General features: G+C 49.8%; 1 protein-coding gene and 1 pseudogene across 1 annotated transcript; both read left to right on the forward strand.

Annotated features, from left to right (window-relative positions):
• The first annotated feature begins 13,724 nt into the window (after positions 1–13,724).
• LOC125355682 lies at positions 13,725–24,786 on the forward strand (annotated as a pseudogene).
• Positions 24,787–31,591: 6,805 nt separating this feature from the next.
• On the forward strand, positions 31,592–47,040 carry LOC125355683 (proprotein convertase subtilisin/kexin type 9-like). The gene is made up of 13 exons (XM_048352122.1): positions 31,592–31,777; positions 32,400–32,417; positions 34,034–34,225; positions 35,382–35,640; positions 37,989–38,131; positions 38,336–38,474; positions 40,754–40,950; positions 41,859–42,042; positions 42,397–42,570; positions 42,846–42,994; positions 43,860–44,028; positions 45,391–45,572; positions 46,846–47,040. Exons 1-13 carry the CDS (start codon positions 31,592–31,594, stop codon positions 47,038–47,040), a joined length of 2,187 nt encoding a protein of 728 aa, XP_048208079.1.
• Positions 47,041–60,276: the final 13,236 nt, after the last annotated feature.

Below are 60,276 nucleotides of genomic sequence, written 5' to 3' on the forward strand. Positions count from 1 at the left end.
TCGCCCAAGCCCTTATGGAAAACCGAACAATGGGAGAATGTGGAATACAGTTTCTCTACTAAACTGCTAACTCTGTTTCTGTAGCTATGTGCTTATTTGGATGAGGAATTGATGTAATGATCATTGTGACTAAAAGGTAAACTGCAACATTTCTGGAGAGAAATTTCCCTACTCCAGGAAGCATGGCAAAAATGCTAAAAGTTGAGGTAACATTTTGTTAGCCGAACCATGAAATTCTGCTTCTGTAAACAACTTGCTTAACTTGTTTTTGACTCGCCTTGACTACCTGTGTGTGGTATGTGTGATTTTTGCTTTTCAAAATGCAGCCCTACCAAAGCTTGGGGCTGTTCTTCACATGCCCAATGGTGGAGAACAGATGCTGCACAGCTGAATACAGACTCCTAGCCTGATTGACTGAGTGCTGGTGACTTTTTGTCCTGGGTTCGAGTCTTACTGAAGTAGCCAAAGTGGCTGGGATATTACAGCAAGATTAGACAGGATATGAGTGTTGAGTGTGCAACCTAGGGCAGTGCCCAGCCAGTCCTAGTGACCTGCAATCAGCATTATCCTCATCATTGCTGAGTAGTGTGGACCAAACCCAGAGCCCAGGAGCCAGCAGGGGCTTGCATGGAGTGGCCAATATTCCCAGAGAGGGTTTGATGGACCCTGCTGAGCAGCTGCCATGAGATTCTCCAGGGAGCTTGAAAATGCCCAGTTCAGATCCAACCCAGGGTGAGGGCCAGTGAGGGCTGAATGGCCTGGAAATGGGAAGCCCCTGGGGTGGGGAACAGGCCCCACACCTGACCCTGAAAGTATTCCCAGTTTTTTTTTTAAATTTTTGTTTTTTTTTTGCCAGTCCTGGGGCTTGAACTCAGAGCCTGAGCTCTGTTCTTGGCTTCTTTTTGCTCAAGGTTACCACTCTACCAATTGAGCCACAGTGCCACTTCTGGCTTTTTCTATATATGTGATGCTGAAGAATCGAACCCAGGGTTTCATGTATGGGAGGCAAGCATTTTACCACGAGACCATATTCCCAGGCCCAAGTGCTCCCAGTTCTAAGCTACCTGAGAATGCTCCAAGTCATCCAGAGCAGCATAGTGTGGGGCGGAGGGCAAATGGGCAGCAAGGAACGGGCCAGCCAGCTGGGCTAGGGAGAGGAAGATTTCATCCACTGTCTGTTCCTTCCTGTATTCTAGCTCCAAAGGATTTCCCAAGGCTTGGCTTGGTCAGTGACCCCCAGTGGCCCATCTATGACAGGAATTCTCCCTCCTCTGGAGGCCCTGGGGTCAGGGCTGAGCCAGAAGCTCTGGAGGATGCCATCGGCCAGAGGAGTAGGCATGAGGAATGGGGAGGGAGAATGGCTGCCCACCTCCGTGAGTGAGGACAGCAGAGAGGGGGTAGAGCATGGGTGGGGAGGGGACTCTGAGTGCTACTCTGGGGCTCAGGGGAGACCCCAGTGGGCTGAGTGGACCAGGGCACAACTGGAGTTTACACAGAAGAAGGAGCCTCTGAATATGTGAGACAGGGGCTACGATGAGAGAGCACCAAGAATCAGACAGGAGGAAGAGGAAATGTAGCTCAAGTGGCAGAGCACTAGCCTTAAGTGCAAAAGCCAGGCCCCAGGACACACACACACACACACACACACACACACACACACAGAGAGACAGAGAGAGGGAGAGAGAGAGAGAGAGAGATGGAGAAATGGAAAGGAAAGGCCTTTTGCAGCAAATAGAAACAGCACCCACTTCAGGAGCAGAGGAATGCAAACATAAACAGCAACCAATTATCCCCATAACAACACAATGAAAAATAGCAGCCAAGGAGGAAGAGAGGCCATGCTGGAGGCAGACAGGGGGAATGAGGAGTGGGGCACTGGTTTCCCTGTTGGAAGGTCTCTTGATGGACACTGGAGCACCCCAGCTCTGTGCCCCCCCCACCTGAATAATGAGCTCCCCTGTCAGCCACAGTTCCACATCTAAGAGTGGCTATGCTACCCTGGAATTTATGCGAAGGAGGTTTGGTTACACATATGCCAAGATGCACTTATAGAGGGCTCTGGCAAGAGACCAGGGTTTAGCTAGACAATTGCACCCCAGCTCTGCAGGGGGATGGCTCACCACCATTCCATTTGTCCTCCTCCTGGTGGATCAAGTCCCCGTCCCCCCTCATTCTATTTAGCATGGAGTAGAATTGTACTTCTACAGTTCTTTCTGTCAGTTTCAGATAGAGTATGCTCCTTAGAGGCAAGGACTTGGTCTCTAGTTAAGCATCCAATGCAGAATGCTCTCAATGAATCCTTGCAAAGTGAATGATGAGTCTGTAATTTCTTGACGTGGAAAATTTGGTAATATATAATATTACCAAATATATATTATATATAATATATAATGAGGGAATGTATAATATTACCAAATATATATATCATATATATAATATATAATTAGGGAAAGATTATAGCTAGTACCCAGATACTGCTAATTCTCCCCTGATTTTGTTTGGGGAATCGTGTGCTTACTGTCAGGTAATAAATTAGGGTGAATCCAAAGCAAATAATGATAATTTTGTTGTTGTTTTTGTCCCTACTGTTGGAGGTAGCTTTAGGATCTAGTTTTGGTAATTGAGCAGTCAAGAGAAATATCTTGGTGTTTATTTTTGAAAAATGTTTTGATGTCCTAATAAAAGCATAGAAGTGATTGACTTTAAGGACCTTGAAAATAGATGTGGAGTCATGAGCTACAGCAGCCATATTGTAACTTGAGGGAAATCTCAACAATGCTAGATCTAATGCTGTTGAACCAGTGATCCAGTCAGAAATTTCAGGTATTCAACCTCTGTGTGAACAGTTCACCTCTATTGGTTGAAGGTACAGCACCTGCAGCTGAACACACTCCAAACAGATATAGAGTAGGATTCCATAAGTATCCACATTACAGAAGGGAATAGGAAAAGAATTAGAGCAATTATGCCTGGGGAGTGGAATTCTCCTTCTTAATATCACATGTAAACTATGCTACATGTAAATCATGATCACAGTAAGTGTGCATCCAGAAAATGGTAGTGATTGTATTGACTAGAAATAAACATAATGTTAGGTGTCTAGGAAGCAGTTGACTCCTGGCTTCTTGGACTCCATGGAGATGAGAGTCAAGCACCCAGTGTGGCACATGACTTGGCAGTAGGGTGCTCCCACAGCACTGTGCCACTGGCCCTTGGGAGGGAAGGCATGGGTCCTAGGTTGAACTTGGGCTCTGGGAGGACTGGAGGTGTCCCTCACTCCCACGAGGACATGTCTGCCCACATTCTCAGCAGGACCAGCCTGCCAAGCAGCTTCTCTGCAAAGCCAGCACCAGCCATTGCGTCTGCACAAGGGGCTGATGGGTGGGCCCTGCCTGTATTGCTGTAAACACAGCTGTACAGGAAGTGGCCTTCAGTCCCTTCCACAACAAACCCATGGTCTCAGCAAACATGACCTTGGGAAAGGAGAAAAAAATGCCAGCGAAGGTAGCAGGGGAAATCCCTGGACAAGGCCTCTGATCTCTCCTCAGCCAGCGCCAGGCTGCTGTGACAGCTCCCACGTCTCCTGTAGCACAAGCAACCATTTACCAGTGGCTACCAGCCCACTGCTTCCCACCCTGGCTGCTGTCCTCAGACAGGAGACAGGAGGCAGAAGTGGGGGCCAGGGGCAAGCACAAATGACCAGAGCCACTTCAGAGCCAGAGTCCAGGGGTGGGATCTGGAGGGCATCATGCTCCCTGCCCTCCTCTCCCAAACCCTGCTTGTCCTTCAGAGTGGGGAAGGCCAGTGTAGATGGCATGGTGCCAGAGAGACACCTCCCCAATCCTCTTCTCTCTTTCCCCTTCCTCTTCCCCCTAGGTCTCCACATTCACACTCAGAACCCAAGTCCTGGCTTTCTTATCTGTACAGTGAAGCACCACCGGAGTCACTCCATGTCTTCAGGGACATCTGTGATGTTGCTGCCCAGTTGGGGTCTCACATCTGGGGTCGGCCTTACATGAGAGGCGGGCTGCTGGCTCATGGGGTGACAACACCTCACAGCTGCTCCCCTCTTTCCCCCACGTGGCCTTCCCTGGGCTGCCATCTCCGTGAAGGGGGACTGGTTGGATGGAAATATCCTAGCCTGGGGCAAGAGCTGGGCCCTGGCGTGGCACATTCCTCCTGCTGCCCCCACCCATCCCAGGCACTAACGCCAATTCAGAAGATGCCCTTGGGGGTTTGGATCCAGATCACCAGTCTGGGTGACACAGTTGGATGTTTGCATGGAGGGGGCTGTGACCATGCTCCATCCCCCTCATTTTTTATGCACCTCCTCCCTAATGCTTTGTGCCATGCATGGGTCAGAAGCTTTGGCAATGCTACCATCTCACTTGGCTATACCCATCTTTAGTGAGATTGGAACTATTGCAGCAATTTCACTAATAAGTAACAGAATGGGGAGGTATGCTAGCCTGGCCACACTGAGTTTAGTTGTAGAGTCAGGATTCATACTCACTTCTGGGTCCCAGCTGTGGTCCTGAACCACTGGTCCCAGATGTGGTCAGCACCACAGGGCCAAGGCCTGTGTGAGCTGCCTCCCTAGCCCTCTTCATAGGTCCCTCCTCATCCAGTCATCATTCTCCCCAGCACAGAGGCCTCTTTAGTGGCCATGGGGATCTGAAACCACCCTATCCACAGCTGCATGGAGGGGGACTGAAGATGGGGGGATGGGAGCACAGCCATGTCTATGTTGAGCACATGTCTAGAGGGGGCTGCCTGAAGGAAGTGAGCTTGCAGTCCCAAAGGAAATGTAAGACTCATTGGAAAGGAAGAATGCTAGGAGGGAACAGCATTGCCTACGCAGTTATCTGCCTGGTGGCTACACAGCAGACCTAGATGGCCTGGGCCATTCTGACAGGGAGGCTCCTGCAGTGCAGAAATATGTGGTGCACTTGTCTTGGGCTGGGTCCATGTTTCCAAGGCAGCTTTTGAAATGCAGGTCCTGAACCTACTTTGGGCACCCAGGTAGTCCAGGAAGGAGTTGCACTTCTCCTGGCTGTGGCTGGTGCTGTGGTCGCTCAGGTGCAGGCTAGCCTTGACCTTGTGACACACACAGCAGGAGGAGGCAGTTCAGCTGGTAGTCCCTGGGCGGCTCCACTCACAATGTGACTGTCTCATTGCCCTCCCTGGGCCATGTGCCCCTGTGGGGTCTGCTCTTTTCAGGAGCTCTGAGAAACCTCCACACTTGCCTCACTTATTTCTTTTCTCTTTCTTATTTTTTCAGGTTATATGTAATTTTGTATTGTTATTTAAAAAATGAAAATGATTAAAACAGAGGGGTTATATAAGCCAGGCAAAAAGTACATTTCTTTTTGGACATTGTCACCCCTTCCCGCCCTCTCTCTCAGTTTTGTCCCTCCCTCATCCCACCCACAAGGTGTACAGTTCATTTCAACATAGCATCTAGTGAGTACCATTGCTACATTTGTTTTTATGCCAGTTCTCTCCTCAGAGTCCGGGCTGCCTGGGGAGGGGACCCTATCTACCTTGCTTGCTGCTGCCACCTAGTGTCTGTGACTCATGCTGGGGTTGTATTCACTTTAATTTTGGACAGGCTCAGAGGTGAGCAGGAAAGAGGAGTGGAGGCTCTGGCTCCAACTTCTCCCCACAAGTGCATGCAAGGAACTTCAGGAAGAGAGGGGAGCAGAGGAACAGGTAGAGGCCCCAAACTGTGTTGGGCTTAGAGAAGTTCATACATGAGTGTGGATGAGTGGGTATGTATAGCAGAAAGCTAGTCAAGACCCTCTTCTGTTCAGAACCTTCCAGAATCCTCAGGAAGTGCTCTGTCTTGTTTAGCCTTCGAACATTAAAATTAGTCCTGCATTCCAAATTCTCTATGTAGATCCTACTGTGTTGTGTGGGTGTGATACCTGTTACAGCTGGACCACAACATGGGAGCTGCCTACTTCAGGAAGGCTGCTGAGACCCACTACCCCTGTGACTGGGTGCCCACCACACCTAACCTGCCCTTCCTGTGTGCTTTGCCTCTCTTACCACTATGCTCTCACCACCTCCCTATGGGCTGTGGAGGGAAGGCTGGAGCAGGCGCTGCCCAGGCTATGGTGGGCCCTGCCCCGACTGGCTGTCAGGCTGCTGGCTGTGGAGCCTCCTTCTGGGCAGTGGGTACCCTCTGCTGCTCCAGCTGCCCACTGCCACTGCTCCCCACAGACTCTCCAGAACTTCTTGGCGAGAAGGAAGCTCTTGGCCTGTCCCTCTGTCCCTCATCCCTTCCTGATAGCTTCCTCTGTGCTCGGGCCCTCCTGGTCCTTGACTGGCAGCCTCCACCCTCAGCACCCTCTCTCTACACGCCCTTCCCCTTGGCTCTATAGATCCCTCTCCTGAGCATCTGCTTTCCCTCCTTCTGCCTGTCTCTGATACCAGAAGCTGTGTAGCGTTCCTCCTGAGGCTGACAGCGCCTCTCCCAGCTCAGTGTCCTCCAAAGTCCTTGACACACATCACGTGATCTCTGGGCCACTCCTAGTCCCTGCCTTGACCACCGTCTCCCATGGGGAGTCCAGCAGGCTGGGGATGGCCCTCAGCACATGCCCTGGGGACTCAGTCCTTGTACCTGAGAGGCCTTGCTCAGATGCACTCTCCTCCCATCTGCCCTGTACCTTTGGTATTGATGTCCTCTCTAGAGCCCTGTTGTCACACACTCCTGCTCCCAAAGAGGGATCAAACCTTGCTAAGTCTGTACCCCCATTACCCTGTACCTCCTGGGTACAACCTCCTCCCAGGGGCCATGCCTCCATGTCCTCATAGCCCATTCTCTCATCTCCCTTCTTCAAAGGAGCTTTACACACTTCCCTGCTTCCAAGCCCAGCTCTTCCTTCCCTGCCCATAATGCACGTCCTCCCCTCAGCACTGGTGTCCAGCTGGCATTGTCTCCACACTCCTCATTTGCCTATTGCCTTCACCACTGTAACCCAGCATGCGGAACAGTGTTTGGCACACAGTGCCCTCATTAACCTAATCAGTCATGAAAGTAAATATTGTAATGGAGTCCTCCCCCCCACCAAGGGAGGGGATTCCTGGTTCCTCCACTGCTCAGTCTCCAGCAAAAAGATGATAAAAGGATGGATTTATTGGGGAAGTAAAAAGCGAACCAACCAGCCAGGGTTGCAGCCCAGGCTCAGGAGCTGAAACTGCAGCCACAAGCAGCCTTCCAGGCCTGGTTATAAAGGCAGACATCACATAGTCAAACCTGCCACATGCAGGTGGTCAATGAGGTTACAACACTTACAGAGCATACTAGGTCAAACGCAGGTGGCCAATGGAGTTATAGTCTGTCTCACAGTATCGTTTGAACCAACCTATCATTCTAGTTAGAATTGGTGCATGGATTTGGTGGGGCTCACATGATGCAGGTGGATACGCCTACTCATGGGAGTGCACAGGTTTAACCTTGAACTTTACTTTACTCCATTACACATATCAGGCTCTGGCTTGGTGCTGGGCACATGAAGGTGACCCAGTCAGGGGTCCTCTTCTATCAAGTCCATACTCTCAGGAGGGAGACACACTCTCTGTGAGTTAGATATGCAGGCAGCTTTTCCTATTTGCCAGCCCTTATTGAACCTGGGCACTCACATACTGAGCAGAAGCCACCCCCCAGCCTCTTCCAAGCTATTAGTCCAAGGAAGAGCATGGGGCATCTGGGGGCAAGATATAACCTTTACCCCCTGCCCCTTGGGGTTCCCAAGAAACTTCTGGAAAAATCAGATCTGCTTTGCCTCTAGCCTTGTGATGTTGATAAGGAAGTTCCCTTTCTGACCCTCAATTTCTCCATCTGTTAAACAGGGAGATGACCCCAGTTCAGTGTGCCCCTCAGGCTGGGCTAGATGCTTCAGAAGATGTCTGACAAAGGTGCTAATCAACACGGAGAGGGAAGGGGCCTGCCTGACCTTTGTTCATTCCCTGTTAGAATTGCAGAACTCAGATATGGAGACTCCCTGCAATTCAGCCTAACTGTTGTGGGGGGCGGGTGGGGCTCCACTAGTATGTAATCAGATGAGAACATCCTGGGTTCCAGGTGTACAGCTCTCTGCACCCTAGGTTTCCCTCGACTTGGAGGTGCTAGGCTGCAGACGGGTGCTACATAGTGAGAGAGACAGCCAGGCTGCCCTGGGTGGCCACGCATTTGGTCCTTGTGGGTTCTGGCTCTGCATGTCAGCACCAGGGCACAAATCTCTCCTCCAGCCCATGGGCACCCATGGCTGTGGGTGGCCACAGTGGCTGTTGCCACCCTTGCTGTTGCTACTGCTGCTTCTGCACCCCGTGAGGGCTGGAGCCCAAGAGGAGCTGGCCGAATTCAGAACCCAAGAGGAGCTGGACACAAACAGAGAGGGGTTGGAGCTTGCACCACCATGAAAGATCCACCGCTGGCCCACAGCTATCATATACCGGGGCTCTGAGGTGCGGGCAGGAGGGGGGGTGAGGAGCTGTTGGATGCATTTCTTCTCCGGCCTCAGTTTCCAAGATGAAAGGGAAGGTCTGAAGTGAAGATCTCCAGATGCCTTTTACTTATTTGGCCACCAGCTTGGTGCAGTCCTGGGACCATGGGCTCCAAAGTGAGGGCGAGGAGGGGGGGGGAAGCTAGGATGGCCAGTGCCATATAGACTCTGGCAGTTCATGCATGAGCCTCAAGGCAGAGGGTCTGGGGAGTGGCTGGGGTGGGGCTAGGGCTTGCTGCATATTCACACCAGTGCTGAGGGTTAACCTCAGTTCCCCCTGGTGATGGACGCCATGTGTGGAAGTGTGTGGATCTGTTTGTGGTTGATGGTGGGGCTGCATATGTGTTGGGGAGGGGTTTAAGCCCCAGTCAGCTCCTATCTGTAGTCTCTCTATGCCCTAGGTCTCTTTGGCTCTAACTTCATCTGTGAACAGGATGGGTCTTTCTTTCGATGCCCTCATCCTCCTTTTCCTCCCCTGTTTCCAGAGCTCCTGGAAGGTGCCCAATACCTACTTGGTGGTATTCATGGAGTCTTAGAGGCAGGAGATGGAGAGTATTGTTCACCACCTGCAGGCTCAGGCTGCCAGTGAAGGCTTCATTTTTGAAGTGCTGCATGTCTTCAAAGACCTCTTTCCGGGTATCCTGATGAAATCAGGCAACTTGGGCCCACTGGACCTGGTGAGCTCCAGCTCAGGCATGCACTACCCTAGGCGGGGAGAGGCCTACTCATGCTCCATGGCGGACACTCAGGGGACAGCAGACACTTACTGAGTACTTGTGGGTCTCTAGCTCAGTGATTCCAGCCTCCTCATTAGTCTGGCCAATTCCCCTATGGCATGTTATCTGTTCACTTTCATTTTAAGCACAAGGGATCCCGGTGCAGAGGGACCACACAGCCTCACAGGGTGCAGCAGAGCTCCTAGCTGCTGGCCACCCTGGCCAGTGACCTTGTCCTGGGGCATTGCAGCCTGTGGCCATAGCTAAGATGAGAGAAAGTTCAGATGGCCCAGGATGATGTGCCAGTGGAGTATGCTCCAGGGCAATGAGGGGGCTGAGCACATATACTCTGCCCCTAAATTCCTCAGCCAGAGGTGATCCTACATTGCTGTCACTTAAGGATGGGGGAAGGGAGTGGACATAGGATGGCCAGTGCTGACATCCTGATTTTGGCATGGAATCCAGGTCACAAGAACTTCCCTCACTGTCCAGCCTGCCTAGAATTGGCACTGCCTGACTCCCAGATGAGATGTGGAAGCCAGAATCCCTCCTGCCACTCAAGTAGGGCTCAGCTACCAGCTGTGGGAGCACTGGTCCCCACTCCAGTCCACTCTTCCAAGCCTAGGATAGGAGTGAGGACCTGGCTTGTCTTCTGGTCTATGGGAGGGGACTGTGGGATACAGTGGGCCAGGCTGGGGACACTGTTGTGATCAGGTGGGGCAACAGCTGGTTGCTGCTGGCTAAGTAACTCATGAAACTGAGATCTTGTGTCCTTGGCATCTGAGGTCCTGAGGCTGAGGCAGGCAAAGTTCATTGAGGAGGATTCCTTGGCCTTTGCGCAGAGTGTCCTGTGGAGCCCGCATCTGATTTCCCCTCAGTTTAATTCGATTCGGAGTGCCCTGTGGAACATGCGTCAGATTTTTCCTGAGTGGAACCAGTTGAATGGCTTCAACCACAATAGTAAGACCACAGCTGCCCTGGCAGACATCTCTTCCCTGTCCTGGCACCTCACTGGTCCATCTTCTCTCTGTCTCCTCCCTCCACTCAGGATAACACCCCCTTCTGGTGCTCTGTGAACAATGCTGGAACATTTGCCTAAGGGCCCCTAGTGGGTCTACCACCTCCTCCTCCTCCTCCTCCTCCTCCTCCTCCTCCTCCTCCTCCTCCTCCTCCCCCTCCCCTCCTCCTCCCCTCCCCCTCCCCCTTCCCCCTCCCCCTCCTCCTCCTCCTCCTCCTCCTCTTCTCCTCCTCCTCCTCCTCCTCCTTCTTCTTCTTCTTCTTCTTCTTCTTCTTCTTCTCCTCCTCCTCCTCCTCTTCCTTTTCCTGTTCTTCTTCCTCCTCCTCTTCTTCATTGGGGCCTTGAATTCAGAACCTGGGTGCTGTCCCTTAGTTTTTTCTGCTCAAAGATATCACTCTACCACTTGAGTCACAGCTCTACTTCCAGTTTTTTGCTGATTAATTAGACATATGAATTTTACAGACTTTCTTTCCCAGGCCAGGTTTTGAAATGTCATCCTCAGATCTTAGCTTCTGAGTGGCTAGGATTACCTGCCTGAATAACCACCTTTGCAATTATTTTCCCATCTTCTCTCCAGGAGGCCATACTTGCCTTAGGAGGAGACTGAACTTGACTGTGACTTACAGTCTCTGGTCTCTATTACTCTCAGACTTCAACACAAGACCAAATATCCAGAGCTTCCCCCATATAGGTTTCTTTTCTCTGCCTGGTCCCCAGGCCTCTCTGCCCACATTTCCCTCTGCCTTTCAGAGGGAGTCAGAGGAGGGCATCAGGAGAATGGCTGTGTTTGGTGGGGCTTCACAGTGCCACTGAGTTGGGAAAGGCAATAAGGGCCCCTGCTTTGGGAGAGGATCCGAGGTTCTGGCTGGACTATGAAGTGTTGGATGAACCTGAGCAGGTCTGAGGACAATGTAGTGCTGAGGCTCAGATTTGGGGGTGAACCCAACCCCTTTTCCTTTTCCATGGGTCTCAGGGTCAGAGGAACCTCCTCCCTTTCTGGGCCTTTCCTTTAGCTGTGATCTGGCCATGTCCAGCCTTGCCCTCCTCACTGAGTGTCTAGAGGCTCCAAGGAGGCAAAGGATAGGCAGGGCCTTCAGAATTGGAAGGTGGGTGGTGTTGATGGGCTGTCATTATGCCTGTGCCCCATCTTCCTATCTTCCTGTGATTTCTTGCTTTCTCCTCTCACTGTTCTTCTTTCCATTTCTCTTTCTCTTCATTTACTTATTTTATTTATTTTATTGGTGGACTCAGGTCTTCTCAGGGCTTCTCATGTGTTCAGCTTCCTTGTTCACCCTGGCACACTGTGGCTTAAGCCACATCTCTAGCCTGGCTAGATGGAAACTAGAGGACTTCTCTGTCCAGGCTGGCTGTGAACTGTTATTTCTCCAGATCTCTCCTTTGTGAATAGCCAGGATTACAGCATGCGCTACTGGTGCCCAACTCCATTCTTTTGTTTCCTCACTTACTGTGGGGCGCACCGACTGGCCCCGTCTGTCCGCACCCCGGAGGTGTGTGGTTGTTGCGCCTCGGGAGTGAGGCCCTGAAGAGCCCCGCCTGCCTCAGTCCCTGGGGGCGTGCTTGCTTGCACTGCCTCCCGGAAGAGGGATCCCGGTTAGTCCCGCCTGCCTTCTGGGTCCAGAACTGGAAAGGCAGCTCTAGCTGGCCACGCCTCCCAGCCTTAAGACCATGTGCAGCAAGATGGCGGCCGGCAGTAACCTGGGGGTGGTCATACTAGTACTTAGGCCACCCCTTAGGGAGGTCCCATGGCTTTCCACCCTTGACTGACAGCTCGGACCGCCAATCATTGCCCCTGGCTCGGTATGTTACACCCTCCTTTTCCTGCTGCCATTGCCCATACTTAAGATCGGGTCCGCCCCACTAAAACTGAGAGCAGTCTTGAACCTCTCCCGAGTCGTCTGATTGTCCAACTGCCGGCAAAAGGTTGGGTTGGGCTGGGTGCGGGCGACTCGCGGCTCATTACCTAATCTGGGTTCACCCTCGGCGGGGTGCGCTTCCTCGCCTCTCCCTCTGTTTGAGAGAGCACCCGGGGTGCAGGGACCCCTGCAACTTACAGTCTTGAACTTTGCACTCAGGGCTTCATGCTTGCTAGGCAGGTCCCCTACCATTTGAACCATTTATGCATTAGTTATTTTTCAGATAAGTTCTCATAGTTATGCCAGAACCAGGACCAAAATCCTCTTTGTTATTCTTACTGAGTACTTTGGATGACAGGCTTGTGCTACTGAGCCTAGGTATCAGTTGAGATGTGGTCTTGTGAACTTTTTGCCTGGGGTGCCCTTGATCCACCCATTCTATGACTCACAAATAGCAGGAATCACAGATGTGAGACACTGTGCCCAGCCTTCCTTTTTGTTGCATTGATTTAGGGCCACTGGTTTGTCTTGGATGATCTCTCACTTGCAAAAACATCTTTTCCAGATAAGGACTGGTGGTGGCACTGGAATTTGAATCCAGGGCCTCATGTTTCTTAGGTTGCCACTTGAGCCACACCTCTAGCCTCCAGATAGGTCTAAAAGGATGTGGAATGTCTTTTTTGTAGACACTGGTGACTAGCTCTCCTGCGAGTATGGAGTAGACACAGTCTGTTTCCTGTCCCCTAGAGATGCCCATGATGGCCTTGTCCCTCCATGGAGGAGTGGGGGCAGGGATGGGGAGCCCCTTCTAGAATCTTCTCAAGGACTTATCTGATGGAGACACTTGAGGAGCTGTAGGACTGGGACAGGCTAGAGCAGGTACCATATGGGCAGGTATAAAGCAGGCTGGGCAAGACTAGCACTGTCCCTTCATTCATAGAGCACAGGTGACAAGCCTTTCTGTTAACCTCAAACACAAACCTTTTAAGAGAATGGTATGGAACTAAGAGGTCATAGGCAGAAATTGGAGTGAGGTGGCTACAAGCCAAGGAATGTCAGCAGACACTAGAAGAAGGAAGTCGAGGCTAGTGAAGCTTCTTTTCCAGAACCTTCATAGAGAATGCAGCTTGGGTGATCTCTTGAGCTTGGCTTTCTGATATCCAGAACTACACTTCTTGCTGGTCACCAGGGCAACTGTAGAGCTTATGTTGCTCTAATTCTGCCTCAAGAGGACCAGTAGGAGGAGCAGGTGACTAAGGCCTTGCCCCCTGGGCTGCTTCCAACCAATGACAGAGCTCAAGGTGGAGCTGGGCCATCTGAGTTGATAACAAGACCCAGTAAGAGGAAGCAAGCTATTGGGGAGTCTCCTGACTCTCTTTCATTGGCCGGCTCCATGGCTTTGGACAGCTCTCTATGTCTGTGTCTCACTGGCAGGGTCAGTAAAATAGCCCCACTTGGAGGTAGTATGGGAAGACTTGGAAGACTTGAGTTCATCTACAGTCCTTGAGACAGTGTCTACAATGGTTCACAGAGCATAACACCATTGATACAAGTGAACAACATATAACATCACTTTCCTGGTTCTCCTTTTTCTCCTCTAACACAAATGTCACCTTGGGAAGACGAGGACGACCCTGTGGAGTTGTATCTCTTGGGCACGAGCATCCAGACTAATCACTTGGAAATCAAGGACAGAATCATCATCTCTAACTTCGAGAGAGTGCCTGAGGAGGAGTGGCTAAACACCAGCACACCAAGGACACAGGTGAGCTGCCCTTCCCCAAGCCTATCCTGGAGGAAGGTGAGGACCACCAGACCTGGAGAACTATGGCCCCTCCCAGACATCACTGTCTATCCTGAGTCCTCATTGTAGGGGAGGAAGGATGACATTGTCAGTCCATCTGGGACCTTTTGGGAAATCATGGGGTGGGTGGTTTTCTCATCTAGTTCTTGTGTTGGTGGAACAGGAGGACAATTGTGAAAGCCACGGCACCCACCTAGCAGCACTGGTTAGTGGGCAGAGTGTTGGCATTGCCAAGAACATCAGCATACACAGCGTGCCTGTGCTCAACTGCCAAGGGAAGGGCACGGTCAGTGGGATCCTCATGGGTGAGTGCAGACCCCAGCAGCCACTTTGGCCAGATGCATTTGACCCACCATTGATTGGCTCATCTGGTTGACAATAGAGAACCATCACTGCTGTTTAGTAGGCAAGGGGCTGGAGGAGGGCAGTGTGTCCACTCCACAAAGTCATCTTGGCTTTGTTCTCTCAGGCTTGGAGTTTCTTTGGAAAAAGCTGGTCTCCAAGCCCTCCAAACGGATGGTAGTGCTGCTGCCCCTGGTGAGTGGCTACAGTCAGAGCATCAACAGTGCCTGCAAGCGCCTGGCAAGGGCTGGGGCAGTGCTGGTGGCCGCGGCAGGCAACTTTTGGAAAAATGCCTGTGCCTATTCCCCAGCATCATCTCCTGAGGTAGGTGTCAGCAGGGCTTCGTGCACATGTCCTCCTTGCAAGTTGTCCGAGGCCCAGAACCCCTACCCCAGTGTGACAGTGGATTCAACTAGCCCTGCCTTGCCTTCAAAGCCCTTCCCACCAACCATGTCCCTTTTGCAAATCTGCCATCTTTGTCACCATCCCGCCTCCTGATTGACATTTACAGAGCCACTGATTTGTGAGAGGCTTCTCTGTCCTGGAATTACCCAGGGGAGGACAGGTGTCCCTCTTCCAGAATTTCTGGGTCCTGGAAGGAGGCAGAGATGCAGAGGCAAATCAGCTGTGCTGTCACCCTCTATCCCTCTCCCTCCTCACCCCCCACAAATGTTCAGACTCTAGCCCAAGGGGGTCTTCCAGAGATACAGAACTTAAAACCACCTGTACCCAGCCTTGCTCATTGTGTGTTGCCCCACCACACTTTGGCATCTTGATAACCACATAGTCTATCTATTGTTTGTCTCCAATTAAGAACAGTCTGCTGGGCATGGGGAGTGCTGTCTGCATCCTGTGGGAGCCCTGGGGCAGGCTAGGATATCAGCTCTGCCCAGGAGCCAGATTTTCCTACTGAGGGGACATTTGCATGGTACTCAAACTGTTAGTATAGAAATTGACCAGTCTGCCCCTGCAGACTTTCCCTCAATTCTTTGTCACATTCCAGGTCATCACTGTTGGCGCTGTAGATTCCCAGGACCAGCCTTTCACCCAGGGACCTCTGGGGACCAACTATGGCTCCTGTGTGGACATCTTTGCTCCTGGGAAACGTGTTGTCAATGCTGCCAAAGACTGTAATGTTTGCTATGTAACACAGAGTGGAACGTCGCAGGCAGCTGCTCACGTGGCTGGTGAGTCACATGCCACTGTGAGGGCCACCAGGATTCCAGCTGACCCTTTTGACAGATCCTCCAAATGCCAGGCTCTCTGCAGGAGGTCCAAATGGGCAGACCTGATGGGGATGGTGCCATTTTGCATTCCTGGAGTCTGAGGGAATAAATAGGGGTTCACCTGGTGCACACAATGGCAAATACCAAGGCCTGGAGGTAGGAGAACAAGATGTCTTCCTTTCTAGCTTTCGTAAGGCAAGAGATTGCAGGTAGCTTCATTTTGGGAAGAGTACATGGTATGTGTCTGTGTGTGCATTGCTGTGATAAAAGGAGTTCCCAGGTAGGATGGAGGGCCAGGCCATCACCTTGTCTGACCTCTCCCTCCCCCATCAGGCATTGCAGCCCTGATGCTCACTGCTCAACCAAATCTCACTGTGGCTGAAATGAGGCAGAGGCTGATCCACTACTCTATCAGCAACGCTATAAATGATACCTGGTTCCCTGAGGAAGAGTGAGACATGATACCCAACCAGGTGGCTGCTCTGCCCAACACCACCCAGGAAACAGGTGAGCAGGGTAGGTGGGTAGGCAGAGGCCAACCCAGGGAGTGAAAGGCTTCTGTGATGGTGGCAATCTGGTTTACAGAAGGACTGTGCACCTCAAATAGGATGTGAGGCTCCCAGGCATTGTTACAAAACTATGGTTCTAAGTAATTATTTCATGGGGAACTGAAGCACCTCTCCCTTATGTCATACTGCAGCTTTCTCTGGAGGCCCTGGGGGTCCTGCCTCCTCCCTCCCAGAGCCTCCTTACTCTTGGCCTTGTTGTAGGTGGACAGTTGTTCTGCAGAACATTTGGAGGTAGAAGTGTTTCTGCTGTGGCCCGATGCTGCCTGCTCCCCAGAGCCAACTGTAGCGTCCACACAGCCCCTCCAGCCTTGGTGGGGATGAAGACCTATAGCCACTGCCCGCATCCTGACCAAGTCCTTACAGGTAAGGACTGGTCCCGCCAGGGTGAGGAAGATGCTCCATCTCCTGCTGCATCAAAGACTTGTCCCACAGGCTTGTTCCCCATGAGTGTGAGCAGCAGATTTGGGAGCCTCGGGATCCATAGCCAAGGGGGATCTGCAAGTTGCATGCAGTTTGGCCAGGGCAGGTGCCTTCACCTCTTTGCCTCCCCTGACTCAGTGGTGGTGATCTGAGGGGGTGGCACATTGGCTTCTGCTTGGGCACCAAATCTTTAACAGCTGTGTGTGTAAGGAGCTGCAGTTCAGGTCTGTCAGAAATGGGGCACAGATTTGGTTAAATCTAATCTGCCACTCAGTAGCTAGCATGATTCTGAACAGCCCTGTGCCTTGGTATCCGTTTTATGAATGCTCAGCCTGGGACAGTATGCATCCTGCCATTGTCATCAACCATCTCTCAGAATTCCTTTCTCTGGTCTAGTGGATACTCAGTCAACAACATGGCCAAGAAAGTGGTGGAAAATCATTGGTGAGGGCCGCATATAGGAGCTAGGGACTGTGGTTCTTGGGCTGGAGCCAGGCTCACATGGACTTTGGTGCCAGAGAGGTTGTGGGTGGTTCTGGGAATTATCTTGAATCACTAGCTCAGGAGCGGATGCTTGGCCAGCTAAGTACTGGGGAGTCTGAAGGTTCTGGAATAGTAAGGATTAGGTAGGGTTAAAACATGGCTGGGCTTTTATAAAAGTATCTGGAAGTTTTAGAATAATAAAAAAAAAACCTGGCTGGGTTGACAGCAGTCAGATGAGCCCAGTTTTTGGAACCTTGTCGATAACAAGAGTTCCATGTGGCTGCTGGCCTGGCAGGAAGCCTGGCCTCTGGCAAATTGAAGAAAGCCAAAGGCACTTACTGGGTAGCCCATGCCCAATTTACGTTTGCAGCTAAATTGTGGTATTCCTTCCCTAAACCCATGCAGATAAGACAAGAGCTCTGGTCCTGGTTACCATAAGCCTCCTGTAGGAGGAGCCCAGGTCCTGCATGGGCAGTACTGGGACTTCCCAGGCATGTTCTTGCTTCAGCTAAGCAGAACCTCTACAAAGAGATGCTGTTGTTCTGGCTGTCTTACAAATAGGGATACTGAAGCTTGATTCAGTCTACCAAAGTGTCCATAATTTTATAGCCAGGTGTACTTGACTCCATAGCCCAGCAATCCAGGCTCAATATGAACTTCTCTTAGTGATGGATGGGGAGGGGACCTGAGGTAAGGGGCTTGGAGTGAGCAGTGATTGTACATCTAAGGCCTGGGAGCCCTGCCCCATGGTTCCCTTCTTTGGTGGGGAGGAGACCATGTGTTCCCAAGAAACTATGGCTCAGAGCGGCCAAGCTGCTTTCCCAAGGTCCTACAAGTCAGGTCAGCTGCAGAGCTAAGCCTGAAGTTCTGCTGCTCAGACCAACATCTCTTCTCAGAGCTGCTCCAGGCTGTCCCTGGCTTTGAACGTTACAGAGAAAGGGGTGTGGTTGAGGGAACAAAGACAGAGGATCCCTCATATTCAATGTCTGAGCTAGCCTCCTTTGCCAAAGGCTGCAGCTCCCATTGGGGAACAGAGAACCTCGGTGTCTACCAGCATACTTCGAGGAAGCGAGGTCCTTATCAGCCCAGACAGTGTGTGGGGCACAAGGAGGCCAGTGTCCATGCTTCCTGCTGCCATGCTCCAGGCCTGCAGTGCAAAATGAAGAAGTACAGGGCATTGAGCTCCATGGAGGAGGTGAAGGGTTGGGGTTGTGGGATGTGGGGTGGAGATGGCTGAGGCCTGCAGACTCTTGGTGTGGTCAGTGCACAGGGAAAGAGGACCTGAGCATCTGTACTGTCGAGTGTAGTGTGTGTGTGTGTGTGTGTGTGTGTGTGTGTGTGTGTGTGTGTGTGTGTGTGTGTGTGGGTGTGTGTTGTGGGGGTGATTTTGATTGTGTCCAGATTGGTAAGCTTTGCTCTCCACATCTCTTGTACCCCTCAGAGCATAGCACACATATGCAATGCTGAGTCTGGACACAGTAATGTAATGCTGTGCTTGTTGCACCTGCACCTTCTCTATCAGTAGATAAAGAAGTAATTGATTCTCAGTTTGAGACCCGTCTGGGCAAAAACCCCCGTGAGATCCTATCTTAAAAAATAACTAACGTGAAAGGGGTCAACATTGTGGCTCAGTGTGGCTTAGCATTCAGGCGTTCAAACCCCAGTATTTCCTTAAAAAAAAAAAGCAAGCTATGAGTCTATGGCCCACATTTACATTCCTAACTATTCAGTAGCTCAGATCTCTGGATTGGGCTTTAAAGTCCTAGCACAAAAAAGTTGGTGAAACTTTCTCTAAAATTAACTGTTCCCCCAAACCAGAATTGGACTTGTGACTCAGGTCTGGGGTTCAAACACCAAGATTAGTGAGCACGTGCATGCATGCATACACACAGACAGAGCAATACCTGTGCACTTAACAAACCTACTGGGAGTTTGCTCAGGGCTGGAACACCAACTAGTCATGGAAGGTTGGAGGAAGAAGGAAGGTCCCTGAAGAGAGGACAGATCGCACCTTTAGTCCTGGAGGCTGAGAACTAGCGTGTAGAGCCCAATGCAGGAGGGGTTTGGAGCCTGAGTGATGTTTCTGAGCTGTTGCAAGGTCTTGTAGAGCCACTGGGAAGATGGAGTTGCCATTTCTGGGTGGGGAAGGCTGGGGGAGGTGTGGTTTCTAGGGAAGTGGAGGTGGGAAGGGCTTTGGTTTGTTTAGATGTCTGTCTGGGTCCCAGTGCCTGGTTAGGCTGGGGCAGAGGCACCATGAGTGAGCTGTGGGCAGTGTTGAACGTCCACACTTTGGTCCTCCCTGAGGGTTGCTGGGAGGAACAGTGTTACAGGTGGCTTAGGGACCTGACCATGAATGGGGACTCGGGCTCACTTGTCCTCCCTGGACTCTGGTAGGTCACCGCGACCTGTGATGTGGGCTGGACCCTGACCAGCTGCAGTGCCCATCCCGAGACCTCGGTCACCCTGGGAGCTTTCCCAAAGGACAACACGTGTGTGGTGAGGAATCAGGGCACTGACAAAACATCAACGACCAGTGAGGAGTTTGTAATAGTCATTGCCATCTGCTGCCAGATCCAGCCCTCAGGCCAGCCATAGAGCTGATGGAAAGACCTCAACCTGCCTGGTTGGGAAAGGGCTATAGGGGGGATGCTTGGCCTGAGAGAACTTGGTCTCATCCTGGGTACCTCCCCCTGGGAAAGGTACAGGAATACCCCCCATTAGGAGCAAGGGTGGGTGATGTTAACATCAAGGGGGGCTCTTCACAGCCCAACTAGTGGGCAAATTCACTTTTCATGAGCATTTGCCTCCAGGAGTTGACACTCTCCTGGGGGAGGCCCTGGGGCTGAAAGGGGCCAGGGTTAGCCAGAACCAAGTGAGGGTGACCAGTGCTGGGGGCCTTCATGGTCTTCTCACTATTTAGAAACTCCTTTGGACTTATTAATTGAGCCCCACCCAAGACAAAAATGTCTCAGGCAACCATAGGGCCATGCCTCAGTTTCTCCCTGCTATCCTAAATGTGTTTCAGGTTCAGCTATGTCCCTGACTAGGATCACCTGCAGTAGAAGGTCACAGATTGCACCCCCATCCCTAATTTTCGTGACCCCCCTTCTGCCCTACACCATGTATACTGGCATCCATATTTTATGGAGGAAGGAATGTGGCCAGTGGAGGGAGGGCCTGCCAGGCACACAGCTGGGAAGTGAGGTGATATAAAGGGAGGTGGCCGGGTGGGCACCTTATTTCTGCAGGGAACAGGATGTGAAGGCAGCCAGAGCTTCTCCTGCTTGCTCTAGGGCTGCTCCCTGGTGGCATGGGCCTCACCTGTGGTGGTTTCCCTCATGGGGGCTGGGTGAACACATGAGGGGAGTAGGTGACATGTTAGCTGACCATACATGAATAACTATCAAAATGAACTAATATTGCTCTATCCTTTCAGTCTCTGTTGTCTTTGTGTGTCCGTTTTAGGGCTTGAACTCAGGATCTGAATGCTGTTCTTTAGCTTTTTTTTTTGGCTCAAGGCTAGCACTCTACCACTTGAGCCACAGCTCTACTTCCAGATTTTTGAGTAGTTTTCTGGTGGTGAGCCAGACTTTCCTGCCTGGGCTGGAACTGAGATTCTCAGATCTCAGCCTCCTGAGTAGCTAGGATTAGAGGCATGAGCCAGTAGCACTCAGTTCTTTGCTGTCCTTTTTGAGAAAGCAGATATTCTGACCTAGTTTTGCTTTTGTGACTTGATATTTATTGCAGATTTTGAAGCCATTGTTATTTTGTAGTTGTATTTGAGTGACAAGGAGAGTACTTGGCTCAGCTGGGACTGAGGGAGACCAGGAACTCTCTCTGGGTGTTCATCTTACAGGAGTGCAGTGAATGTTCACCTGTAGTATCCTCAGGAACCCCCCTCCCCCTCACACACACCTACAGATTGTGCCTTGTTCTAAATTCTGTTCCACCACTGAGCACAAGTTCCCAACCCCTTTCCCATCCCAGACCCCAGTGAAGAGGACAGTGCCTAGCACAGCAAATGTTCATGGAACCCATGTTCATAAACTTGCAAATGCTTCTAAGGAGTCAGGTGCAGCACGATTCTGGTTCTGGACTTGAAAGAAAGCATGGCAAGTGATTAGCTTTAGAACTATCATGTTGGCATTCATTGCTCTGTGACACACTGTAGCACAAGCCCCCCCCCCCCTTTTCCATGGTGGGATAGTGTCTGCCAGGTAAGCAAGACCCCAGAGAAGAACAAAGACTAAGCATAAATAAACCTAACTTTTCCTATATGTCTTCTACTTCAGTCTGTTTCTGCAACAGATCTAGAGCCATATGAATTAGGAGCATTCCAGGTGGGCTAAAGGAAAGTTTCTGGCCCTTGAGAGACTCTACATGACTAGAATATGGGAGGACCTGGGTAAATACTGCTCTGTAAGGGACCCCTGGGGAAACTTATTTTACTCATTTCAGGCTGGATTTGCGTCATTATTTGCGCCATGAATGCCATCCACTTTGGAGGAACACAATTCTGTTAGGCCTCTCTCTAGAATTCACGTAGCACATCATGTCTTTGTCCATTTTACAAAGTATAGTTATCCCATTCTGTGTGGGACCTCCTGTCCCACTAATGTTGCCCAGTGCCACTGTTTTTAGTTAGTGTTTACCTCCACTCAGCCAATGTAAAAATGATGGGATTTCAACAGAGGAAAATCTCCTCCCGACCTGTTTTCTGACAATTCAGTGCCGCATGTGGGGAGCGCTCAGTAGTCAAGGGATGATAATGGTTGCAATATCAGATCTATATCTCCAGTTTCACCATCACCTCTGCTTTACCCCTTACCTGAGGGCCCAGGACCAACCCCACCCCAGCTGGATTGAAGCCTGCACTTAAGTAGCTTCCTACAGACAGTTGGTCACCACAAAGCCAGGAGGAAGCCTGGCCTGCAGGGAAAGAAAGATCTTGATGAACACTAGGGAGAAGACTCATGTGAACAACACAGGACACAAGGAATGGGAAGACATCAGGAAACCTAGCTTTATGGAGGGAGTGGGTGGGGACATGATTTTGTACTGGGGAGTGAACTTCTTGAGAGAGCATTGAGCAAATTGTGCAATTCCTGCTTGATTTGCAGACCTTGTGAAAAACTATAAAACATCATCCAAAAATTTTCAAAGTGACACCTCTTCCGAGGCAACCCTGTCACAATTGTCACTTTGTGGCATGACATTAAAGGCAGTCCTCAGCAGGTTCCAGACTGCCAGAAAAGCTGCTCATTGCAGCACCAACAAACAATGAATCAAAGGGAAGAGTTGACAGAGGGCAGGTGGCGGGGGAAGGGAGGGGTGGAGGGTGTCATCATTTCCATGGGAATTAAGGGACTGGAAGTGACAATTGCACTCCTGAATTCAGGCTTCTGAGTGCAGTTGCTGACCACTATATCCCAACACAAATCATCACCAACATTTCACACAATCTTTCTGCAAAAATGGGTGTGGAGAAAAGTGGAGGGAGGGGTTATAGCAGAGCATGGGTGCTCAGGAATTTAAAATCAACTATGGAACCTTACATTCAAAATCATAAGAATGTTGGAACCATACCAATTCCATCACTCATCTGTGTGTTGGCCTCCATCTCCTCCTCCTGGAGGTGGGGCTGGCTGACAACACTAGGTGCTTACACAATTAAACTGGAGCCCACCTTCCAGAAAGGGACTTTTGCAGGAGACAGTGGAAGAAAGGGCTGTTCAAAGTGCACAGCAGGAAAGTTGTCACCTCTGTCATGTGTCCCCACAGAAGAAAATCAATAAAAAAGGCACTGTGGGGCTGGTTGGGCCTCTTTCACTTGGCAGCTCCTGCTGACAGTGGCAATGTGACACTTCCCAAGGCTCCCAAGCTCTGCACATGGTGAGGGGGAGACATGGTAGAATGTGCATCCAAACCTGAAAGAGGGCTGAAACTGTCAGCAATTCAACATACAAAAGGCAAACAATACAGGAAGGTTGGTTTCCAATCCCTTTCCACTGCCCCAGGCCTCTGAACCTGATGAGCTATGATGCTACACTGAGAAGCAGAACTAATGGATGTGTGTTCAGTCACCCCGAGAGCTTTCTGAGCACTTCACTATAACAGGTTTCCTCCATTTAGTATTAGTCACTGAGGAGAAATAAAATTTCAACATGACTCTTAGCGTTAAACTTACAATGAAGTGAACAAAAGAGTGTCTGTCAACCTAGATCCTTAACTTTGTATACACCAATACTACAGGCCACAGCAGTTATGATTGCAGATCACATGGTTTGAGACTATAGTTTATTCGGTGTGTTTCCAAGCACTAAAAGGATAAATTTCAAGAAGTCAAAATAGATAAAAGTTATGTCTGAAAATGCATTAAGGGCTGGGAATATGGCCTAGTGGCAAGAGTGCGTGCCCTGTATACATAAAGCCCTGGGTTCTATTCCCTAGCACCATATATATAGAAAATGGCCAGAAGTGGTGCTGTGGCTCAAGTGGCAGAGTGCTAGCCTTGAGCATAAAGAAGCCGAGGACAGTGCTCAGGCCCCGAGTCCAAGGCCCAGGACTGGCCAAAAAAAAAAAAAAAAGTGCATTAAATTACACTTTGTATATTCTGACAGCAACCTATTAGAAATCATGAGCTGTATCTAATTCTTGCTTCTAGGAACTAAGTATTACTATTCCCATTGTACAGATGTGATATTGTACAAATATTCCCATTGTAAAGACTCAGAGAAATGAAGTCATCAGCTCCAAATCTCATGGGGAGTCACTGATAGAAATGGGGTCTGAACTCAGGCCTGAGCTGGTTCTGAGGCATAGCCAAGAGCAGCCTGGCTGCACTGACCCTCTGGCAGTGTCCCTGAGGACTGGGCTGCAGGACTCAGGCATGTGGGGCTCAGAGATACTCCACTGTGTGAAGTTGAGAGCACTGGCACGTTCTGCTCCAGACAGAGAGTGGGCCATTTGGGTGGCAATGGGGTGAACATATCCTCGGGGGGCAGTCCAGCCTATGCTGTGGCTAGGGCCACCCTGGGTTTTGCTGTCCCCATGCAATTTCTAGCCTCTTCATTTTCTGTAATATTGGACAGGGCAGCTTGTCTCTTACCGTCACCTTCTGCAGGCTGCAGTACAGGGACAGAGAACCGGACACTGGGGCTTGCAGCAGCAGCTGGGACTGATGTACTGTGGGAACAGGCCAGTTGTAATCGCTGAGGCTAGATCCCCCCACTGGGCCTCCTGGCAACACTGGGAGGGCCAGAGGAGCTTACTAGCAGGGCCTGGCATGCAAGGAGCCTACAATAATGAAACAACTCCCATGGAAACAAGGGAAATGATTGTGTCTGCCGGCAGCCTCGGCTTAGAGCTAGGTATTCTTAGGAGTCTGGAGCACCATGCACCTCCATGGAATTTGTCTCCATTTTGCCCTCATACCCTGTGATTCCCTTTGAGACATCAAGTGAAGTAAATACAAGTCTGATAGTCAGACTTGGGGTCTGGCCCCAGTCTGCTACTTGATTCACTCACTGTGTGAGGCCTCAGCCTTATCATCTATGTATGGGCACAGGCAGATAAATGGCGGGCTCTTGGTGAGAAGTGTGGGATCTCATGCTAGGACACACAGGCCAGGGGGGACACTGAGGTGGGCTGAGTGGACCAATGCCCATCTGCATGTTCTCTCCCTCTCTGTCTCTCTACGCCTTCAGTCCCCAGCTACCATATGTCAGGCTGTGGGAGGAAGCTGCCTATGACCAGAGCCTGCCCAACTCCAGCCACATCCAGATGAAGGTCATGGCCTACTGTGAGGACCCTGCCCACTGCTGACCTTTAAGCTGAAGTCAGGAGGCCGCGGTGGAGGAGAGGGTGGCCCTTGTGTTGCTGAGACCTGGATGGAGGCTGCAGTGCTTGTCCACCTTCAGGAGTTTGGAGGAGAATGAACAGGAAGGGTCCTAGGATTAGGGCAGGTGAGTAGGCAAATTAGGAGAGGCTTTAGGGCCACCAAGGGTGGGGGGCTCTTGCCATTGAGGAGCAGCAGCAGGGGATTTGGGACAGGAAGGCACAGAAAACAAATGAGCAGACTGGGGTCAGATGGGCCTGGCTGCAAAAGCAGCTCCTTGTCTGTGTCATCTTGCCAATTCTCTTACTCTCTGGAGCCTCATGTTCCCAATGAAATAGTCATTCCCTCTAACCAGGGGTGATGTAAGGCTTGGGGCAATGCATTTCTGCTTCTTGGTACATAGTAGGTCCTTGCTTTCTCTGCATATTTGTGACAGTGTTGAAGGACAAGGAAGCAGAGGATGTGAGTCCACTTTTGTTAAGCTGTCCAGTGACCACAGGCCAGGCAGTCCTGCTGCGGGCTTGCTTGTGACCAAGCTCCTGTTTACTCATTCCATTGTTATAACCTGGCACAAATTCCCTTCTAGGCCTGCCTGTCTCCAAGGTCTGGAAGTCTAGTGTAGCTAGACAAGCAGAGGAGATAACAGCGAGGCCCTTAGTGTGGAAAGGGCTGGGGGGGACCAGAGGAGAACTGGGAATGGTTGGAGATATGGATGACTGGAGGTATTTTCTGCACAGTAATCTAATAGCCCTGTTTCTTGAGCACCTACCACATCCACATTTTGCAGTGTGCTTTGCACGTTGTTATCAGCTATGGGTCTCAGAAACATGCTCAGCAGTGCATACTCTTGTTTCTCCTCACCTTCCAGGGGAGGAAAATGTGGCTCAGAGAGGTAAACTTTCTCTCCTCAGGCCTTGCAGCTAGTGGCTGTGATCAGGACTCCGGCAATTTGACTTAAGCAACTCATGACCTCTCAGTGTTTGCCCCTACAGCTCCCCGTCCTGTCTCTTGTCCCCTGCACACTTGGCTTCCTTCCAGGATGACCTGAGCATAGACTGCAGAGAAGGCAGCAGCCCTAACTCACCTCCAGCTGACAGGGATGAGCCCCACCCTAGGCCATAGGAGCCCTTTCCTGACTTTGCCCTAATGGATCAAACCTCCAGGTCAGTTGACACCGTCCTGGAGAATTAGGCTCAGGATACAGCCTGAGCCCAAAGCTGGCAGCCATCTCTGAGGGCAAAGGAGAAGAAGAAGTACACTCAGGCCCTGAAGAGCCAGAAGGGGAAGAGGAACACTTGTACTATGGGCTGCCAAACAGCTCCAAGGATCCTCTTTCCTACAGGTAGCTAGGCTTTGAGAATGACACACACTCCAGATATAGAGTATGATTCCTTAAGTATTGCAGAAGTGAATAAGAAAAGAATTAGAGATTATGCCTGTGTGGTGGGATTCTCCTTCATAGTATCCCGTGTAAATAGTATTACATGCAAAGTATGATCACAAAATAACAGTGTGCACTCTGAAAACAGTAGTAATTCTATTGAACAGAAATAAACAATGTTAGGTCCCCAAGCTGTAGTTGACTTCTGGCCTCCTGTGACGCCATGGAGACCGGAGTCAAACACCCAGTGTGTCATGTCCTTGTGGATTCAGCTCTTCTCAGGAGCTTTGAGAAGACCTCCACACTTGGCTCACTTGTTTCTTTTTGCTTTCTTCTCTCTCTCTCTCTTTTTCTCTTTCTCTTTCTTCTTTTTAAAAGTAATTTGTATTGTTTCTTGTTTTAATTTGAAAATGTTTAAAACTGAAGGGTGAAGTTACGTAAATCAGGAAAAAAGTATGTTTCTTTTTGGATATTGTCACCCATTCCCTCCTTTTCTTCCATTTTGCCACCTCCCCATCCTACCCACAAGATGTACAGTCCATTTCAACATAGCATCTAATGAGTACCATTGCTACATTTGTTTTTATGCCAGTTCTCTCCTCAAGAGTGGGGGCTGCCTGGAGAGGGGACCCTATCTATCTTGCTTGCTTCTGGCACCTAGTGTCTGTGACTCATGCTGGGGTTGTGTTCACTTTAATTTTAGACAGGCTCAGAGGTGAGCAGGAAAAGGAAAGAGGAGGCGCTGGCTCCATCTTCACCCCACAAGTGTCTGCAATGAGATTCTGGGAAAGAGAGGGGAAGAGAAGAACAGGTATGGGCCTACAAACTGTGTTGGGCTTAGAGAAGTTCACACATGAGTACATGAGTGTCAATGAATGGGTATGTATAGCAGAAAGCTAGTCAAGACCCTCTTCTGTTCAGAACCTTCCAGAATCCTCCCAGCCTCAGGAAGTGCTCTGTCTTGTCCAGCCTTCAAACATGAAAATCAGTCCTCCATTCCAAATTCTCTATGTAGATCCTACTGTGTTCTGTGGGTATGATGCCCTTTACAGCTGGACCACAACATGGAAGCTGCCTACTCCAGCAAGGCTGCTGAGACCCACTACCCTCTGACTGGTGCCCACCACACCTAACCTGCCTTTCCTGTGTGCTTTGCCTCTCTTACCACTATGCTCTCACCACCTCCCTATGGGCTGTGGAGAGAGAAGGCTGGAGTAGGCGCTGCCCAGGCTATGGGGGGCCCTGCCCTGACTGGCTGTCAGGCTGCTGGCCGTGGGGCCTTGCTCAGGGCACTGGGTACCCTCTGCTGTTCCAGCTGCCCACTGCCACTGCTCCCCACAGAGTCTACAGAATTTCATGGGGAGAAGGAGGCTCTTGGTCTGTCCCTTTGTCCCTCATCCCTTCCTGACAGCTCCTCTGTGCTCTGGCCTTCCTGGTCCTTGAGTATCAGCCCCCATCCTCAGCACCCTCTCTTCACACACCCTTCTGATAGTCAGATGTGAAGGCAGCTTTTCCTATTTTCCAGCCTCTATTGAAACTGGACACTGGGCCACACCTGCCACCCACCCCTCTAGCCTCTTCTAGTCCCATCAGCCCAAGAAAGAGTCTGGGGCTTCTGGATTCAAAATACAACATTTATGCCCTTTCTTAACCCTTGGGCTCCCAAGAATCTGCTGGAAATATCAGTTCTGCTTTTCCCCTAACCTTGTGACATTGATAAGAGAGTTCCCTTTCTGCACCTCAATTTCTCTATCTGTTAAAGTAGGTGATGACCCCAGTTCAGTGTGCCCCTCAGGCGTGACTAAATGCTTCAGATGAGCAGAAATGTCTAAGCAAGATGTGAATAAACATGGAGAGGGGAGGGGGATGCCTGACCCGTGTTCATCCTGTGTCAGAACTGTAGAACATAGACAGGGAGACTCCCTCCAATTCAGCCTCATCTGTTTGAACAGGAGAACACTCTCTATATTGATGTGCTGGCCTATGGGTATCTTTAGTTGTTTGAATGTCTTCTAAGGGTCTGGTGTAATTGAGGGCTTGGTAGTTATGATGGTACTGTTAGAAGCCAATAGAATATTTGGAGTACAGAGCTCATGAGAGGCCATTTAATCACTGGGTATTTTCCACTCTAAAGGGATTGTGGGACTCTCCTCTCCTCTCCTCTCCTCTCCACTCCTCTTCCATCTACTTTCCAACTCTTCACCTCCTTCTCTATTCATTCCTCTTCTTCCTCCTCCTCCTTTCTCTCTCAGCACCCATGATACTGTGAGACTTTTCTTCCTCACAGCCACTGCTACTACCATCACACCCCACCTCAGCCCTTTGAACCTACACAACTGAATGAAATCAGCCTTTTCTCCACATAAGTCTCAGTTATCACAGTAATGCAAAACAGACTAATGCAATATGACACTCATTGAAATGAGATTCTAGTATTCTATTTTTGTTTTGTTCAGTTAGTACTGGGGTTTGAACTCAGGGTCTTGCACTCTTGCTTCATTTGACTCTGTAAGGGGTAGAGCTCATGTTCTACCACTTGAGTGACATCTTGAATTCTGGCCCTTTGCTGGCTAACTGAAGATAAGTGTCTCATGATTTGTTTGGCTGGACTGTCTTTGAACTACAATCCTCAATTCTCAGTTTCCCAAGGAACAAGGATTACACAGGTATATTTAGTACCAACAGAGCCCAGCTCATACCATACTGTTTGAAAGCTATTGGTATTAAACCCATTTGTTGCCAATAGATAAACAAGCTAATTCATTCTTTTTAACAGTTGCCAACTATTCCATCCTGTATACAGACTAAAATCTGCCCCTTATTGGTGAGTGTGAAAGCTACATAAGGCTGCAGTGAAAACAAACAAAAGTATCAGACACTGAGGGAGACTGGAGGAAAGCTTCACTACAGCAGACAGCAATGCTGGGAGGGAGGGGAGCTAAGTCAAAGCACGCCTTGCAACCAGAGTCCAGAATCACACCTCCCTAAGAGTAGGAGGTGAAGTGAACTGAGTCCTGTGCAGCGCTGGCCAGAGACCCTGGCAGCTGCCAGCAGCTGGACCAGAGCTGCTTTCCAGCCAGCTAGCCAGGCCAGGGCCTCTGACACCGTAGCAGGCCATAGCAAGGCCTGGGTATGTGAGCTGAACTCAGTAGCTAGAAGAATTTCTTATGCATAAGTGCACCAGTCCCAGGCCATGGATGACCCAGGAGGCATCCCTAGGGTCCTTCCTGGATTGTTAGGACCCTCTACTCACTGCACTGCATTTTTCACAATGGTTGTTTTATGCTCTCTAATTCATTGGGATCACTTCCTAAGGAATAAAATGGCTAGATGTGGATGCAGGCACATGGTTAGTTTGTTACTGACAGAGATACTAGCAGGGCAAAATGAAGAGCTAGTAACAGATACCAAGTCACAGAAAAGGTAGGCTTCTGGCTCACTCCTGGTGTCCTAGAGCCTAAAGAGGTTGAGGTCATGGTTCAAAGCTAGCCTAGGCAGGAAAGTCCATGAGGGTCTTTTTTATAGTTCATCAGCAAAAACTCAGAGAAATGGAATTGTGACTACTGTGATAAGGCACTAAATTTGAGCAAAAAGTGCTAAGGGACAGAAATCAGGTCCTGAGTTCAAGCTCCAGTACTGGTACACGCACACACACACACACACACACACACACACACACACACACACGGTCATGGAAGGTGTTGTTACTGAGATGCCATTTCTAGTAAGAAGAGTAAAGATGGGCAGCTGAATGAATGGTATTGGAGCAGCAGCTATTGTGGGAAAATCCTGCCTTCTGCAGGCTACAGAACACTCTGGGATTTCTGTGAGTGTAGATCAGGGCCTGAAAAGACACTTGAAGCTGCAGTGGTCGACAAAAGGTTGTAAAAGACCCATCAATAAATCTTACTGTAGTGAGACAACTGTAGTGGCTTTCTCCTGTAATCCTAGCTACTCAGGAGGCTGGGAAACTATTTTCAGAATAACTACCAAAGTTGTCTGCCTGGGTGTTTGGCCCACGTAGTGTAGCGTTGAGCACAAAGCTGAGCAAAATTCAAGTTCATGGTACTGTGTTCACCTCCAAGTACTTTCAAATGAGGGCTGACAGGCCTACCTTTCCAAACCTCCCAGGGAGATAACCCTTCATTACTTCTTTCAGCTTTTCTCCTTCTCCTTCTCTTTCTCCTCTTCCTCTTGCTCTTCCTTGTCCCTATCCTTCTCCTCCTCACCCTTCTCCTTCTTCTCCTCTTCTTCCTCTTCCTCTTCTTTCTTCTGTATTTGGGTAAATCCAACTCAGCGCTCCTGGTTTCTTGGTGGGTGCTTTACCACTTGAGCTACCAACTCAGCCCTTTTTGCTTTAGTTATTGTTCAGCTAATGCTTCACATTGCTCCCGTGCAGCTGGGATTACAGATGTGAAGCACCAAACCCAGCTTGTTGGTTGAGATGTGGTCTTGATCACTTTTTGCCCAGGCACTGTGAGTCATTCTTCCCAGAGGAGAGAGCTTTGTTTAGAAAGCTGACCAAAGGGAGCTGCAGATACAATTCAGTTACCAACAGCCAATAGGAAAGAGAACTTCCACTTGTCAACAATTGAACACAGCTGTTTTTTTTTTCTTTTTGTCAGGAAGGTGGGTACTTCATGAAAAGGAGCAAAAGGGGGCACCCTCTCCCCATGACACTGATGGCCTTGCTGGTGCATGCTGGCCTAGTGCTAGTGTGGTGCTTGCTGGTCCTGTGGTTCTTCGGAGGTTCTGCAAACAAGTGGGAAGGGCAGCAGTTGTGAAACCCCAAGGTCTGAGCTCAGTACTGAGAATCTTCTGCTATCTGCCGATCATGCTAAAGCCATGGGGGAGAGCCCCCATTGGCTGGGCTGCTGGTCTCCACTTTCATCCTTCTGCCTGGCACACAGTAGGTGCTTTCTGGATGTTTGTCCTTTTGGGTTCTTGCATACGTACTTGAAAGAAATCTCTTCAAAATCAGTGGCTTGCAATACTGAGATGTGACTGTATCTCTGTGGCAGCCTCCCAGATTCTAAGATTCAGCTCCCGTAGACTGGGACTGAAATCCCAGGATATCCATGGAGGCCTAGGTGGGGGTGGGATGACTTTTTTTTCTCCTACACTCCCCGCCCCGCCCCCCTCATGCCAGGGCAATCTGGCCCTGTGTGTAGGATAGGATGGAATACTGGATGCTCCAGGTCTGCCGGTTTGTGTGGAGGGGGCGGGCCCCATTAGTATTTAATCAGATAGAATAGCTTTGGGTTCCAGATGTGCAGCATTCTGCACTGCGGTTTCCCTCCACTTGCAGGCCCTGGGCTGCAGGCAGGCGCTGTACAGTGAGCCAGACAGCCGCACTGGTCCTCCTGGGTCCTGGCTCTGAGAGTCAGGGTGCAAATCTCTCCTCCTGCCCCATGGGCACCAACGGCTCTGGGAAGTTGTGGTGGCTGCTGCTGCCCCTGCTGCTGCTGCTGCTGCTGCTGAGTCCTGCGAGGTCTGGAGCCCAAGAACAGCTGGACAGAGACAGGGAGGCCTTGGGGCTCATCCCACCGACGGAGATACAGCATGGGCCCACAAGCATCCTATACCGGAGCTCTGAGGTGCAGGCGGGAGGGGGGTGAGGAGCCATGTGGATGCCAGTTCTTCTCAGGCCTCAGTCTCCCTGGTGTAAGGCTTAGTGTGAAGCCAAGATCCCCGAGAGCCTTTTGCTCATTCGGCCACCGCAAACCATGAGCACTGGATGGTGAGATAGATTAGCAGGATCCAGTAGGAGTGGAGGCAGCACCTGGAGACGGAGGGTGGCAGGAGTGGCTGGGTTGAGGGCCAGGGCTCACTGGGCACTCAGGTCTCCTGCCTGGGGTCCGGATTCAGCCCCACGGTGGCCAGGATGGACACCAAACCTTGCGCCCCAAATCAAGCTGGGTGTAGCAGGCAAGGAGCAAGCAGGCATCTGGCAGTGGTGCGTCTCGCCCCCACCCCAGGGGCGATAAAGGGAAAGGGGTTCAGCTTATCACAGCTTCTGAGGCCCCAGAGATCTCTTGGCTTGTCAGAGCAAGCAGCTGCTGTCTCCTTCCGGCCGCCCCTGCCTTGCTCCACCTCTGGGATGGAGTGGAAAGGTCTGCTGCCCCCAGGGTCATGTGCAGGGCCCCTGGCTGCCAGGCACTTGATCTGCTCAAGACAACTTTTTGTCTTATTCCCTGATTCTTTTTTCACCTTCTCCAGGGATCTTGTGCAGCTGAGGTGAGGATAAAAAAAACCATGAGGCAGGAGGACTGTGTATTTGAGGCCAGCCTGAGCTTCAAAGTAAATAATAATAAAAATAATTAATAATAATAATAATTAAATGGATCATAAAGTGGTCATTATTAATTATCACTACCCACTCCCTGCTCCCTCCATCTCTGTTGTAGAAGACTAAGTGTCCCATCCGAAGAGGTGATCTAGCAGAGTCTGGCTAGCTACCTGGACCAAGTACCTGAGAGTGTTCATCCCTGTTGGGAATTGCTTAACAAAATTCTTCAGGTTTACATATTCACCCCATGAGCAGTTTGTTGGAGTCAAATTTTAAATGATAATTTTTTTTTCTTGGCTAGTCCTGGGGCTTGGACTCAGGGCCTGAGCACTGTCCCTGGCTTCTTTTTGCTCAAGGCTAGCACTCTGCCACTTGAGCCACAGCGCCACTTCTGGCCATTTTCTGTATATGTGGTGCTGGGGAATTGAACCCAGAGCCTCATGTATACGAGGCAAGCACTCTTGCCACTAGGCCATATCCCCAGCCCTTAAATGAATTTTTAAAAAGTGCATTTGGATTGGAACTGAGGGCATTGCCCTTGCTAAGGCAGGCACTCACCCACTTGAGCCAGACTTCCAGCCCCTTTTTGCTCTCACTTTCATATTAGCATACATTAATTTTCTGAAGGAGTTTCACTGCATAACTTATCTATATGCATACAATGTAGTTGGATCTAATCCACTCTTTCTATGTTGTTCTGGTTATTTTTGTTATAAAGTCAATGGAGCTGGGATGATAGATGCCCACTACTACATCCAGCTGTTGTCTGAGATGGGGCTCTTTAGGAGCTGTTGGACTGGGGTAGGGTAAAGCAGTTACCATGTGGATGGTACAACCCAGGTGCGCAGGCCCACGTCTGGCCCTTCACTCATAGAGAGGCCAGAATGCAAACATTTTTGTTTCTTACAAGTAGAAAAGAATGTTCACCTATACTTTTATTAAGGAAATGAGAAACTGTGGTCCACATAGGCTCTTCTCTCCCTCTAGAAGAGGCATTGTTCTGATTCCCTGGGCTTGGGTGTGATATGGGTATTGCAGTCTGGAATACAGAGACAGGGATTGGGGGGTTAAGTAGCTTGCTCTTGGCTGCACAGCCAGTAAACAGTGGATGGGGTAGGGTCTCAGGTCCATGTTTTTCTGGCTTTGAGGTCTGTGAGGGTTCTTGTGGGGCTGCTTCTGCAAGGGGAGAAATGGAGATGTGTTAGACTGGGGAAGAGTTTGGACACTGGGCTGACTAGGAGGGGTGGCTTTTGGACAGAGCTTCAGGGGTGACCACATCTGCCTAGGGCTTGGTGAACACACAGAGGCACCAAGGGGACCTGGTGCTGAGGGTCACCCACAGTTTCCCTAGGGGATGGGCACCATGTTTAGGAGTGTGTGGATCTGTTTGTGGTTGATTTCAGTGGGGATTTGTGTGTGTTGGGGAGGGGCTTAAGCCCCACGGAGTCAGCTCCTATTTGTAGTCTGTCTGTGCCCTAGGTCTCTTTGGCTCTAATTTGATCTGTAGACAGGGATGGTTCTTTCTTTTGATATTCTCATACTCCTTTTCCTTCTTTGTTTCCAGAGTTCTTGGAAGGTGCCCAATACCTACTTGGTAGTGTTCAAGGAATCCCAGAGGCAGCAGATAGGGAGTATTGTTCACCGCTTGCAAGCCCAGGCTGCCAGCCAGGGCTTCTTGTTCGAAGTGCTACATGTCTTCAGAGACCTCTTTGCTGGTATCCTGATGCAGTTTGTCAATGTGGATGAGCTGGACCTGGTGAGCTTCCATCTCAGGCTTGCATTTCCCTAAGCTGGGGAGAGGCCTGAGCACGCCCCCTGGAGGACACTTAGGGGACAGCCGACATTGTCAGCTTCCTCCATAGCCTGGCCAACTCCCCTATGTTACATCATCCATTCACCTTCATTTGAAGCATGTGGGATCTCAGTGCAGAGGGACCACACAGCACCCACAAGGTGGGAGCCCAGCTGCTGACCAGCCTGGCCAATGACCTTGTGCTCAGTTCATTGCAGCCTAGGCCCACAACTAAGGTGAGAGAAGGGTCAGGGATGGCCCAGGATGATGAACACATGGAGTATGCTCAGCACCAGTGGAGGAAGACAGAGATGGGAAGCAGGGGCCCTATATGTCAAGGTAACTTCTGAGCAGGAGGCTGGGCCTGGCACCTCCCTTGCTGGGAGTCAGAAATTCAGTGCCCTGCCATAAGCCAGAAGTGATCCTGGGTTGCTGTCACTTAACAACTAAGTGTAGATCCTCAGAGTGAGAAGACCCTAGTGACACTGAGACACTCAGCTCAGAGACAAGAGAGAGGGGGCACAGGTCAGTGTCAGCTGATGAGGGTGGGGAACAAAGCCACAATCACACACAGGTGTGCCCCCACCTTCCCAGCACCGGGGCAGGAGGAAGCTGAGCAGACCCATTCTGTCCCTAAATTCCTGCTGGTGCACCCTGCCATCATTGGCTAAGCACCCAGAAGCCACTACGAGGGAGACTGGAACTGTGGCCTGAGGACAGAGAGGATGGGGAAGGGAGTGGCCACAGGATGGCTAGTGATGACATTCTGATTTGGGCATGGAATCCAGGTCACAAGGACTTCCCTCACTGTCCAGCCTGCCTAGAACTGGCACTGCCTGGCTCTTCGATGAGACGTTGAAGCCAGAATCCCTCCTGACACTCACCTGGGATTCAGCTACCAGTTGTGGGAGCACCAGTCCAAGCTCCCCCACAGTCCTAAGCCTAGGAGAGGAATGAGGAGCCTGGCTTTGTCATCTGGTCTGTGGGGTTGGGGAGACTTCATGGGAGGAGATACAATGGGCCATGCTGGGGCACTATTGTGATCAGGTGGTTCAAGTGCTGGGTGCTGCTGGCTTAGTAACTTATGAAATTGAGATCCTGTGTCTTTGGCATCTTGCAGGTCCTGAGGCTGAGGCAGGTGAAGTTCATCGAAGAGGATTCCTTTGCTTTTACACAGAGCCTCCTGTGGAGCCCTCAGCTGATTTGTCCTCAGTCAAACCAGTCTTTGAGTGCCATGTGGAACATGTGGGAGATTTCTCCTGAGTGGAACCCATTGCGTAGTTCTAACCACAGCAGTAAGACCACAGCTGCCCTGGCTGACATCTCTTCCCTGTCCTGGGTCCTGGCCTGCCTGCTCGTCTCTCTGTCCTCTCCTCTCCGTACTTGGAATTTCACCCCTCCTGGTGCTCTGTGCACAATACAAGGACAGTTGCCTAAGGTTCTCTATGTTACCTTGCTTTTTTAAAAATAGAGGACTCAGGGCATGGGTGCTGTCCCTTACTTTTTCTCTGCTCAAAGGTGGTACTCTACCATTTAGCTCACAGCTCTACTTCCAGTGTTTTGCTGGTTAATTAGAGGTAAGAATTTCATAGACTCTCCTGTCCAGGCTGCCACCCTCAGATCAGCTTGCTGAGTAGTTAGGATTGCACGCTTGAGCCACTGGTCCCTGAATAACCATCTTCCTAACTCTTTTTCTCATCTTCTCTGCTGCAGGCCACACTTACCTTAGGAAGAGGCTGAACTTGACTATGACTTACAGTCTCTGGTCTCTATAACTCACCGGCCTCAAAACAAGACTAGATCTCTGGAGGTTCCCCATCTAGGTCTTTGAACTTGATTATGACTTACAGTCTCTGGTCTCTATAACTCACTGGCCTCAAAACAAGACCAGATCGCTGGAGGTTCCCCATCTAGGTCTTTGGTCTCCTCTCTGTCTCCAGGCCTCTCTGCCCTTGTTTCCCTCTGTCTTTCAGAGGGAGGCAGAGGAGGGCACCAGGAGAATGGCTGTGTCTGGTGGGTGTCATAGTGACACTGAGCTGTGGAAGCGGTGAGGGCCCCTGATTTGGGAGAGGATCAGAGGTTCTGGATGAAATATGTAGTGTTGGACAAGCCTGGCACAGATGCCTGGAAATGATTGTTCTAGATAATTGGAGCTGGGATCTAAAGGCCTTCTCTGTGTAGGCTGGCTTCAAATCATTAATGTTCTGGATGTCCCCTTCTGAGTAAGAATTATAGGCTTGAGAACTTGGTGCCCAACTTCTTTCTAATTTTTTCTCTTTGAGTTTATACTTAGGGTCCCATGCTTGCTAGCCAGGTCCTCTACCATTTGGGTCATTTATACATTATTTATTTTTTCCATATAAGTTCTCATATTTATGCTACAAATATGTGATGGGACCCACAATCCTCCTTGTTATATTGGTGAGTAACTAGGACGACAGGCATGGACTACAATACCTAGCTATTGATTGAGATGTGGTCTTGTGAACTCTTTGCCTGATACACTCATTCTCTGACTGACAAATAGCTGGGATTACAGATGTGAGGCACTGTGTCCAGCCTTCCTCCTCATTCTTGTGTGAGGTGACTTTCTATTGGATTTAGGGCCACTATTTCATCCTGGATGATCTCTCAATTTCAAAGACCTCTTTTCCAGATAAGGTCTGATGGTGGGACTGGAATTTGAATCCAGCGCCTCACATTTGTTAGGTTACCACTTTGGTCACACCCCTAGCCTGAAGATAGGTCTAAAACAATGTAGCATGTTCTTTCTGGAGCCACTGGTAATTAGCTCTTCTACAGATTTGAAGTACAAGCAATTCACTTCTTGAGCCCTAGCTATACCTGTGATGGCCTTGTTCCTCCCTGGAGGAATGAGTCACATGTTTGGGGATCCCCTTCTGGAGTCTTCTCAAGGGCTTGGCTGGAAGGGGCCCTTTAGAAGCTGTTGGACTGAGTCAGGCTAGAGCAGGTACCATATGGACAAGTTTAAAGGAGGCTGGGCAGGACCAGCACTGTCTCTTCACTCATAGAGAGGCTACACGGCACAGGTTACAAGCCTGTCTGCTGTCCTCAGACACAAAACTTGTAAGATAATGGAAGGAGACTAAGAGGTTATGGGGAGATAGGCGGAACTTGTAGTTTAGTGTCTACAAGCCAAGCAATGCCAGCAGCTACCAGAAGAGGACGAAGCTAGTGAGGCTTCTTATCCAGAACCTTCATAGAGAATGCAGCAAAGCTGATTTCTTGATGTTGGATTTCTGGTATCTAGAATTGCATTTCTAGTTGGTCACCAGGGCAATTGTAGAGCATGTGCTGCTGTAATTCTGCCTCAAGAGGAACAGTAATAGGAGTAGGTGACTGAGGCCCGGCTCCCTGGTCTGCTACCAGCCAATAACAGAGCTCAAGGTGGAACTGGGCCATATGAGTTGATAAGAAGACTCAGTAAATGGCAGCATGCTATTGAGGAGTTTCTTGACTCTCATTGGCCAGCTACATGGCTTTGAACAGCTTTCTATGTCTATGTCTCACTGGCCTGGTCAGTAAATTAGTACCACTAGGAGATAGCTTGGGTGGATGTTTGTAAGATAGAGTTTATGTGCATTCCTTAAGACAGTGTCCACAATTGGTTCACAGAGCATGACACCACTGAAATATGTGAACCACATATAACGTCACTGTCCTACTTCTTCTCTTTCTCCTCTAACACAAATGTCACCATGTGAAGACAAGGAAAAGCCTGTTGAGGTGTATCTCATGGACACTGGGATCCGGCCTAGTCATCAGGAAATCAAGGACAGGGTCACCATCTCTAATTTCAAGACAGTGCCTGAGGAGGAGTGGCTGAACACCAGGACACCCAGGACACAGGTGAGCTGCCCTTCATCAACCCCATCCTGAAGGTGGGTGAGGACCACCAGACCTGGAGCATCATGGCCTGTCCCAGACATCACTGTCCATCGCTAGACTTTAGTAGGATAACAAAGGCAGCCATTGTCAGTCCACCCAGGACTTGTTAGGAAATCATGGGGTGGGTGGCTTTCTCATCTTGTTCTTGTGTTGGTGGAGCAGGAGACCAATTGTGAAATCCATGGCACCCACCTGGCAGCAGTGGTCAGTGGGCAGAATGTTGGTGTGCCCAAGAACATCAACATACACAGCGTGCGTGTGCTCAACTGCCAAGGGAAGGGCACAGTCAGCGGGATCCTCATGGGTGAGTGGCAGCTCCCATTTTGTTGACTTTCCATCTGGCCATGGAGGGGAAGGGCTGAAGGACAGGGAGGAGCAATGTCTCCACACCTAAGAGGGTATGCTGGGCTCTGCCACAGAGTTCCAGTGGTGGACCTGGCAGAACCCTCAAGGTAGCCAGGGCAGGTGGAGACTGAAGGCTCAAGGGAGCAGAGACCCAGCCCAAGTTAACCTCTGCTCCATGCTGCTCCTCCATTCCATCTTTCCTCTTGCTCTGTGGATACAGAGTCATTTGTCATCTAGGCTTAAATCTCCACAGACCCTGAGGAAACAGAAAGGAAGCCAGCTTCCCTTCCAGGCACGAGAAGGGGCAGGCTCATTGCTTCCATTTCTTGCTCCCTTGTCACTGGTCTAAGCAGACACGGTGTGGGAAGTGGCAACCATGTTCCAGACTGTCCCAGGTTATTGCCTCCACTGCAGGGAGAGGAGCAGTGGGGCCCGGGTCTGAAAGGTCTTGCTGAGAGCCAACACTGTGGTAGACATGACAGGGAACAGGGAGGGAGCTCTGTATAGAGCTGCAGTGGCCAATCACTGAGCTAAGAACTCTACATGCCATACCTGAGATTGGCAGGTGACATGGGTTAAACAGTTAGTGACAGCAGCCAGACAGGGTGATATGCCCAGGGTCACAGAGCCTGGGCAGAAGTTGATTTAGGGTCAGGACAACTGACTGACCTTCCCCAAAAGCCCAGGTCCCAGGTCAAGCTGACTGCATGTACCCCAGTATGGGTACACTGTCCCAAATCTTATTCACAGAGAGTCCCAGAATTGTGTTCCTTTACAGGCAGGAATCAATAGCTCCTGGCTCATCACAGTGACCCCTTGTGCCTGCCTCATCTCCCTACTGATTGACCTTGGCCTTGATCTTTGACTCCCATCAGTCAGTGAGTGGAAGGAAGGCTTTCATGCTGGGCCTGGCACAGGGAAGAACACCTCCTCTTTGGAGTCTCAGTCATGGCATCACCTGGCCAGAGCAGGGCTCAGCACAGAGGAACTGTTGCTTCCACTATCAGGAGCAGCTCCTGTGTCCACAGTTGACTGAAATGGGGTGTGATATGAGCTCAGAGCTTTGCACACATCATGTACCTAATAACTTTGCTTGTTACCCCTCACCTCCATGCCTGCTCCCCTCTCCCTCCTCAGCAGCTGTCTCCTAGGCATGTGGCTGGCTGTGAGACTCCTATCATGGCCACAGGGGCCCAGAACCAGAGGGGCCAAGGGGTTGGCCCAGTGACACCCATGTGACAAAAGGACTTGAGCACGTGGGGCAGTCTGCTGCACGATCCTGAACGAAGTGAGGTTAGACCCCTGGTCTCCAGTCCATGCTGGGTGGCCAGAGCAGACCACAGTTTGAAGGGGCCCATCCTCAAAGGCTGGCCATCAGCTCCCCTTGGAGCCCTGGAGACATCCAGAGTACCTGTGCCTGTTTACACAGTGGGGTTGACAGCTGGCAGCAGGCAGCCAGGACAGGCTCAGGTTCTGTGGGTCCAGAGCTCTGAGGGTCATTGGAGTGAGGCCTAGAGTGTGGTGGGCGATTGTGAAGTTGGCCCTTCATTCTCTGAGCTCTAATCTTCCCCCTCAACACCTGTTCCCTGGAAAAGTGTAAGGAGAGGTTGTTGTGAGGATCTTGTAAACAGGAATATTGACCATCTGAAGAGGCAGCAGGGGAAGTCCTGGAGTTGCTTTTTACAGTCCTAGTAATGATCAATAGTTTCCATGTGTACATATGGGACACATCCCTGTGTCTGTGGGTTCGTGTGTGTGTGTGTGTGTGTGTGTGTGTGTGTGTGTGTGTGTGTATGTAATAAGATTTGAGGAGTGGTCTTGCCATCTAGCTGGTGAATCTGCAATCTGCAGGGCAGACCAGGCAGGCTAGAAATGCTTGCAGCCACTGATCCTGCAGTCTTGAATCAGAAGGTTGTGGAGAGGCAGAATTCCTTCTTCTTTTGAGCCATCATGTGATTGAGCAAGGCCCACTACTTTAATAGAAGTCATTAGGCAAAACGAGTAAATGATACATATGTTAGGCCTGTAATATGTGTGTTTATATATGTATACATGTACATATGATATATACATATGTATGTAGACACACAGGCATAAACACACATACACACATATTAGTATTTGGATGCATTTTACAAAACATTGAATCAACAAATTGACAATAATAAACCATCACAGCTGTTTAGGAGGGAAGGGGCTGTCATGATTCATGCAGTCATCTTGGCTTTGTTCTCTCAGGCTTGGAGTTTATTTGGAGAAAGCTGGTCTCCAAGCCCTCCAAGCGGATGGTAGTGCTGCTGCCCCTGGTGAGTGGCTACAGTAGGAGCATCAACAGTGCCTGCAAGCGCCTGGCAAGGGCTGGGGCAGTGCTGGTGGCCGCTGCGGGCAATTCTTGGAGTAATTCCTGTGCCTACTCCCCGGCGTCATCTCCTGAGGTAGGTGCTAGCTGGGCTTTGGCATATGACTAGGCTTGCAGGCTATCAGAAGCCCTGTACCCCCCCACCCATAGTGAGAAAAGGGGTGGAGCTAGCTCTGCCTGGCTTTCAAGGCCCCTCCTACAAATCCTGCCCACTCCCCCCACCACACCCCTCCTGCAAATCCTCCATTTGTGCCATCCCTGCCCTCCAGACTGACATTTGCAGAGCCACTGCTTTGTGTGGGGCTTTTCCCAGTCTGGCAGTACCAAGGAGAGGACAGATATCCCAATTCCACAATTTCTAGGCCTGGAATGTAGGGAAGGCATAGAAGCAAATTGGTGTTGTTCCCCATTATGCCCCTTCCTTCAGACTCTAGCCCAACAGGTCTGCCAGAGAAGCAAAAAAAATTTTTTTTTTTTTTTGCCAGTCCTGGGCCTTGGACTCAGGGCCTGAGCACTGTCCCTGGCTTCTTCCCGCTCAAGGCTAGCACTCTGCCACTTGAGCCACAGCGCCGCTTCTGGCCGTTTTCTGTATATGTGGTGCTGGGGAATTGAACCTAGGGCCTCGTGTATCCGAGGCAGGCACTCTTGCCGCTAGGCTATATCCCCAGCCCGAGAGAAGCAAAATTTTTAAACTACCTGCAGCCAGCCTGGCTCACTGTGTGTTGCACTCTGGCTTCTTGATAACCACATTGTCTGTCTCTGGTTGAACTATCTCTAAGGGGCATGGGGAGCGCTGTCTGTGTGGGTGTCTAGGGCAGGCTACGGTTTTAGTTGTGCCCAGCATCCAGACTTTCCTCCTGTGGGGACATTGGCATGGGGCTCAAACATATGGTATAGCAGTTTACCAGTCTGCACCTGCAGCCTTTTCCACAACTCTTTGTCTCCTGGAGCTTTTCCCTGGACTCTTTGTCTGCCACATCCCAGGTCATCACTGTAGGAGCTGTCGATTCCCAGGACCAGCCTTTCATCCAGGGACCTCTCGGGACCAACTATGGCTCCTGTGTGGACATCTTTGCTCCTGGGGAACACATTGTCAGTGCCTCCAGAGACTGTACCATTTCTTATATAATGAAAAGCGGAACTGCACAGGCAGCTGCTCACGTGGCTGGTGAGTTATGAGCCACTGTCAGGGCCACCAGGATTCCAGCAGCCCCTTTGTACAGATCCTCCAAACGTGAGGTTCTGTGCAGGAGGACTAAATGAACAGACCAGACTCTGATATTGCCATTTTGCATCCCTGAGGTTTTGTGGATAATTAGGTGCTCACCTGGTACACACAATGGCAAATACCAAGGCCTGGAGGTAGAAGAACAATGTGTCTTCGTTAGCTTCACTTAGCAAGGGAAGTTTTTGGAACAGCACAGAATGTGTGTATGTGTGTGCATTTGTGTGCTAAAAGGAGTTCCCAGGTAGGATGGAAGGCCAAGCCATCACCTGCTCTGACTTCTCCCTCCCCCATTAGGCATCGCAGCCCTGATGCTCACTGTCCAGCCAAATCTCACTGTGGCTGAGGTGAGACAGAGGCTGATCCACTACTCTATCAGCAACGCTATCAATGACACCTGGTTCCCTGAGGAAGAGCGAGTCATGACCCCCAACCTGGTGGCCGCTCTGCCCAACACCACCCAGGAAACAGGTGAGCAGGGCAGATGGGTAGTCAGAAGCCAGCCAGGGGTGTGAGAGGCCCTTGTGATGACTGATGACAATCTGCAACCTTATCTACAGAAGGACTATGCTCCTCAAATAGGATGTGAGGCTCCCAGGCATTGTTACAAAACTATAGTTCTAAGTAACTGTTTCATGGGGAATTGAAGCACCTCTCCCTTATGTCAGACTGCAGCTTTCTCTGGAGGCCCTGGGGGTCCTGCCTCCTCCCTCCCAGAGCCTCCTTACTCTTGGCCTTGTTTGCAGGTGGACAGTTGTTCTGCAGAACGGTGTGGTCAGCATCCTGGAGCATCACACTGGCTGACCCTGCTGAGGCTCAATGTGACCCAGAGGAGGAGCTGTTGGGCTGCTCCAGTTTCTCCCAGAGTGGGAATCGGGAGGGCGAGCGTGTGGAGGTGAGCTGCACCACTCCACATGCCTAATGCCTAGTCTTCTGTCCTCTGGATTCCAATCCCTATCTAAACGTTAAAGGCCTGGGCAGGCCAGGTGCTCCTGGGGGACTCAGGACAGACAGCATCCTCATGGGCACAGGAAGGAAAGGACAGCCATGGCTTAGGCTCTGTGCTTGCCTAAAGCCATTTCCAAGCCGGGTGTTGTTGGCTCATGTGTCTTATCCTAACAATTTAGAAGACTGAGATCTGAGGAAGGTGGTTCAAAGCTAGCCCAGGCAGGAAAGTTCATGTGCTTCTTATCTCCAATCAAGCTAGAAGGGGAGATACAGCTCTGCTGGTAGGGTGGATGTCTTGAGAGCTAAAGCTAAGGAGCAGCATCCAGGTCCTGAGTTCAAGTCCTAGTACTGGCAGTCCACTTACCCCCCACCTTACCAAACATCCACAGCCTGGACCCTCAGGTTGGAATAACCAAAGCTCTGTGAGTTGGGAACCTCAAAGATGCAGAAGCAGCTAATGGAGTTCCCAGACCCTGGGTGGCCCTGGGAGTGGTAGAGGGGCTTGGAGGGTGAGGTGGGTAAGCATTTCTGTACCCAAGTCAATGCAGGGGAGGTTTCTTGGGAGAGGCCTAGTGGGCCAGGGAGCCCACAGGCCCTGTGCTGCTGTGTCAGGTCCCCTTGTCTCCACTTGGAATTCATGGTCAGTGTTGAAAAGAAGCCATCGCTGAGCCGCCCATGGCAGGACAACCTGCCTGAGGGCCAAGCAGTGCTGAGGGCTCAGGAACCAGAAGAGGCAGACTAGGTTCAGTCTAGGTTCTGCAATGCCCCAAACTTCTTCAGAACAAGTTCTCCTTTCTCTCTCGGGCTCTCAGACAAAAAAGAACAGACGTGTTTGCCTGGCATTTGGAGGTAGAAGTGTTTCTGCCGTGGCCCGATGCTGCCTGCTCCCCAGAGCCAACTGTAGCGTCCACACAGCCCCTCCAGCCTTGGTGGGGATGAAGACCTATAGCCACTGCCCGCATCCTGACCAAGTCCTTACAGGTAAGGACTGGTCCCACCAGGGTGGGGAAGATGCCCCATCTCCTGCTGCATCAAAGACTTGTCCCACAGGCTTGGTCCCCATGAGTGTGAGCAGCAGATTTGGGAGCCTCGGGATCCATAGCCAAGGGGGATCTGCAAGTTGCATGCAGTGTGGCCAGGGCATGTGGCTTCACTTCTCTCTGCCTCCCCTGACTCAGTGGCAGTGATCTGAGGGGTGACATATGGGCTTTGGCTTGAGTGTTGTGGCTATCCTAGCTGTGTTGATGGGGAGCCACAATTCAGGTCTGTCAGAAGTGGGGCACAGATTTGGTTAAATCTAACCTGCCACTCAGTACTTAGCATGTTCCTTCCCAGCCCCGTGCCTTGGTATCCTCATTGTGAATGCTCAGCCTGGGACAGTTTGCATCCTGCCATTGTCATGGACCTTCACTCTGAAGTCCTTTCTCTGGTCTAGTGGATACTCAGTTGACAACATGGCCAGGAAAGTGGTTTAAAATCATGGGTTGGGGCCGCACATAGGAGCTAGGGACTGTGGTTCTTAGGCTGAAGCCATACTCAACATGGAGCTTGGTGCCAGTAAGGATTTGGAATGCTGTAGGAATTATCTTGAATCACTAGCTCAGGAGCTGATACTTGGCCAGATAAGTACTAGGGAGTCTGAAGGTTCTAGAATAGTAAGGATTGGGTGGGATTCAAACCTGGATGTGTTAACAGAAGTCACCTGAGCTCAGTGGCTGGAACCTTGTCTGACACAGAGCTCCATGCTGGCCTGGCAGGAAGCCTAGCCTGTGGCAAAAGCAGGAGAGCCTCAGGTACGCACTCTGTATCGCATGCCCACGTTTCATTTGCAGCTGACGTTGTGTTCCTTTCCTAAAGCTGCACAACTAGGACAAGAGCTCTGGTTCTGGTTACCATAACCTAAATGTGGGCGGAGCCCAGGTCCTGCATGGGAAGTACTGGGACTTTCCAGGCATGTTCCTGCTTCAGCCAACAGCATCTGTGCAGGTAGATGCTATTGCTCTGGCTGTGTTACAAATAGGGATACTGAGGCTTGATTCAGTCTACCAAACTGTTCATGATTTTATAGTCAGGTGTACTTGACTCCACAGCCCAGGGATCCAGGCTCAATATGAACTTCTTTTGGTGATGGATGGGGAAGGGACCTGAGGTGGGAAGGGCTTGGAGTGAGCAGTGATTGAACATTTCAGGCTTGGGAACCCTGCCCCATGGCTCCTCTTCTTTGGTGGAGAGGAGATCATGTATTCCCAAGTAACTATGGCTCAGAGTGGTTGATCTGTTGAGGGAACAAAGACAGGGGATCCCCCACATTGCAGTATCTGAGCTAGCCCTCTTCTGCCCCAGGCTGCAGCTCCCATTGGGGAACAGAGAACCTTGGTGTCTATGAGCATACTTCAAGGAAGCGAGGTCCTAATCAGCCTAGATGGTGCGTGGGGCACAAGGAGGCCAGTGTCCATGCTTCTTGCTGCCATGCTCCAGGCCTGCAGTGCAAAACAAAATACAGGGCATTGCGTCCCTTGGAAAAGGTGAGTTAGGGTTGTGGGAAGTAGGGTGGAGATGGCTGAGGCCTGCAGACTCTTGGTGTGGTCTGTGCACAGAGAAAGAGGACCTGAGCACCTGTACTGTCAAGTGCAGTGTGTGTATGTATGTGTCTGTGTGTGTGTTGTGTGAGTGTGTGTTGTGTGAGTGTGTGTTGTGGGGGTGATTTTGATTGTGTCCCGATTGGAAAGCTTTGCTCTCCACATCTCCTGTATCCCTCAGAGCATAGCACACATATGCAATGCTGAGTCTGGACACAGTAATGTAATGCTGTGCTTGTTGCACCTGCACCTTCTCTATCAGTAGATAAAGAAGTAATTGATTCTCAGTTTGAGACCCGTCTGGGCAAAAAACCCCCATGAGATCCTATCTTAAAAAATAACTAACGCAAAAGGGGTCAACGTTGTGGCTCAATGGTTAGAGTGCCTGCTTAGCATTCAGGAGTTCAAACCCCAGTATTACCTTAAAAAAAAGTAAGCCACCAGTCTATGGCTCACATTTGCATTCCTAACTATCCAGTAGCTGACATCTCTGGATTGGGGTTTATAGCCAATCTGAGCAGGGAAGTTGGTCAAACTTTGTCTCTAATTAACTGCCCCCCCAAACCAGAACTGGACCTGTTGCTTAGGTCTGGTGTTCAAACCCCAGGATTCACACACACACACACACACACACACACACACACACACGCACGTGTACACACTTCCCTCCCCCCCCCCCCAAAGCAACACTTCTGCTTTAAAAAACCGGAGGAGTTTGCTCAGGGCTGGAACACCAACTAGTCATGGAAGGTTGGAGGAAGAAGGAAGGTCCCTGAAGAGAGGACAGATCACACCTGTAGTCCTGGAGGCTGAGAACTAGCCTGTAGAGCCCAAGGCAGGAGGGGTTTGGGGCCTGAGAGTGATGTTTCTGAGCTGTTGCAAGGTCTTGTGGAGCCACTGGGAAGATGGAGTTGCCATTTCTGGGTGGGAAAGGCTGGGGGAGGTGTGGTTTCTAGGGAAGTGGAGGTGGGAAGGGCTTTGGTTTGTTTAGATGTCTGTCTGGGTCCCATAGCCTGGTTAGGCTGGGGCAGAGGCACCATGAGTGAGCTGTGGGCAGTGTTGCATGCTGATACTTTGTGGTGTGAGGTACAGAGCCGAGCTGGGTGTCCACACTTTGGTCCTCCCTGAGGGTTGCTGGGAGGAACAGTGTTACAGGTGGCTTAGGGACCTGACCATGAATGGGGACTCGGGCTCACTTGTCCTCCCTGGACTCTGGTAGGTCACCGCGACCTGTGATGTGGGCTGGACCCTGACCAGCTGCAGTGCCCATCCCGAGACCTCCGCCACCTTGGGAGCCTTCCCTGTGGCCAACACGTGTGTCGTGAGGCACACTGACAAAACATCACCAACCAGTAATGAGTTTGTAATAGTCATTGCCATCTGCTGCCAGATCCAGCCCTCAGGCCAGCCATAGAGCCGATGGAAAGACCTCAACCTGCCTGGTGGTGCTGACCCAGGAAAGGGCTGCATGGGGGATGCTTGGCCTGAGAGAACTTGGTCTCATCCTGGGTGCCTCTCCCTGGGAAAGGTACAGGAATACCCCCCATTAGGAGCAAGGGTGGGTGATGTTAACATCAAGGGGGGCTCTTCACAGCCCAACTAGTGGGATAATTCACCTTTCATGAGCATTTGCCTCCAGGAGTTTACACTCTCATGGGGAGGCCCTGGGGCTTAAAGGGGCCAGTGTTAGCCAGAACAAGTGAGAATGACAGGCTGGGGGCCCTATGGCCTTTTCACTTTTTTTTTTTTTTTTTTTTTGGCCAGTCCTGGGCCTTGGACTCAGGGCCTGAGCACTGTCCCTGGCTTCTTCCCGCTCAAGGCTAGCACTCTACCACTTGAGCCACAGCGCCGGCTTCTGGCCGTTTTCTGTATATGTGGTGCTGGGGAATCGAACCTAGGGCCTCTTGTATCCGAGGCAGGCACTCTTGCCACTAGGCTATATCCCCAGCCCCGCCTTTTCACTTTTTAATAACCTCTTTGGACTTACTGATTGAGAAAACTAGCTGCAGATAGGACAAGAGTGTCTCAGGCAACGATAGGGCCATGCCTCAGTTTTTCCCCACTATCCTAATTCTGCTCCATCTCCAGCTATGTCCCTGACTAGGATTACCTGCCGTAGTGGGTCACAGATCGCACCCCCATCCCTAATTCTCCGGAACCACCCCCCATTCTGCCCTACATCATGTACACTGGCATCCATATTTTATGGCCAGAGTGGGGAGTGCCTGCGAGGCACACAGCTGGGACGTGAGGTGATATAAAGGGAGGTGGCAGAGTGGGCACCTTATTTCTGCAGGGAACAGGGTGTGATGGCAGCCAGAGCGTCCCCTGCTTGCTCTAGGGCTTCTCCCTAGGGGCATGGGCCTTCTACTGTGGTGGTCTTCCTCATGGGGGCTGGGTGGACACGTGAGGGATGCAGGTGGCACGTGTAAGGATTAGCTGACCATAAATGAATAAATATCAAAGTTAACTAACACTGCTCTATCCTTTGGGTCTCTGTTGCCTTTGTTTTTCAGTTTTAGGGTTTGATCTCAGGGTCTAAGTGCTGTTCTTTAGCTTTTTTTTGTTGTTGTTGGCTCAAGGCTAGCACTCTACCACTTGAGCCACAGCTCTACTTCCAGCTTTTTTTATTTTTTTCAGGTATTTCTGAAAACAAGCTTTATTTAAATAATGGTTTAAATACATTACAGAACATTAATACTGGGAGAAAACAAAAAACCAGTCTGTTACTTCACATGGCACTGGGCAGCCTTACTTAAGTTGCGAACTCTACAGCTAGCTACATGACAGATGACTCTAGTCTGATGTTTGTTCCCTTGTCAAAAGTTTAACTCTTTAATTAGGCTGGTCTCATATATGTTTTTTTGGGACACCCCCCTATCTAGGCTATGTCTGGTCAACCCTAGCCTTCCCTATTGGCACAGCTGCTGTTGCTCACTGCCTTACCCCATTTTCTCTGGATTGGCATGGGTGGTTCAAAATAGTGACATTCTTTTAGGGCAAGGGAAGCTGCAGAGGGAGCGTCTGAGTAGTTTTCTGCAGATAAGCCAGACTTTCCTGCATGGGCTGGAACTGAGATCCTCAGATTTCAACCTCTTGAATAGCTAGGATTAGAGGCGCAAGCCAGGAGCACCCAGTTCTCTGCTGTCTTTTTATAGCAAGCAGCTTTTCTGACCTGTTTTGCTTTTGTGACTTGATATTTATTGCAGGATTTGAAGCCATTGTTATTTTGTAGTTGTATTTGAGTGACAAGGAGAGTTCTTGGCTCAGCTGGGACTGATGGGAGACCAGGAACTCTCTCTGGGTATTCATCTTACAGGAGTGCAGTAAATGTCCACCTATAGCTCCCTAAGACACTTACACCCCACCCCCACCCCAGATTGTGATGCCTTATCCTAAATTCTGTTCCACCACTGAGCACAAGTTCCAAACCCCTTCCCCAACCCAGACCCTAGTGAAGAGGACAGGGCCTAGCACAGCGAATGTTCATGGAACCCCTGTTCGTAAACCTGCAGAAACTCTAAGATCAGGGTGCTGCATGATTGTGGTTCTTGACTTAGAACAAAGTGTGGCATGCAACTAGCTTTCCAACTACCATTCTGCCACTCTGTTGTATTTTGTGCCCCACTGCAGCACAAGTCCCCCTTCCTCATGGTGGGATGGTGTCTGCCAGGTGAGCAAGACCCCAGAGAAGAGCAAAGAGCATGAATAAGCATAACTTTTCCTATGTCTTCTACTTCAGTCTGCAGTGATCTCTTCTGACAGTAGGTGGCACTCTCGTTCAGGTTTCTGCACCAGATCTAGAGCCAGATGAATTAGATGGGGTAAAGAAAAGTTTGTTTTGGTTTACACCATATGGTTTTGTAAGTATTGCTGTTGCATTGGTTGTCTTTTTATCCTTTATCTCTTGATTTTGGTACTCATTTTCCCTTTCCTAGTTCTAATACACATATATACAATATCCAGGGGACTAAAATCAGTTGCAGTGGCATCAGGGATAAAAGCACAGAAAGGGAATATGGAAAAAAAAAAGAATAAAGAAGGGCATGGTTTCACATGGCATGTTGAAAATAACTTAAACAGTTTTATACCACTTGTTTTCATAACTTGAAGTTCATTTCATTTAGGATCATTTTATGTGTTCATACGGGCATAGCTCTTGAGCTATTGTGATCTTCTGATAGATCTATCCTAGCCATCTACTAATTATTCCCTATGAGGGGAACCATAGAGTCCATGTTTCTTTGGGTCTGGATCACTTCACTTTGTATGATTTTTTTTCCAAGTCTTTCCATTTCCTTATGGATGGGGCAGTGTCATTCTTTCGGACAGAGGCATAGAATTCCATTGTGTATTTGTACCATATTTTCTTGATCCACTCTTCTACTGAGGGGCATGTGGACAACTCATGGTGGGGAGAGGGAAATGGGGAGGGAGGAGGTAGGGGAAATGAGGGAGGAGGTAACAAGTTGGATAAGAAATGTACTCACGGTCACATATGAAACTGTAACCCCTCTGTACTTCACTTTGACAATTAAAAAAAAAAACTTCCCAGGAAATATCAAAAAAGAAAGAAAGTTAAGTTTCTGGCTCTTGGGTGACTGGGTCACAAGAATTTGTGAGAGGCTGGGTAAATACAATCCCTACAATTATCTACTACTTTGTAAGGGACCCCTAGGGAAGTTCAATTCAGGCTGGATGTGCATCATTATTTGAGCCATGAGTGCCATCCACTTTGGAGGAACACAATTCTGTTAGGCCTCCCTCTAGAATTCACATAGCACATCATGTCTTTATCCATTTTACAAAGTATAGTTATCCCATTCTGTGTGGGACCTCCTGTCCAACTAATGTTGCCCAGTGCCACTGTTTTTAGTCAGTGTTTACCTCCACTCAGCCAATGTAAAAATGATGGGATTTCAACAGAGGAAAATCTCCTCCTGACCTGTCTTCTGACAATTCAGTGCCGCATGTGGGAAGCGCTCAGTAGTCAAGGGATGATAATGGTTGCAATATCAGATCTATATCTCCAGTTTCACCATCACCTCTGCTTACCCCTTACCTGAGGGCCCAGGACAAACCCCACCCCAGCTGGATTGAAGCCTGCACTTAAGTAGCTTCCTACAGACAGTTGGTCACCACAAAGCCAGGAGGAAGCCTGGACTGCAGGGAAAGAAAGATCTTGATGAACACTAGGGAGAAGACTCATGTGAACAACACAGGACACAAGGAATGGGAAGACATCAGGAAACCTAGCTTTATGGAGGGGGTGGGTGGGGACATGATTTTGTACTGGGGAGTGAACTTCTTGAGAGAGCATTGGGCAAATTGTGCAATTCCTGCTTGATTTGCAGACCTTGTGAAAAATTATAGAACATCATCCAAAAATTTTCAAAGTGACACCTCTTCCAAGGCAAGCCTGTCACAATTGTCACTTTGTGGTATGACACTAAAAGCAGTCCTCAGTAGGTTTCAGACTGCCAGAAAAGCAGAAAGATGCTCATTGCAGCACCAACAAACAATGAATCAAAGGGAAGAGTTGACAGCGATTCTGATGTGGGGTCCCAGGAAGACAGAGGGCAGGTGGGCAGGGGAAGGGAGGGGTGGAGGGTGTCATCATTTCCATGGGAATTAAGGGACTGGAAGTGACAATTGCACTCCTGAATTCAGGCTTCTGAGTGCAGTTGCTGACCACTATATCCCAACAAAAATCATCACCAACATTTCACACAATCTTTCTGCAAAAATGGGTGTGGAGAAAAGTGGAGGGAGGGGTTATAGCAGAGCATGGGTGCTCAGGAATTTAAAATCAACTATGAAACCTTACATTCAAAATAATAAGAATATTCGAACCATGCAAACCACCACTCATTTGTGTGTTTGGAGGTTTAGTTCTCTTCAATGCTGGCTTCCATCTCCTCCTCCTGGGGGTGAAGCTGGCTGACAACACTAGGTGCTTACACAATTAAACTGGAGCCCACCATCCAGAAAGGGACTTTTGCAGGAGACAGTGGAAGAAAGGGCTGTTCAAAGTGCACAGCAGGAAAGTTGTCACCTCTGTCATGTGTCCCCACAGAAGAAAATCAATAAAAAAGGCACTGTGGGGCTGGTTGGGCCTCTTTCACTTGGCAGCTCCTGCTGACAGTGGCAATGTGACACTTCCCAAGGCTCCCAAGCTCTGCACATGGTGAGGGGGAGACATGGTAGAATGTGCATCCAAACCTGAAAGAGGGCTGAAACTGTCAGCAATTCAACATACAAAAGGCAAACAATACAGGAAGGCCTGTTTCCAATCCCTTTCTACTGCCCCAGGCCTCTGAACCTGATGAGCTATGATGCTACACTGAGAAGCAGAACTAATGGATAGGTGTTCAGTCACCCCGAGAGCTTTCTGAGCACTTCACTATAACAGGTTTCCTCCATTTAGTATTAGTCATTGAGGAGAAATAAAATTTCAACATGACTCTTAGCATTAAACTTACAATGAAGTGAACAAAAGAGTGTCTGTCAACCCAGATCCCTAACTTTGTATACACCAATACTACAGGTCACAGCAGTTATGATCAGGTGAAATCAAATGATTGCAGCAGATCACATAGTTTGAGACTATAGTTTATTCGGTATGTTTCCAAATACTAAGAGGATAAATTTCAAGAAGTCAAATAGATAAAAGTTATATCTGAAAGTGCATTAAATTAAACTTTGTATATCTTGACAACAATCTATTAGAAATCATGTGCTGTTTCTGATAATTCGTTCTAGGAACTAAGTATTACTATTCCCATTATACAGATATGGAAATGGAGACTCAGAGAAATGAGGGCATCAGCTCCAAATCTCATGGGGAGTCACTGATGGAGATGGTGTCTGAACTCAGGCCTGAGCTGGTTCTGAGGCATAGCCAAGAGCAGCCTGGCCTCACTGACTTTGTGGCAGTGTCTCTGGGGACTGGGCTTCAGGACTCAGGCGTGTGGGGCTCAGAGATGCTTCACTGTGTAAAGCTGAGAGCACTGGCACGTTCTGCTCCAGACAGAGAGTGGGCTATTTGGGTGGCAATGGGGTGAACATATCTTCGGGGGGCAGTCCAGCCTATGCTGGGGCTAGGGCCATCCTGGGTGTTGCTGTCACCTGCAATTTCTAGCCTCTCCACTTTTACTTTCTAGTCCTTTAATGTTGGGCAGGGCAGCTTGTCTCTGACCCTGACTTTCTGTAGGCAACAGCATAGTGTTAGAGAACAGGACATCAGGGACTAGAGCAGCAAATGGGTTCATGTACTGTAGGAACAGGCCAGTCCCCAAGGCTAGATCTCCCCACTGGGCCTCCTCTCTCAAGAAGTTCACTCCCCAGTACAAAATCAAGGAGGGTCAGATGAGCTTACTAGCAGGGCCTGGCATGCAAGGAGCCTACAATAATGAAACAACTCCCATGGATACAAGGGAAATGATCATGCCTGCCTGGAGCCTCAGCTTAGAGCAAGGATCTGCTTAGGAATCTGGGACCCCATGTACCTTCATGGAACTGTTCTCCATTTTGCCCTCAAACCCTGAGATTCCCTTTGTGAAGGGAATCAAGTGAGGGGAACACAAGACTGAGAGTCAGACTTGGGGTCTGGCCCCAGTCTGCTACTTGATTCACTCACTGTGTGAGGCCTCAGCCTTGCGGTCTATGTATGGGCACAGGCAGATAAATGGCGGGCTCTTGGTGAGAAGTGTGGGATCTCATGCCAGGAGACATAGGCCAGGGGGGGACACTGAGGTGGGCTGAGTGGACCAATGCCCATCTGCATGTTCTCTCCCTCTCTGTCTCTCTACGCCTTCAGTCCCCAGCTACCATATGTCAGGCTGTGGGAGGAAGCTGCCTATGACCAGAGCCTGCCCAACTCTAGCAACATCCAGATGAAGGTCATGGGCTACTGTGAGGACCCTGCCCACTGCTGACCTTTAAGCTGAAGTCAGGAGGCCGTGGTGGAGGAGAGGGTGGCCCTTGTGTTGCTGAGACCTGGATGGAGGCTGCAGTGCTTGTCCACCTTCAGGAGTTTGGAGGAGAATGAACAGGAAGGGTCCTAGGATTAGGGCAGGTGAGTAGGCAAATTAGGAGAGGCTTTAGGGCCACCAAGGGTGGGGGGCTCTTGCCATTGAGGAGCAGCAGCAGGGGATTTGGGACAGGAAGGCACAGAAAACAAATGAGCAGACTGGGGTCAGATGGGCCTGGCTGCAAAAGCAGCTCCTTGTCTGTGTCATCTTGCCAATTCTCTTACTCCCTGGAGCCTCATGTTCCCAATGAAATAGTCGTTCCCTCTAACCAGGGGTGTTGTGAGGCTTGGGGCAATGCATTTCTGCTGCTTGGCACATAGTAGGTCCTTGCTTTCTCTGGATATTTGTGACAGTGTTGGACACAAGGAAGCAGAGGATGTGAGTCCACTTTTGTTGAGCTGTCCAGTGACCACAGGCCAGGCAGTCCCGCTGCGGGCCAGCTTGTGACCAAACTCCTGATTCATCCACTTGTTTACTAATTCCTGTGTTTGAACCCAGCACAAATTCCCTTCTAGGTCTGCCTGTCTCCAAGGTCTGGACGTCTAGTGTAGCTAGACAAGCAGAGGAGATAACAGCAAGGCCCTTGGTGTGGAAAGCGCTGGGAGGGACCAGAGGAGAACTGGGAATGGTTGGAGATATGGATAACTGGAGGTATTTTCTGCACAGTAATCTAATAGCCCTGTTTCTTGAGCACCTACCACATCCAGACATTTTGCAATGTGCTTTGCACGTTGTTATCAGCTATGGGTCTCAGAAACATGCTCAGCAGTGCATACTCTTGTTTCTCCTCACCTTCCAGGGGAGGAAAATGTGGCTCAGAGAGGTAAACTTTCTCTCCTCAGGCCTTGCAGCTAGTGGCTGTGATCAGGACTCCGGCAATTTGACTTAAGCAACTCTTGACCTCTCAGTGTTTGCCCCTACAGCTCCCCATCCTGTCTCTTGTCCCCTGCACACTTGGCTTCCTTCCAGGATGACCTGAGCATAGACTGCAGAGAAGGCAGCAGCCCTAACTCACCTCTAGCTGACAGGGATGAGCCCCACCCTAGGCCATAGGAGCACTTTCCTGACTTTGCCCTAATCGATCAAACCTCCAGGTCAGTTGACACCATCCTGGAGAATTAGGCTCAGGATACAGCCTGAGCCCAAAGCTGACAGCCATCTCTGAGGGCAAAGGAATAGAAGAAGTACATTCAGGCCCTGAAGAGCCAGAGGGGGAAGAGGAACACTTGTACTATGGGCTGCCAAACAGCTCCAAGGACCCCCTTACCTATAGGTAGCTAGGGTTTGAGTATGACACACACTCCAGATACAGAGTATCATTCCTTAAGTATCTGTATTGCAGAAGTGAATAAGAAAAGAATTAGAGACTATGCCTGTGTGGTAGGATTCTCCTTCATGGTATCCTGTGTAAATAGTATTACATGCAAAGTATGATCACAAAATAGCAGTGTGAACTCTGAAAACTAGTAATTCTATTGAACAGAAATAAACATAATGTTAGGTCCCCAAGCTGTAGTTGACTTCTGGCCTCCTTTGATGCCATGGAGACCGGAGTCAAACACCCAGTGTGTCATGTCCTTGTGGACTCAGCTTTTCTCAGGAGCTTTGAGAAAACCTCCATACTTGGCTCACTTTTTTTTTCTTTCTTTCTTCCTTTCTTTGCTTCTTTCTTTCTGTTTTTTAAAAAAAGTTATTTGTATTGCTTACTGTTCTTATTTGAAAATGTTTAAAACTGAGAGCTTAAGTTATATAAGTCAGACAAAAGCACATTTTTTGACATTGTCACCTCTTCCCCCCACCTCCCTGTTTTGCCCTTCCCCATCCCACCCACAAGGTGTACAGTTCATTTCAACATAGAATCTAGTGAGTACCATTGCTACATTTGTTTCTATGCTAGTTCTCTCCTCAGGAGTTGGGGCTGCCTGGGGAGGGAACCCTATCTACCTTGCTCGCTGCTTCCACCTAGTGTCTGTGACTCATGCTATGGCTCTTGTGGTTACTTTAATTTTGGACAGGCTCATAAGTAAGCAGGAAAAGGAAAGAGGAGGCCCTAGCTCCATCTCCACCCCACAAGTGTCTGCAATGAGATTCTGGGAAAGAGAGAGGAGGAGAGGAACAGGTAGAGGCCATAAACTGTGTTGGACTTAGAAAAGTTCACCCATGAATGTCAATGAGTGGGTATGTATAGCAGAAAGCTAGTCAAGACCGTCTTCTGTTCAGAAGCTTCCAGAATCCTCCTCGCTTCAGGAAGTGCTCTGTCTTGTCTAGCCTTCAAACTTTAAATGCAGACCTGCATTGCAAATTTTCTATGTAGGTCCTGCTGTGCTGTGTGGGTGTGATGCCGGTTACAGCTGGACCACAACATGGGAGCTGCCTACTTCAGGAAGGCTGCTGAGACCCACTACCCCTCTGACTGGGTGCCCACCACACCTAACCTGCCTTTCCTGTGTGCTTTGCCTCTCTTTCCACCATGCTCTCACCACCTCCCTATGGGCTGTGGAGAGAGAAGGCTGGAGCAGGGGCTGCCCAGGCTATGGTGGGCCCTGCCCTGACTGGCTGTCAGGCTGCTGGCCGTGGGGCCTCGCTCAGGGCACTGGGTACCCTCTGCTGCTCCAGCTGCCCACTGCCACTGCTCCCCACAGAGTCTACAGAATTTCATGGGAAGAAGGAAGCTCTTGGCTTGTCCCTCTGTCCCTCATCCCTTCCTGACAGCTCCTCTGTGCTCTGGCCTTCCTGGTCCTCGAGTATCAACCCCCATCATCAGCATTCTCTCTCCACAGGCCCTTCTGACAGTCAGATGTGAAGGCAGCTTTTCCTATTTGCCAACCCCTATTGAAACTGGACACTGAGCCACACCTGCAACCCACCCCTCTAGCCTCTTCTAGTCCCATCAGCCTAAGGAAGAGCCTGGGGCTTCTGGATGCAAAATACAACATTTACCCCCCCCCCCACTATTTCCCCTTGGGTCTCCCAAGAATCTGCTGGAAAAATCAGATCTGCTTTTCCTCTAGCCTTGTGATATTGATAAGATAGCTCCCTTTCCGGCTCTCAATTTCCCCATCTGTTAGACAGGGTGATGACCCCAGTTCAGTGTGCTCCTCAGGCTGGACTAGATGCTTCAGAAGAGCAGAAATGTCTAACAAAATGTGAATAATCATGGAGAAGGGAGGGGGCTGTGTCCAAACTGCAGAATACAGACAGGGAGATTCCTTCCAACTCAGCCTCATCTGTCTGCCCAGGAGAACACTCTCTATACTGAAGTGCTGGCATGTGGGTATCTTTAGTTGTCTGAAGGTCTCCTAAGGGTCTGGTGTAATTGAGAGGTTGGTGGTTATGGTGGTACTGTTAGAAGCCAATGGACTATTTGGAGGACAGAGCCCCTGGGAGGCCATTTAGTCACTGGGAATGTTCTCCTCTAAAGGGATTGTGGGACTCTCATCTCCTATCTTCTCTACCCCTCCTCTTTCTTGCACTCTCCAACTCTCCACCTCCTTTTCTTCCCCTCCTTCCCTCCCTGCTTCCCTAGCTCCCTCCCTCCCTCCCTCCCTCCCTCCCTCCCTACCTCCCTCCCTCCCTCCCTCCTTCTCTCTCTCTCTCTCTCCCTCCCTCTCAGCACCCATGAAACCTGTGCCTTTTCTTCCTCCTCCCAGTCCCTGCCACCATACTCCAAGTCAGCCCAGTTTTGAACCTGCACAACTGTGAATGGAATCAGCCTTTTCTCCCCATAAGTCTCAGGAATCACAGTAATGCAAAACAGATTAATCCAATATGAGATGCTTATTAAAATGAGATTAGACTGGTACACTGGATATTGTATATATGCCTACTGTTCTAGAGAAGGGAGAGAAAGACAAGGGTGTAAGATATCCCAAGAAATGTACTCACTGCCTTATTATGTAACTGTACCCTTTTGCACAACACCTTGTCAACAAAATTTAATTAATAAAATAAATTAAAAAACAAAAAATGAGATTACAGAATACTATTTTGGTTTTGTTATTTTTTAGTTAGTACTGGGGTTTGAACTCAGGGTCTTGCACTCTTGCTTCATTTGACTCTGTAAGGGGTAGGGCTGATGTAAAACTACTTGAGTGATATCTTGAATTCTGGCCCTTTGCTGATTAATTGGAGATAAGTGTCTCATGATGTGTCTGGCTGGGCTGTATTTGAAATACAATCCTTACTTCTCAGTGTCCCAAGGAACAAAGATTGCAGGTGTGTATTTAGCACCACCTGGGCCCAGTTCAAACATACTGTTTGAAAGCTATTGGTATCATAACTATTTGTTACCAATAGATTAACAAGCTAGTTCATTCTTTTTAACAGTTGCCAACTATTCCACCCTGTATACAGACTAAAATCTGCCCCTTGTTTGTGAGTGTGCAAGCTACTGAAGGCTGCAGTGGAGGCAAACAAAAGTATCGGACACTCAGGGAGACTGGAGGAAAGCCTCAGTAAAGCAGACGGCAATGCTGGAAGGAGGAGAGCTAAGTCAAAGCATGCCTTGCAACCAGAGTTCAGAATCACACCTCCTTAAGAGCAGGATGTGGAGTGAACTGAGTCCTGTGCAGCACTGGCCAGAGACAGCTGGACCAGGGCTGCTTCCCACCCAGCCAGCCAGGCCAGGGCCTTTGACATCCTGGCAGGCCTTAGTGAGGCCTGGGTGTGTGAGCTGAACTCAGTAGCTAGAAGAATTTCTTATGCATAAGTGCACCAGTCCCAGGCCATGGATGACCCAGGAGGCATCCCTGGGGTCCTTCCTGGATTGTTAGGACCCTCCACTCACTGCACTGCATTTTTCACAATGGTTGTTTTATGCTCTCTAATCCCTTGGGATCACTTCCTAAGGAATAAAATGGCTAGGTGTGGATGCAGGCACATGGTTAGTTTGTTACTGACAGAGATACTAACAGGGAAAAATGAAGAGCTAGTAACAGATACCAAGTCACAGAAAAGCTAGGCTTCTGGCTCACTCCTGGTATCCTAGAGCCTCCAGAGGTTGAGATCATGGTTCAAAGTCAGCCTAGGCAGGAAAGTCCACAAGGGTCTTTTCTATAGTTCATCAGCAAAAACTCAGAAGTGGAATTGTGACTACCGTGATAGAGTACTAAATGTGAGCAAAAAGTGCTAAGGGACAGAAATCAGGTCCTGAGTTCAAGCTCCAGTACTGGTACACACACACACACACACACACACACACACACACACACACGTCATGGACAATGTAGTTACTGAGATGCCATTTCTAGTAAGAAGAGTAAAGATGGGCAGCTGAATGAATGGTATTGGAGCAGCAGCTATTGTGGGAAAATCCTGCCTGCTGCAGGCTACAGAACACTCAGGGATTTCTGTGAGTCTAGGTCAGGACCTGAAAAGACACTTGAAGCTGCAGTGGTAGACAAAACGTGAAAGAACACATCAATAAATCTTACTGTAGTGAGACAACAGTGGCTTTCTCCTGTAATCCTAGCTACTCAGGAGGCTGGGAAACTATTTTCAGAATAACTACCAAAGATGTCTGTCTGGGTGTTTGGCCCACGTAGTGTAGCATTGACCAAAAAGCTGAGCAAAATTCAAGTTCATTGTACTGTGTTCACTTCCAAGTACTTTCAAATGAGGGATGACAGGGCTACCTTCCCAAACCTCCCAGGGAGAGATAACCCTTCTTTACTTCTTTCAGCTCTTCTCCTTTTCTTCCTCTTCCTCTTCCTCCTCCTCCTCATCTTCCTCCCCCCTCCCTCTCTCCCTCCCTCCCTTCCTCCCTCCCTCCCTCCCTCTCTCCCTCCCTCCTTCTCCTCTTCCTCCTGCTCCTCTTCTTTCTTCTGTATTTGGGTAAATCCAACTCAGGGCTCCTGGTTTCTTGGTGGATGCTTTACCACTTGAGCTACCAATGCAGCCCTTTTTGCTTTAGTTATTTTTCAGCTAATGCTTCACATTGCTCCCATGGAGCTGGGATTACAGCTGTCAACCATCAAACCCAGTTTGTTGATTGAGATGTGGTCTTGATCACTTTTTTGCCCAGGCACTCCAAGACATTCTTGCCAGATGAGAGAGCTTTGTTGAGAAAATTGCCCAAAGGGCCCTGCAGATACAATTCTGTTACTAACAGCCAACAGGAAAGACAACTTGCACTTGCCAACAATTGAACACACCTGCTCTTTTTTCTGTCAGGAAGGTCAGTTCTTCATGAAAAAGGGCAAAGGAGTGCATCCTTCCTTCATGTCACTGACGACCTTGCGGGTGCAATGCTGGTTGGTGCTTGTCTAGTGCTCTGTTGTGCTTGCTGGTCCTGTGGTTTTTTGGAGGCTCTGAAAACAAGTGGGAAAGGCAGCAACAATGAAACCCCAAGATCTGAACTCATCACTGAGAATTTTCTGCTATCTGCCAAACATGCTAAAGCCACTAGGGAGAGCCCCCATGGGCTGCTGGTCCCCTTTCATCCTTCTGCCTGGCACAAGTAGGTACTTTCTGGATGCTTTCCACTTTGGGTTCTTACACATGTGCCTGAAAGAAATCTGTACAAACTCAGTGGCTTGCAACACTGAGATGTGACTGTATCTCTGTGACATCGTCCCAGAGTCTAAAATCCAGCTCCTATACAGTGGAACTGAAATGCC

This window comes from Perognathus longimembris, chromosome 7 (assembly GCF_023159225.1).
Source record: "Perognathus longimembris pacificus isolate PPM17 chromosome 7, ASM2315922v1, whole genome shotgun sequence".
In the NCBI taxonomy this organism is placed as follows: Eukaryota; Metazoa; Chordata; class Mammalia; order Rodentia; family Heteromyidae; genus Perognathus; species Perognathus longimembris.

What these genes read in the sequence shown, in the direction of transcription:
- LOC125355683 (XM_048352122.1), top strand. Translation starts at nt 31,592, where the DNA reads ATGGGCACCAACGGCTCTGGGAAGTTGTGGTGGCTGCTGCTGCCCCTG. An exon ending in TCCTGACCAAGTCCTTACAG is followed by an intron (nt 44,029 to 45,390) that starts GTAAGGACTGGT and finishes CTTCTGCCCCAG; the next exon opens with GCTGCAGCTCCCATTGGGGA. An exon ending in CATTGCGTCCCTTGGAAAAG is followed by an intron (nt 45,573 to 46,845) that starts GTGAGTTAGGGT and finishes GGACTCTGGTAG; the next exon opens with GTCACCGCGACCTGTGATGT.